Here is a 72,089-nt window from a genome sequence, read left to right as displayed (position 1 = left end):
CCTTGCACCGACGCCTGACCTCTCAAAGGTCCACCTAAGTCCCAGCGGTCTGGGTCCCTATGGGCTCCTCCTGGGGGGATCACAAACTTCCAGGGGTGAAGACTCAGCTCCTCTTCTCTTCCCTTCATCTGTCTCCGCCACCATCTCAGTCTCCAGTGCTAAGGGTCAGCTTGTCCCGTCTTCTGCTCTGCCTCGCCTCCCAACAAGAGAACCTACGGATCCTCCGAAAGGTATACCATCCTCCCGTCGGCCAAGGGTTCACAAACCTGAGCGTTACATTTTGTTTGTGTCTCTGTGTGAATATGTACTCCCAGTCCATGACAATCTCAGGGTGACAGGTATGGAGAGTGAGGGATTTTTAACATCCTTATTAGTTTTAATTACTGGGTATTATTTGATGTCTGCTGATTTTGAAATATTGCATCGATGTTTAGGAAATTTTTAAAAATTTGTACAGGAGCTTCTAATTATTGAATATTAATCTGTTCATCAGCTGTTTTGAAATGTATATTTTTTTAGTATGGTTTTACTATTCTGATTGATTTATATTTCTTGAGGAATAGTGATTTTTTGCTTTTCCATTGTTGCACTGCATACAGAATCTGACTGGTTGTGGTTTCCCGTTCAGTTTTTGTCTGCGTGTGTGTGTATTAGTGAGTGAGAGAGACACACACAGAGGAAGCATGTGTGTGTGAGAGAGAGAGAGAGACATGCAGAAGCATGTGTGTGTGTGTGTGAGCTTGTGAGAAGGCTCATCTGCATACTGCTCCAGCATCCACCGGGAGAGGAATCCAGAGGTTACCGCAAGCAATCCAGGGATTGAATTCCACAGCCCCAGCTTCCAGAGGCCCCGCCCCCTTTGCAGTAGAAGAGGACTGGAAGGCTCATCTGCATACTGCTCCCAGCTTCCCCTGGGAGAGGAGTCCAGAGGTCACCGCAAGTGAGTCAGGTATTGAATTCCACAGCCCCAACATCCAGAGGCCCTGCCCCCTTTGCAGTAGAAGAGGACCAGAAGATCAATTTAATGGTGGTTAAAGAGGATTGGTAAGTATAGCTTTCGGAAATCTTTGTTCATAAAAGTTTGGAGAAAGGTAAAATAGTGGGATATATTCTTTAGAGTTTGTGTGTGTCTGAGGTAATAAGTAAGCCAGAGATAGATGATTCTAGTGTCTGTCTTTCCCACCCACTCAACCCTTGATTTTTAGGCAAGAGACACTTTCCCATTAAAAATCAATCAGGCTCTTATCTAAATCATACCATTGTACCAGCCCTTTTTGAAAGTTTAATCATCCCCTTGTAGGACACTAGCTGATTAATTAGTAAATTCAACTGTAAATTTAAAGTACTCTAATTCCAACTCCCTTAGTATCCTAAACAACTAGGAATTCAATAAAATTAAGATGAAGGCAGTGTTGTGACCAGGAATGTGGACCCTTGGGCCGGCCTTGCGGAGAAGAGTTGGAAGAGAAGTTGGACTCCGCTGAAGAGAAGACCGGGTTGGCGGCTAGCTGACAGAGTACCATGTAGAAGCTTCACCCTGGAAGTCCTTGGTACACTCGAGAGGAGCCCATGAGCACCCGGACTGCTGGGACTTAGGCGAGAGTAGTGAAGAGGGAGTCTTCACCCTGGAAGTCCAAGATCCCCCCAGGAGGAGCCTGTGAGGACCTGGACCGCTGGGACTTAGGCGATAGTAATGAAGAGGAAGTCTTCACCCTGGAAGTCCAAGATCCCTCCAGGAGGAGCCCGTGAGGACCTGGACCACTGGGACTTAGGCGACGGTGGTGCAAAGCGATGAGAAGATGATCCAGAAGTCGAAGCAAGCGGCAGACAGGAGAACCAGACAAGAAACTGAGGTCAAGAGCCAGAGAATCAAGCTAGGGAATTTGAAACAGAAACTGTGGACTGGATCAGGATCAGCAAGGCAGGAGTCACAGAAGCTCAAGAGTCAGGAACTGGAGTCACCGGAGCAGAAGCTGAAGAGCCAGGAACTGGAGTCACCGAAGCAGAAATCACAGGAGCTGGAACTGCAGGATGGCAACTACACTCTCTGAAGAGAAACTTCGTTGCTAAGCAATTCTGAGCAGGCAGACGCCGGCTTAAGTATCTTGCCGGCGTCTGACATCATCCAGGGGGCTGTCCTCTGCCTGAGGGTGCTGAACCGTTAGCAGCTCCCTTCTCGTGCGCGCATGTGCTCCCAGGGGGGTGGAGCTAAGATTGGACCTCGGCGGCCCGGCAGGCCCGACACAACGACCCGGCACAGCCTCCCGGGGAAGGACAAAGGTAAGGACCCGGTCGCTAGCCTAGCGACTGGGACCGCAACAGGCAGTAGTCCAGCAGCAAGTGGGGGCCTTTCCAGTCTTTTGCATTGAGTGTCACATGTATGATTTTTTACCCGCTGGTGAGAGATTGTATGTGTGCACTTGATGCAAAGAGCTCCTGGCTCTCAGGGAACAAGTCCGATCTCTGGAGGCTAGAGTAGCAGACTTGGAGGAGCTGAGGCAGACAGAGAGGTATATAGACGAGACCTTCAGGGACATAGTAGCCAAGTCCCAACTTCAGACTGGCAGCCCTGGTGCTGCCTTGGAGGAAGAAGGTCTCATGATTGGAGAGCATCAACCTGGTGCAGCAGGAAAGGATCCTGTAGCAAGGACCTGCTCTCCAAGTAATGCATTGTCCTTTCGCACCGAGGATATCTCCCCAAGGCCTACTGCCCAGGAGGGAAGGGTTAGCCCGGCCATCATAGTTGGTGATTCAATTATTAGAAATGTAGATAGCAGGGTGGCTGGTGGATGTGAGGACCGCCTGGTAACTTGCCTGTCTGGTGCGAACGTGGCAGACCTCACACGTCACCTAGATAAGATTATAGATAGGGCTGGGGTGAAGTCAACTGTCGTGGTACATGTGGGCACCAATTACATGGGAAAATGTGGGAGAGAAGTTCTGGAAGCCAAATTTAGGATTTTAGGTAGAAAGCTGAAATCCAGAACCTCCAGGGTGGCATTCTCTGAAATGCTTCTTCTTCCATGTGCAGGTCCCCAGAGGCAGGCAGAGCTCCAGAGTTTCAATGAGTGGATGAGACAATGGTACAGGGGATTAAATTTTGTAAGGAACTGGGGAAACCTTTGGGAAAAGGGAGACTTTTCTGAAAGGATGGAACCAAGCTGCTGGCACTAACTTTTAAAAAAGAAGATAGAGCAGCTTTTAAACTAGAACAAGGGGGAAAGACGACAGTCACTCAGCAGTGCATGGTTCGGAGGAATGTATCCTTGAAGGATACTAATAAAACAGGAGAGTTAGAGCATCCCAACAGAGAAGTTCCAATAAAAGCAAACATAGTCCATGTGCCTATATGTAAAAAAATCACCTGAGCTAAAGATTTCCAAATTATCCCTAACAACTGAAAAGCAGGTTGTTAATACAAACAAAAAACACACTTTGAAATGTCTGTATGCTAATGCTAGAAGTCTTAGAAGCAAGATGGGAGAATTAGAGTGTATAGCAGTAAATTATGAGATTGACATAATTGGTATCAAAGAGACCTGGTGGAAGGAGGATAACCAATGGGACAGTGCTGTATCAGGGTACAAATTATATTGCAATGATAGGGAGGATCAAATTGGTCGGGGTGTGGCACTTTATGTCCGGGAGGGTATAGAGTCCAACAGGATAAAGATCATAAAAGAGACTAAATGCTCAGTAGAATCTTTATGGGTAGAAATCCCATGTGTGTTGGGTAAGAGTATAGTGATAGGAGTATACTACTGTCCACCTGGACAAAATGGTCAAACAGATGATGAAATGCTAAGAGAAATCAGGGAAGCTAACCAATTTGGCAGTGCAATAATTATTGCACCCCCCCGTCCGCACCTGGCCCGCACACCGGCCTGCTCACCTCGCTAGCTCCTCTGCAGGTCACGGATCGGCCTCCCCAGCGACAGCCGCGAGCACCTCCAGAACTCAGCATCCTGTGGCGGCAGTCGCCAGGCTTTCCACTGCGCACCAGGCCTCACGCTGAAGTTCAGCGTCCTCGGTGGCGTTGCCCACGCCCCTACGTGCGCGCGTGCAGACCGCCCGTCCTCTTGTAGGGCCAGGGGCGGGTCCTAGCTCCGCTGTGCGCCCTGATTGAACGTACAATATAAGGAAGTTCCTGCCTGCACTTCCTTGCCTTGGCAATCGGGTCGGCACTGTAAGTGTACTAGATTGCCTCCGTGTTCACAGTCTTGTTCACAGTCTTGTTCTAGTCTTGTTCCAGCATCCTACTGTTCCAGCCTTGTCCAGCGTCCTCCTGTTCCAGCATCTGTCTGTCCTGTCTCCTCAGGTAGTACCCTCGGACTGTCTCTCTGGTACTGACCTCGGCCTTTTCCTTGACCATTCTGCTTGTTGCCTGGATCCTAACCTTTGCCTGCATTGTGACTTCGTCTGACCTCTGGAACCTGACCCCTGCTTCGTTGATTACTCGGACTGATCCTCGGATTCTGACCATGGCTGCCATTGACCACGTCTCCTGATTCTGGCTTTGTCCCTTGCCTTGTCATCGCCTACGCTGTACTGGCCTTCCTTGGTTCTCCAGACCTAGAGCCTAGTGACCGACCGCGCTCCCTTGCTGCTCATGGGCACGTCTCTCTACTACCTCTCTGGGAGACCCTGCGAGGCCCACCTAAGTGCAAGCGGCCCGGGTCCCTACGGGCTCCACCCAGGGGGACTGCGGGCTTCCAGTAGTGAAGCTCATCCTAGCCTCTGTCTCCTCCAGTGCTCCGCCGCCCTGGGGGCAGGTGCTTCCTGGTCCCTACGAGGGAGCTGTTCCCCACGGCTCCAGGACAAGGGTCCACATCCAAGCGCAACAATAATAATGGAAGATTTCAATTACCCCAATATTAACTGGGTAAATTTAACATCAGGACTTGCTAGAGACATAAAGCTCCTGGATGTAATAAATGACTGCTTCATGGAGCAATTGGTTTAGGAACCAATGAGAAAGGGAGCTATTTTAGATTTAATTCTTAGTGGAATGCAGGATTTGGTGAGGTAACGGTGGTGGGGCCATTTGGCAATAGTGATCACAACATGATGAAATTTAAACTAATAACTGGAAGGGGGACAATAAGTAAATCTGCAGCTCTTTAGTGTTAAATTTTCAAAAGGAAAACTTTGATAAAATGAGGAAAATAGCTAGAAAAAAACTGAAAGGTGCAGCTGCAAAGGTTAAAAGTGTTCAACAGGCATGGACATTGTTTAAAAATACAATCCTAGACGTGCAGTCCAGATGTATTCCACGCATTAAGAAAGTTGAAAGGAAGGCAAAACGATTACCATCATGGTTAAAAGGTGAGGTGAAAGAGGCTATTTGAGCCAAAAAAAATCCTTCAAAAATTGGAAGAAGGATCCAGCTGAAGAAAATAGGATAAAGCATAAGCATTGTCAAGTTAAGTATAAAACATTGATAAGACAGGCAAAGAGAGAATTTGAAATAAAGTTGGCTGTAGAGGCAAAAGTTCATAATAAATCTTTTACATAGAAACATAGAAATGAATGCAGAAGAAGACCAACGCCCATCCAGTCTGCCCAGCAAGCCTTCACACTTTTTTTTTTCTCATACTTATCTGTTACTCTTGGCCCTTAGTAACAGTTTGGTTCTGTTTCCCTTCCCCACTCCATTAATGTAGAGAGCAGTGTTGGAACTGCATCTAAGTGAAATATCTAGCTTAATTAGTTAGGGATAGAAACCGCCGCAATAAGCAAGCTACACCCATGCTTGTTTACCCCGACTATGTAATTCAGTCCTTGTTGGTTGTTGTCTGTATATAGATCCACTTTTCTTCATTCCCCCTGCCATTGAAGCAGAGAGCTATGCTGGATATGCATTGAAAGTGAAGTATCAGACTTTCTCCCCTGCCGTTGAAGCAGAGAGCTGTGCTGGATATGCATGAAATATCAGTCTTTCTCCCTTGCCTATGAAGCAGAGAGCTATGCTGGATATGCATTGAAAGTGAAGTATCAGACTTTCTCCCTTGCCGTTGAAGCAGAGAGTAATATGCATTGAAAGTGAAGTATAAGACTTTCTCCCCTGCCGTTGAAGCAGAGAGCTGTGCTGGATATGCATGAAATATCAGTCTTTCTCCCTTGCCTATGAAGCAGAGAGCTATGCTGGATTTGCATTGAAAGTGAAATATCAGGCTTATTTGGTTTGGAGTAGTATCTGCTGTAACAAGCAAACTACTCCCTGCTTTTTTGTGAATGGAAATCCTTTTTTTTTTCCCCACATTACCTCTTGCTGTTGAAGCTTAGAGCAATGTTGGAGTCACATTAACTGTGTATGTTTATTGAATAAGGGTATTATCTCCAGGTAGTAGCCGTGATTCCCACGAGCCACCCACTCTTCATACACGTCCTCTAGACTTTATGGATCCACAGTGTTTATCCCACGCCCCTTTGATGTCCTTCACAGTTCTGGTCTTCACCACTTCCTCCGGAAGGGCATTCCAGGCATCCACCACCCTCTTCGTGAAGAAATACTTCCTGATATTGGTTCTGAATCTTCCTCCCTGGAGTTTTAAATGGTGAGGTCCTTGGCGAGGCCTCACCTGGAGTACTGTGCTGATTTTTTTTCGACGGAAAAGGTTTGTCGTCATCTTTGGATCATTAAAACCTTTCAAGTATCTGAAAGTCTGTATCATATCACATAAGAACATAAGAAAATGCCATACTGGGTCAGACCAAAGCCCAGCATCCTGCTTCCAACAGTGGCCAATCCAGGCCACAAGAACCTGGCAAGTACCCAAAAAATAAGTCTATTCCATGTTACCATTGCTAATGGCAGTGGCTATTCTCTAGGTGAACTTAATAGCAGGTAATGGACTTCTCCTCCAAGAACTTATCCAATCCTTTTTTAAACACAGCTATACTAACTGCACTAACCACATCCTCTGGCAACAAATTCCAGAGTTTAATTGTGCGTTGAGTAAAAAAGAACTTTCTCCGATTAGTTTTAAATGTGCCCCATGCTAACTTCATGGAGTGCCCCCTAGTCTTTCTATTATCCGAAAGAGTAAATAACCGATTCACATCTACCCGTTCTAGACCTCTCATGATTTTAAACACCTCTATCATATCCCCCCTCAATCGTCTCTTCTCCAAGCTGAAAAGTCCTAACCTCTTTAGTCTTTCCTCATAGGGGAGTTGTTCCATTCCCCTTATCATTTTGGTAGCCCTTCTCTGTACCTTCTCCATCGCAATTATATCTTATTTGAGATGCGGCGACCAGAATTGTAAACAGTATTCAAGGTGCGGTCTCACCATGGAGCGATACAGAGGCATTATGACATTTTCCGTTTTATTCACCATTCCCTTTCTAATAATTCCCAACATTCTGTTTGCTTTTTTGACTGCCGCAGCACACTGAACCGACGATTTCAATGTGTTATCCACTATGACACCTAGATCTCTTTCTTGGGTTGTAGCACCTAAAATGGAACCCAACATTGTGTAATTATAGCATGGGTTATTTTTCCCTATATGCATCACCTTGCACTTATCCACATTAAATTTCATCTGCTATTTGGATGCCCAATTTTCCAGTCTCACAAGGTCTTCCTGCAATTTATCACAATCTGCTTGTGATTTAACTACTCTGAACAATTTTGTGTCATCTGCAAATTTGATTATCTCACTTGTCGTATTTCTTTCCAGATCATTTATAAATATATTGAAAAGTAAGGGTCCCAATACAGAAGCACCATTCCTTTCTCACATACACAGAAGCACTCTTCCAATCTCAAATGCATATACACACAAAGGCCCCCAGCTGAACAGCTCGTCTCCGTCGGCGGCTGGCAGCAGCCATCTTCATTTGTTCGGCCTAGTCTTGGGCTGTGCCGGTCTTCATTTCTCTGGCGGCGGCTGGCAGCAGCCATCTTCTTTTCTTCAGCCTAGTCTCAGGCTGCGCTGACCTTGTTTTCTTTGGCCCCGCCAGCCTGCTCTCCATCGGTGGCTGACTGCGCCAATCTTCATTTCTCCGTGGCAGCTGGCAGCAGCCATCTTCTTTTCTTTGGCCCCGCCTGCCTGGTCTCATTTCTTCGGCTTGGCACCCTCAATGGCCCAGAGCAGAGGAGGCCACGTGATCCGCTAGTCCGGCCCACCAGGGGAAGCCCGATCCCCCGATAGGCTAATCCGCCCCTACTCTCACATGGCCTTCTATTTCTAAAACACCGCTTCACGAACCAAAAGAATGGAAACGTATGATATGTTGCATTCGTGGGGGATCGCAATACGTTTTGAGGATCCACGAATGCAACGAATAGGGACCTATACGTTGCGGATTGCGCATTCGTTCAAAACGAATGCACATCCCTAAAAAATATATCCGAAGCAGGAAACCTGTGAGGGATTCGGTTGGACAGTTAGTTGACTGAGGGGTTAAAGGGGCTCTTAGGGAAGTTAAGTCCATTGCAGAAAGACTAAATTAATTCTTTGCTTCCATGTTTACTAATGAGGACATTGGGGAGAAACCATTTCCAGAGATGGTTTTCAAGGGTGATGAGTCAGACGAACTGAACCAAATCACTGTGAACCTGGAAGATGTTGTAGGCCAGATTGACAAACTAAAGAGTAGCAAATCACCTGGACCGGATGGTGTGCATCCTAGGGTACTGAAGGAACTAAATAATTTGATTTCTGATCTATTAGATAAAATTTGTAACCTATCATTAAAATCATCCATTGTACCTGAAGACTGGAGGGTGGCCAATGTAACCCCAACATTTAAAAAGGCTTCAGGGGCGATCCGGGAAACTATAGACCAGTGAGCCTGACTTCAGTGCTGGGAAAAATAGTGGAAACTATTCTAAAGATCAAAATCATAGAGCATATAGAAAGACATGGTTTAATGGAACACAGTCAACATGGATTTACCCAAGGGAAGTTTTGCCTAACAAATCTGCTTCATTTTTTTGAAGGGGTTAATAAATATGTAGATAAAGGTGAACTGGTAGATGTAGTGTGTTTGATTTTCAGAAGGCATTTGACAAAGTCCCTCATTTATTTATTTAAACACTTTTATATACCGAAGTTCGTATGGACATCACATCGATTTACATAAAACAAAGGAAGCAGAGGGAGTGGCTTCTAAGAAAACTAAAAAGTCATGGGATCGGATGCGATGTCCTTTCGTGGATTACAAACTGGTTAAAAGACATGAAACAGAGAGTAGGATTAAATGGTCAATTTTCTCAGTGGAAAAGGGTAAACAGTGGGGTGCCTCAGGGATCTGTACTTGGACCAATGCTTTTCAATATATTTATGAATGATCTGGAAAGGAATACGACGAGTGAGGTTAACAAATTTGCGGATGATACAAAATTATTCAGAGTAGTTAAATCAGAAGTGGATTGTGATACGTTACAGGAGTGTTGCGCTGGAGGTGGACCCTTGGCCTGGCGCAGGATTGGTACAGCCCTCTGAGGGTTCCCAGAGGGCACCTGCCACCAGGAGGCGGAGCACACAAGGAGACAGAGGCTAGCTGGAGCTTCACCAATAACAGTCCAAGGGCTCCGTGTGTTGAGCCCTTGGATTTCCGGACAGCCTGGATTTAGGTGGGCCTCTGAAGGTCTCCTGGACAGGTAGCAGAGCGGTGTGCCCACCAAGAGCAAGGTTGCGTGGCTAGTGGAGAACAGATGAGCTAGACCGGAACGGAGTGTACTGGAGGACACTGTGCCGAGACAGGAACTGAAGGTCCTCCGGTCAGGATAGGCAGCGCCTAGTGGTCTAGCTTGTGGAAGGCCACGGGCAGCGTCAGAGCAGGCAGACCTGGTGGTCACAGGAGAAGCAAAGAGAATGTCCGAGTGGAGCGCTAGGGGCAAATCCAGAGTATCCGTATGAGGGTGGTCAGCCAAAGCAAAGTTCAGTTCCAGGTATCAGTCCGAGCGTGGTCAATGGCAAGCAGAGGTCAGATCCAGGCAGCGGTCCAAACGTGGTCAGAGGCAAGCCGAGGTCAGTACCATGTATTAGTCTGGGAAGGTACAACCTGGGTAGCGAAACATGGAACAGGAATCAGGAAGAGATGCTGGAACACAGGAAGGACCACGGGAACACAGGAACGCAGAAGCACAGGAACAAAGAACACTGGAACAGGCACTGGAACAAGGAACGCAGGAACACTGGAACAAGTACAGGAACAAGGAACGCAGGAACACAGGACGGCAACTAGCTTCACACAAGTGTGACGACCCATTTGCCAAGGCAAGGAACTGAGGGAAGGCCCTCGCCTTGTATAGGATGCTTATGTGATGTCATCGGGAGGCGCCTGGCCCGAGGTTCCCACCCTGGGCCTTTTAAAAGAGGGAGCGCCGGCTGTGCGCGCATATAGAGGCGGGGCCGAGGACACTTAGCCCTTATAGAAGCTCCGTAGAGAGGCCTGTCACAACAGAGGCATTTGGGGCAGGCGCTGGGGATGCCGAGAGCTGGCTGCAGCAGCTAGGGAGGACGGCGCGGAGCCCGTGGAGGGGAGCCCAAGGTGAGCATGCCCGGTCATGGCACCAGCACGGCCGGGATGCGCAACAGTACCCTCCCTTCTAGGCCTCCCCCTTACCGGTCGAGGCTTCTCAGGATGTTGAAGATGGAAGACTCGCAGGAGGTTCTTGTCAAGGATGTGGTGGGAGGGCTCCCACGAGTTCTCCTCTGGTCTGAAGCCCTCCCACGCCAGGAGGTATTTCCAGTGGCCTCTTCGGCAGCAAACGTCCAGAATCTCATGGATTTGGAGGGTGGCCTCAGGTTCAGTCGAGAGCTGAGTGGGTGGTGGCGGTCTCCGAGACGGCCAGGAGAAGACTAGGGGCTTGAGCAGGGATACATGGAATGTATCGTGAATTCCAAGACTTGCCGGCAGCTTCAGCTGGTAGTGACAGCCCCCACTCGGCGTAGAATGGGAAATGGTCCCACATACTTTGGGGCCAGTTGTTGAGAGGGTAGCCAGAGGTGGATGTGTCGCGTGCTGAGCTAGACTTTCTGTCCCTGCAAAAATACTGGGGCGGCCCAATGGTGGGTGTCCGTCACCCGTTTGGCACGATCGGCCGCTTGACAGAGGCGCTCTTTAACCTGGTCCCATAGCCGGTGGATGGTCTGAGCCATAGACTGTGCTGCAGGAGATGGCACGCTGAGTGGGACTGGAAGAGGCAGGCGGGGCTGCCGACCAAAAACCTCCGCAAATGGAGAGGTCCCAGTGGCAGATGCGATGTGGGTGTTGTATGACAACTCTGCCCATGGGAGAAGATCGACTCAGTTATCTTGTTGGTCATTAACATAAGACCGGAGGAAGGTCTTCAGGGAATGGTTGGTTCTCTCAGCCTGACCGTTAGCCTGCGGATGGTAGGCGGAGGTCAAGTTCAAAGTAATATTGAATTTTCTGCAGAGGGAACTCCAGTACTTTGCCGCGAACTGAGGGCCACGGTCCGAGACGATCTCTTGCGGCAATCCGTGGAGATGAAAGACATGATTCAGGAAGAGTCGGGCGAGTTCAGGAGCCGACGGTAGGCCGGGTAAGTGCACAAAATTAGCCATTTTGGAGAAACGGTCTATTATGACCCAGATTACGGTGTGCCCCTTGGAAGGGGGCAATTCCACAATGAGTCTGTAGAAAGACTAGTCCAGGGTTCTGTGGGTGCTGAAGGGGTTGAAGAAGCATCCATGGATATCCAATAGGCCAGGTATCCCCCATCCACCGGTCCGCGGGGGGTTTTTGCCGGTCCGCGGCGTCACCGCAGACCAGCACTAAACTACTGCTGTGCTATGTGCTGGATACACACAGAAGATCAGCAGGGCCATGGTGGAGTTCACATCACCACGGCCCGAAGAAAAAGGTCACGTCTAAACGTGCAGGAGCTCCTCCTCTTTCCTGCCCGCGTGGCCCCGGAAGAAAAATGTTGCCAGAGCCGAGCGGGCAGGAAGGAGGAGGACCATCAGCCGCGTGCAGAAGAGGAGCAGCGTGGCCTGAGAAGACCAGGGCCGCTGCAGAGCCCATCCTGTGGCAACCCGTAAAGAAGAGGCCCAGAGGTGAGAGAGAGGCTGAGGGCCTGTAGAGTGTGTATGTGTGCGTGTATGAGATGAGTTGAGAGATTGTGTGTGAGTGTGCGTTGAGAGACTATGTGTGGGAGTGAAGACCTGAATGTTTGCAGAGAAAGCATGTGAGAGCCTCTGTGTGTGTGAGAGAGAGACAGCATGTGACAGTGAGAGCCTGTGCTTGAGCAAGACAGCTTGTGGGAGTGAGAGAGAGCCTGTGTGTGTGAAAGTCAGACAGCATGTGCCAGTAAGAGACTGTATGAATGATTGTATGAGAGAAAGCATGTGAAAGTGAGAGCCTCTGTGTGTGTGTGTGTGTGTGTGTGTGTGAGAGAGAGAGAGAGAGAGAGAGAGAAAGCATGTGAGAATGAGAACCTGACTGTGTGTTTGAGGGAAGAAGACAGATGGAGAGAAAAGAAATAGAAAAAAAGACAATATAAAAGGAATTGGCAAAAAAATAAGAAAGGGAAGGTGGAATAAAAAAGCCTGTGACCAACCGATTAGAAAACTAAGATCAGACAGCAAATGTAAAAAAAAATAAATTACTTTTTACTGATTGACACATGTAATCGTTGGGAATGTGCAAGAGTAGCACTTTCTCTATGCGGATCTCACAATGTAAGAGATCAGCATGGAGGAACTGGAAGCCCACGGGGCCTGCACAGAGGAGGCAGCAGAATGGGCTTCAGCGCCAGTAGCAGCAATCAGCACCTCCCCCAATAGCCACGCGGCAGCAGTGACAGAGGCAGCAGAGGAACGAGAGAGGCTCTGAGGTTGCTGGCAAAAGAAAGAGAGGGGATCTCTGCCTTTAGTGTGTGCATGTGTATGAATGGGAATCTGCCTGGGGGTGTATATGTGTGAATGCATGGGTGCCTGCCTGAGGGTGTGTCTGTGTATGAGAATGAATGGGTGTCTTCCTTGGGTTTGCTCACAACCAGGGGAGGTCATGAGAGGGAAGGCATCAGGTGGAGGAGAGAGGTGTGAAGTTTGGAAAACAAGGGAAACAAGTGCGGTGCTCCCACTCATTCTGAACCTATGGTGAGTTGAGTCACATTCACATTATAAATGTCATAATTAAATGATAAGTATGCACTAAAATCCAACGCCCTCCATAACCCCGCCCCCATATGACCAAAGCCCTGCCCCTGCCCCACCCCGCCCTGCCGGGCCATGGAAAAATGGTCTTGCTTGAAGCTGGTCCCTGGTGCAAAAAAGGTTGGGGACCACTGCAGTAGGCGGTTTTTGTTGAGCACAGACAGGACAAGAGTCTACATAGTTTCGGGAGTCCTTTATCATAGTGGCCCACCAGTAGTGTCTGCGGAGCATCTCGAGGGTTTGGGCCCGACCGGGATGGCCAACGAGATGGAAGTCGTGGGCCCAACGAAGTACTTGCTCTCAGAGGCGGCGAGGCACCACCGTCTTACCAGTAGGCACGGTGGTAGTAACTGCGATGAAGATGCAGGCTGGATCTATGATATGAGCTGGAGTTTCGGGGGTATCTTCCGGCTCTACAGAGCGTGAGAGTGCATCAGCACAGAGATTCTTTTCAGCCAGGTGGTAGCATAGTTCAAAATCGAACCGTGCAAAGAAGAGGGCCCAGCGGGCCTGTCTTGCATTCAGTAGTTGAGCCTCTTTCAGATGTTCTAAATTCGCTGTATATGGTGAACTTGTGCTGTGCCCCCTCGAGACAGGGATGCCACTCCTGAAGAGCCAACTTCACGGCCAGGAGTTCACAGTCCCCAATTGTGTAGTTGCGTTCAGCAGGTGAAAACTTGTGGGAGTAAAAAGAGCACGGAAAAAGGGCTCCCTTAGTGGAGTATTGACTGAGGACCGCCCCGGCACCAATGGCGGATGCGTCAACCTCAACTATGAAGGGGCAGTTCGGGTCTGGATGGCGGAGACATCGGCTGGTACGGAAGCCCTCCTTAAGTGCCTGGAATGTGGACTGGGCTTTAGGACTCCACTCCCGGAGATAACATCCCTTCTTAGTCATGGCGGTGAGTGGAGCAGCCAGTGTGGAGTAGTCTGCGATAAAGTGTTGGTAATAGTTCATGAATCCCAAGAATCTTTGCAGGGCCCGCAGGCCTACCAGCTGAGGCCAGTCACGAATACCTTGGAGCTTGTCCGGGTCTGTGGTGAATCCTTGGCTGGAAATGATGTAACCCAGGAATGGGAGATTAGATTGCTCAAAAAGGCATTTTTCAAGTTTGGTGTAGAGATGATGGTCCCTAAGTCGCTGAAGAATGGTCTGGACATGAGAGCGATGGGATTCCAGGTTTCTGGAAAAGATTTAATTTATTTAATTTTTTTTTTTTTTTTTTTATATACCGGCATTCGCGATGGGAGTCGCATCATGTCGGTTTACAATTAACAGGGTGTGACAAGAGGAGAAAAAACTTTGAACATTAACATGTGATAAAAGAAGAAATAGCAGTTACAATAAAACAGGGACATAATGCAACTTGGAATGTAAAGAAAGCGATAGAGAATTAACAATGAGATAAAAGAGTAACAAGGTAATATAATAAAAGCAAAATAAAACCTGCCCATTTAAATGAGAAATAACATTATGGAGATCAAGATGTCATCCAAATATACTACGACGAAGGCGTATAGGAGGTCTCGGAAGATCTCATTCATCATCCTCTGGAAGATGGCAGGGGCGTTGCATAGCCCAAAGGGCATCACTACATATTTGTAGTGTGAGTGTCCATCCAGTGTATTAAACATGATTTTCCATATATCCTCGAGTTGAATGCAGACCAAATTATAGGCCCCATATAGGTCCAACTTGGTAAAGATGGGAGCCCCCTAGAGCCGATCGAACAGCTCACTAATGAGCGGCAGTGGGTATCAGTCTTTGTGGGTGACAGCGTTCAGGCCTCGGTAGTCAATACACAGCCTTAATGTACCGTCCTTCTTCACAAAAAAGAACCCGGCGCTCGTAGGGGATGTAGAGGGCCTAATGAAACCTTTTGCTAGGTTTTCCTTGATATAGGCAGACATAGCCTGGGTCTCTGGAAGTGAGAGTGGGTAAGTTCTGCCCTTGGGAGGTGTGCTGCAGGGTAGTAGTTCGATTGGGCAGTTAAACTTCCGGAGAGGGGTAAGATGTCGGCTTGCTGCTAGGAGAAGATGTCTTGGTAATCAGCGTAGGGTGTAGGTAGCCCAGGAAGGGGTGTGGATGTTAGCACCGGTACGGACGGGGACACCCGCCATAGACAATGGGTTTGGCACTGAGGGCCCCACTGGGTAAGTTGGAGCGACTCCCAATCGAAATGTGGGGAGTGCAATTGTAGCCATGGTAGACCGAGGGCAATGGGGTTTACTGACCGTTTTAGAATCGGGAGGGTTACCTCTTCTTCTTGGAGAGTTCCTACGGTCAGTTGGATGGCTATGATGCAATGGGTGATGCAATCAGGTAAAGGTTCTCCATGTATGGAGGCAATTTGCAAAGGCACCTTAAGGGGTTGAGTTGGAATTTGGAGTAGTGTAACAAGTTCCTCAAAAATGAAATTTTCACCAGCCCCAGTATCCACGAGGGCGGTGGTGGAGAAGGAGTGTGCCTCCTGGAGGAGGGAGACAGGCAGCAGAAGTTGAGGGCCGGTAACTGTAGTGCCCAAGCTCGGGCCCCTGCTGGGCTTAGGCTCTGGAGTTTCCCAGACGCACTGGACAGGTCTGGATTAGGTGGCCAGGACCCCCACAGTAGAGGCAGAGACTGGATTTCCATCTTCGGAGGCATTCCTCGGGAGTAAGATGACCGTGGTTTATTTGCATCAGTTCTTCCTTTGATGGGGAGGCCGCTGATGATGCCCTTGATCTAGGGCTAATGGACCGAAGTGGTTCCAGGGTCGGTCATCAGCTGGCTTTTACTTCCCGGTGCTGTTCCTGGAGGCGGTGGTCAATCCGCCCAACTAAAGCGATGAGGCCCTCCAACGATGAGGGAATCTCTTGGGCTGCCAATTCATCTTTCAGAGCGGGTGACAGGCCCTCGAGATAGAGTGCCCGCAGGCAGTCTTCCTGTCATCTCAATTCCGTAGCCAGGGTTCGGAACTCCATGGTGTATTCTGAGAGGGAATGGGACCCCTGGCGGAGGTGGAGGAGATGGTAGCTGGCGACCGCTTGTCGGCCTGGGTCATCGAAGGTGCATCAGAGTGTGGAAATAAATTGAGGGAGCTTCTGGAGTATGAACGCTCCCAAAGCGGGGAGGCCCATGCCAGGGCTTTCCCTTCCAAACAAGATAAGATAAAAGTGATCTTCGTCACTTCATCTGGGAATAAAGAAGGCTGTAATGAAAACTGCATGTAACACTGGTTGATAAAACCCCGGCAGAGACGAGGATCTCCATTGAAACGGGGAGGAGCTGGGAGGGCCAGCAGTGCCCGTGAGAGCGATGAGGCAGAGGAAGCGCTGTTAGCTAGAGTCCCTGGGTTGGCCATGGCGGACACTTCGAGTTGTGACCTTAGTCTCTCTACTGAGGTGGCCAATAGGTATGTGAATCGGGCTTCGGACGATTGAAAATATCGTATGATATTTCCAAAATCGTCAGAAATCGGGGGCTCCCCCAAAATGATAGGAAAAACCCACGAAATTGTTCGTGGGGGTCCTCTTATCATTTTGGGGGAGAGCGGGAAAAACGGCACACAAAAGTAACCCCTAAACCCACCCCAACCCTTTAAAACTAATCCCTTAGCTTTCCCCACCCTCCCAACCCCCCCAAAAACATTTTACAGGTACCTGGTGGTCCAGTGGGGGTCCCGGGAGCGATCTCCCGCTCCCGGGCCGTCGGCTGCCACTAATCAAAATGGCGCCGATGGCCCTTTGCCCTTACCATGTGACAGGGTATCCGTGCCATTGGCCGGCCCCTGTCACATGGAGGGAGCACTGGATGGCCGGCGCCATCTTTAAAAATGGCGCGGGCCATCCAGTGCTCCTACCATGTGACAGGGGCCGGCCAATGGCACGGATACTCTGTCACATGGTAAGGGCAAAGGCCATCGGCGCCATTTTTATTAGTGGCAGCCGACGGCCCGGGAGCGGGAGATCGCTCCCGGGACCCCCACTGGACCACCAGGTACCTGTAAAAAGTTTTTGGGGGGGTCGGGAGGGTGGGGGAAGCTAAAGGATTAGTTTTAAAGGGTCGGGGTGGGTTTTTTGTTTATCGGCTCGGGTGCAGCCAATAATCAAAACCGCGATCGGGCCGGACGAAAAAAAAACCAAGATGTGAATCGGAACCGGAATCAGAACCGATTCCGGTTCTGATTCACGTCTCTAGTGGCCAATGCCACAAGGAATTGCTTCTGCACCCGGACACATGTAGCCAGGCCTGGAATAGTCTGTAAGGCGGAGGAATCCACCGAGTCCATGGCCTTGGCAACCTGTTGCGCTGGAGGTGGACCCTTGGCCTGGCGCAGGATTGGTACGGCCCTCTGAGGGTTCCCAGAGGACGCCTGCCGCCAGGAGGTGGAGCACACAAGGAGACAGAGGCTAGCTGGAGCTTCACCAATAACAGTCCGGGGGCTCTGTGGGTTGAGCCCTTGGATTTCTGGACAGCCTTGTTTAGGTGGGCCTCTGAGGGTCTCCCGGAGAGGTAGCAGAGCGGTGTGCCCACCAAGAGAAAGGGTGCACGGCTAGTGGAGAACAGATGAGCTAGACCAGAATGGGGTGAACGGGAGACCACTGGAATGAGACAGGAACTGAAAGTCCTCCAGTCAGGATAGGCAGTGCCTAGTGGTCTAGCTTGTGGAAGGCCATGGGCAGCGTCAGAGCAGGCAGACCTGGTGGTCACAGGAGAAGCAAAAAGTGTGACCGAGTGGAGCGCTAAGGGTCAAAGCCAGGGTATCCGTACGAGGGTGGTCAGTCAAAGCAAAGGTCAGTTCCAGGTATCAGTCCGAGCGTGGTCAGTGGCAAGCAGAGATCAGATCCAGGCAGCGGTCCAAACGTGGTCAGAGGCAAGCCGAGGTCAGTACCATGTATCAGTCTGGGAAGGTATAACCTGGGTAGCAAAACGTGGAACAGGAATCAGGAACAGACGCTGGAACACAGGAAGGACCACAGGAACACAGGATCGCAGGAGCATTGGAAGACACAGGAACGCAGGAACACCAGAATAAACACAGGAACAAGGAACGCAGGAACACTGGAACAGGCACTGGAACAAGGAACGCAGGAACACTGGAACAAGCACAGGAACAAGGAATGCAGGAACACTGGTACAAGCACAGGAACAAGGAACGCAGGAACACAGGACGGCAACTAGCTTCACACAAGTGTGACGACCCATTTGCCAAGCAAGGAACTGAGGGAAGGCCCTCGCCTTATATAGGATGCTTACGTGATGTCGTCGGGAGGCGTCTGGCCCGAGTTTCCCGCCCTGAGCCCTTTAAAAGAGGGAGCGCCGGCCGCACATAGGGGCAGGACCAAGGATGCAGAGCACCTGCCAGAGCTCCATAGAGAGGCCTGTCACGACGGAGGTGTTCGGAGCAGGCGCTGGGGACACGGAGAACTGGCTGCAGCAGCCAGTCAAGGTACACCATGATGCATTGGTAAAGCATATCTCTGAAAACCTAGTTCATCAGATTCTGAAAGACCGCAGGGGCATTGCAAAGGCCAAACGGCATCACAAGGTATTCAAAGTGGCCGTCACACGTGTTAAACGTGATCTTCCATTCGTCGCCTTTGCGGATACGGACCAAATTGTAGGCTCCCTGGAGGTCCAATTTGGAGAAGATTTTCGCTTCCTGAAACCTGTCGAAAAGCTCCGAAATCAGAGGTAACGGAGAGCAATCTTTTAGAGTGATTTCATTTGGGCCTCTGTAATCGATGCAGGGACGGAGTGAGCTGTCTTTTTTCCCTACAAAGAAAAATCCCGCTCCTGTGGGAGACTTGGAAGGCCGAATGAAGCCTTTGGCCAGGTTCTCGCAGATGTACTCCGACATGGCCCGAGTCTCAGTTAGTGGTAATGGGTAGATCCTACCCCGAGGAGATTCTGTGTTGGGCAACAAGTTTGTTGCACAATTGTAGGAACCATGTGGGGGTAGAGTGTCCGCGGCCTTCAGAGAACACATCAGCAAATGAAGAGTATTGTGATGGAAGACCGGGTGGAGAAAGCGAGGCATTCAGGCAAGGCAGAGGCAAGATGAACTCCAGGCAGTTGTCATAGCAGGAGGAGCTCCAACAAGAGGTGGCCCAGTCGAACTGCGGGGTGTGTTGCTTTAGCCACGGCCATGGCAGTCCCAGGACCACAGGATGTATGGCTTTGTCCAGAATGTGGAATAAAATGGTTTCTACGTGCAGAGACCCCATGCGGAGCCAAATAGGGGCCGTGGTGTGAGTAACCTCACCAGGAAGAGGTTCTCCATGGATGGATGAGAGGAGTAAGGGCACTGGGGAGCGGATGGTGGGGATCTGGAGGTGCTCAGTCAGTTGTTTTACTATAAAGTTCCCACCAGCCCCAGAGTCCACCAAAGCCAGAGCGTGAAACTCCTGGTTATCCATCTTAATGGAGATGGTACAGTCAATGGAGGAGATGGCAAAGTCAGGCCTAGGAGCAGTCCTCCAGCTGAACCTAGGCCTAGGAGTTTCCTGGACAAACTGGACTTGAGGCTATGGCAGATCCGGATTTGACGCAGTACAGGCAGAGACCAGATTGCTGGCGACGGCATCGTTCCATAGGGGAAAGTCTGCTCCGACCCATCTGCATTGGCTCATCCTCAGCTTTGCTCTGAGCTGCGTTCACCCTGGGTGAAGATGAACGTCGAGTTCGGGACGAGCCTGGCATAGACTTCCTGGACACTCTAGACTCCTGTGAGCGCTCAATGCGACCAGCAAGGCGGCGGTCAATGCGACCAGCAAGATCTATCAAAGAGTCCAAAGATGCAGGCAATTCGCGAGCCGCCAACTCAACTTTAATCCGAGGACTCAATTCTTTGAGGAAGATGGATCGTAAGCAGTCTGAGTCCCAGTGAAGTTCCGATGAAAGGGTCCTGAATTTTATAACATAGTCCGTTAATGAATGAGAGCTTTGTTGGAGATGGAGAAGTGATGACCCGGAAACGGCTCTTCTGCCTGGATCGTCGAAGATGGAGCACAATAAGGCCAGAAACCCTGGAAGGTCTCGAAGAACCGGGTCAGCACGCTCCCAGAGAGGTGACGCCCAGGCCAAGGCCTTACCATCCAGAAGGGAAAGGATGTAGGTAGCTTGTTGATCACATCTGGGAAGTAAGCTGATTGCAGACAGAAGTGCATATTGCATTGATTCAAGAAACCTCTGCTCATAAGAGGGTTCCTTGAAAAGCATGGAGGTGCTGGCAAGGGCACGGTAGGCCAAGGAACCAGCATAGAGGTGGAGGAATTGAGCTTGGTAGACCTCGTGGCGGCAGTCATGGTGGCGTCTACACGAGTGCTCAAGTTATCAATGGCTGCTGCCAGTGTTTCCAGGAACCTTTGCTGATTGCTGATTCTTTGTGCCAGGCCAGGAATGGCCTGGATAGCTGAGACCTCTGCTGGGTCCATGGACTTGGCAATCTATTAGGATTCGTGGGTTTCATGGACCCTTGGCCTGAGATGAGGGTTGATACCACCTGTGGGGAGGAGAGGTCAGGTGCAGCAGGAGATGCAGTAGTGTGTAGAAGAACAGAGCATCCCGCGTTGTAGCCATGTGATCGCAGGAGCTAGTGGAAAGAAGTCTGTGGGAGGCCCCGAGGAGCGGAGTGAGAGACTCAATTCAGAGGGACCCCACAGTATACAGGCTGGACTGGAGAGCAAGTGCCAGAGCAGGGACCTCTGAGAGAGCGGCGCTAGGCAGGCCCGAGGAGCGGGAGCACAAGGCAGGAAGTTCAGGAAGTATGCCACAAAGACAGCCCCGAGGGGCGGAGCTGCGTAGCAAGAAAGGCACTGATGAGATGACGTAAGCAACCCCGAGGAGCAGGGAATGGAACCTCTAGTAGAGGTACGGAGACACAACCCCGAGAAGTGGGGAGGTGTAAGTACAGTCTCTGATGTAGAACGTAGACACTGCCCCAAGGAGCGGGGAAGCGCAGGCAATCACCAGTGTAAAACATAGGCACTGCCCCGAGGAGTGGGGAAGCACAGACAGTAGGGATGTGAATCGTTTTAGGACGATTAAAATTATCGTCCGATAATTTTAATATCGTCTTAAACCGTTATGGAACACAATACAATAGAGATTCTAACGATTTATCGTTATAAATCGTTAGAATCGTGAGCCGGCACACTAAAACCCCCTAAAACCCACCCCCGACCCTTTAAATTAAATCCCCCACCCTCCCGAACCCCCCCCCCCAAATGACTTAAATAACCTGCGGGTCCAGCGACGGTCCGGAACGGCAGCGGTCCGGAACGGGCTCCTGCTACTGAATCTTGTTGTCTTCAGCCGGCGCATTTTCCAAAATGGCGCCGAAAAATGGCGGCGGCCATAGACGAACACGATTGGACGGCAGGAGGTCCTTCCGGACCCCCGCTGGACTTTTGGCAAGTCTTGTGGGGGTCAGGAGGCCCCCCCAAGCTGGCCAAAAGTTCCTGGAGGTCCAGCGGGGGTCAGGGAGCGATTTCCCGCCGCGAATCGTTTTCGTACGGAAAATGGCGCCGGCAGGAGATCGACTGCAGGAGGTCGTTCAGCGAGGCGCCGGAACCCTCGCTGAACGACCTACTGCAGTCGATCTCCTGCCGGCGCCATTTTCCGTACGAAAACGATTCGTGGCGGGAAATCGCTCCCTGACCCCCGCTGGACCTCCAGGAACTTTTGGCCAGCTTGGGGGGGGCCTCCTGACCCCCACAAGACTTGCCAAAAGTCCAGCGGGGGTCCGGAAGGACCTCCTGCCGTCCAATCGTGTTCGTCTATGGCCGCCGCCATTTTTCGGCGCCATTTTGGAAAATGGCGCCGGCTGAAGACAACAAGATTCAGTAGCAGGAGCCCGTTCCGGACCGCTGCCGTTCCGGACCGCCACTGGACCCGCAGGTTATTTAAGTCATTTGGGGGGGGGTTCGGGAGGGTGGGGGATTTAATTTAAAGGGTCGGGGGTGGGTTTTAGGGGGTTTTAATGTGCCGGTTTTGCGATTTTACGTTTTTTCGATTTTTCACGATTTTTCACGATTTTTCACGATATTTTACCCCCCCAAACGGCAACAATACGATTCCCTCCCCCTCCCAGCCGAAATCGATCGTTAAGACGATCGAGGACACGATTCACATCTCTAACAGACAGTCACTGGTGTAGAACGTAGGCACTGCCCCGAGGAGTGGAGAAGCACAGTCACTGATGTAGAACATAGGCACTGCCCCGAGGAGCGAGGAAGTGCAGATTTGAGTCTCCAAAGTAGTGAGGTAGTTCTGAGGGGCATCCTCGACGAGCAGGGAGGCCGGCAGGTAGAACCTCTGGAAAGCGCAGGGCTAGCCTGAGGACTGGGGGAAGCCTGGAGACCAGGTCTCCGATAGGAGCACAAGCAGGCCCCTGAGGAGCAGGTACCTGAGCCAGAGTCCAGAGCCCAGTCTCTGCCTGTACTGCGGCAATTCTGGACATGCCATAGCCTTGTCGGACAGCCACCATGGTCCGAAGAGACAGGAGCAAGCACCAGTAGCGAAGGAACTCGTTGCCAAGTCAGCTAGCAAGGGGCGAAGATGGTGCTTAAGAACCCTGACCAAGTGATGTCATCAGTCGGGGACGCCCCTGAGTTTTCCGCCATAGAGTCTTCAAAGGAGGGCCCGGTGGCACGCGTGCGTGCCTAGGTAGGCCCGGAGTTGGCATGGGTGGCGGCGGCATCCCAGCCACCACGAAGAACCTTGGGAAAGCGGAGGTATGCGGCAGTAGTAGCTAGCCACCGCCGCGAGCAAGCCCGGAGAGGAGAGAAGGTCAGCACATGACGTAAGTTGGAGCGGTCGCAGTCTTCTGCAACCAAAGGTTATAACAGTGTGTGTGTGTTTCTCTCTCACACATACACGCTCCCTCTGTCTCTCACCAATCCTGTATGTGTGTGTGTGAGAGAGAGGGAGTATATTGTGTGTGAGTGTGTATGTGCATGCCGGCCCCCAGTCTATGACAATCTTAGGATGACAGATATGGAGAGCGGGAGATTTTTAAAATCCTTACTAGTTTTAATTATTGGATGTTATTTGATGTATCTGCTGTTTTGAAATATTGCATCGATGTTTGTTTAGGGAATTTTAAAATTATATATTTGGGGGAGGTGGTGCCAAAGGAAGTATCTGCCTCGGGTGCCACTGGAAGGACTAGAGTTCCCTTGAGGGGGTGGAAGGAGAGAGAAGTTGAACGAGGTATTCAGGGGCCTATTTGTTCAAGCATTTGTAGAGCGAGCAGAGATTTTCAGATTTTATGGGAACCAATGGAGCTGATGTATATGATCAGCTGCTTTTGTACCTAACAAAATTCTGATCACAGAGCTGGAGGTGCTTCAAACTGTACTGTTAGATGCTGTTGTATAGGAAATTACAATAATAAATTCTGCTAGTGATTAATGCATGGATTACAGTAGCAAGATTGTGCCTATGAAAGAAATTGATTAGGAAATTGGACTTTCAATTTGTAATCTGTGTAGATGATATTCTAGTTTATGGTGCAATAAATGAATCCCAACAGGAATTCTGGGAGGTGAAGAAAGTTCTCCTTCTAGTTCTGTACTGGCTCAGTTGTAATGAGCGAACATGAAATACGCCCAAATGCTTCACCCAAAGAAGTTCTTTTTCTGATAATTAACATGATATTCGACATACTAAATTGTTTTATTGTTTTAATGATGGCATTTATTGTGTTCTAAACAACTTTATTTTAGAAGTGCCGTATTATCATCATAATAAGAACAAATCCTGGGTGTGCTTCTTGATTCTGACATCATTAAAACCACAGAGATCATCTGTAGTTCTGATTTCTTTCCTTTTATCTACAGATAGGATGATGTGTCCCTATCTTTCTCAGGATATAGCAAGCATTTCGTATGCACTAGTGATATCATGGTGTGTTTATTACAATGGCTTTTATCCAGGTTTTGTTAACAAGCAGTTTTGGCTATTACAATTAATACAGAATTCTGCAGTTTGTCTGCTGTAATGTTTGCAACTACAGGTTCATATCACCCTGAGTAGCCATCACTGGCTTCCTATGGAGTTTCATGTTACACTTGGCGGTCTGTGGGCTGCCCCCATGAACCACCGCTGTTACCTCCAGCTCCAGGCCAGCCGGGCCATGTCCTGACATGGAAAAGCACCGTCAGCGTGCCATGCTACCTCCTGGTGCAGAGAAAGCAATCAGCCATACACACGGCAGAACACTGCTGTCGCTGACACGCCATGTATTCCGAAGCACGTGCATGTGCCTCTCATCGGCACTTAAAGGGATGGCGTAAACTCTATGGCTGTATAAGAAGGCAGTGTTCCAGACACAACTTGCCTCAGCAACAGGTCCAGCTACTCTCTAGTAGTGCGTGTTATTTTCCTGCATTCCAGCTTGTCTTCAGTCATAAGAACATGCCATACTGGGTCAGACCAAGGGTCCATCAAGCCCAGCATCCTGTTTCCAACAGTGGCCAATCCAGGCCATAAGAACCTGGCAAGTACCCAAAAACTAAGTCTATTCCATCTTACCATTGCTAATGGCAGTGGCTATTCTCTAAGTGAACTTAATAGCAGGTAATGGACTTCTCCTCCAAGAACTTATCCAATCCTTTTTTAAACACAGCTATACTAACTGCACGAACCACATCCTCTGGCAACAAATTCCAGAGTTTAATTGTGCGTTGAGTAAAAAAGAACTTTCTCCGATTAGTTTTAAATGTGCCACATGCTAACTTCATGGAGTACCCCCTAGTCTTTCTATTATCCGAAAGAGTAAATAACCGATTTATATCTACCCGTTCTAGACCTCTCATGATTTTAAACATCTCTATCATATCCCCTCTCAGCCGTCTCTTCTCCAAGCTGAAAAGTCCTAACCTCTTTAGTCTTTCCTCATAGGGGAGCTGTTCCATTCCTCTTATCATTTTGGTAGCCCTTCTCTGTACCTTCTCCATCGCAATTATATCTTTTTTGAGATGCGGCAACCAGAATTGTACACGTATTCAAGGTGCGGTCTCACCATGGAGCGATACAGAGGCATTATGACATTTTCGTTTTATTCACCATTCCCTTTCTACTAATTCCCAACATTCTGTTTGCTTTTTTGACTGCCGCAGCACACTGAGCCGACGATTTCAATGTGTTTATCCACTATGGCACCTAGATCTCTTTCTTGGGTTGTAGCACCTAATATGGACCCTAACATTGTGTAACTATAGCATGGGTTATTTTTCCCTATATGTATCACCTTGCACTTATCCACATTAAATTTCATCTGCCATTTTGATGCCCAATTTTCCTCCAGCTTGCTCTCAGTCCTTGTCCAGCTTGTCTCCTTCTTCATTGCTCGCTTGTTCTTACCCTTGCCTGCATGTCCTGTCTATCCATCCCTTTCTTCTCCTTTGGATAGATACCTAGTTTTGACCTTGTCTCGGACCTCAGATACGCCTGATTGCCACCTGCCCCTGACCATTGCCTGGACCTTGGATATGCCTGACTGCCGCCTGTCCCTGACCATTGCCTGGACCTCGGATACGTCTGACCGCTGCCTGCCTACGACCCTAGCTAACTATGGACCTCTTCTTCCACCTCCAGCAGAGACTCCATCTAAGTCCTGCCAGCCCCTGCACCCAAAGGCTCAACCTGAGGTGAACGTTGGCTGGTATAGGTGAAGGTCCTGACTGGTCTCTGCTTCACCAAGGTCTGCCTGCCAATGGTGAGAACCTGCAGGGCTCCTCTCTGCAGGTAGAACTAATTTCACCTTGGCCCAAGGTGAGATGAAACATTTCAATCCAAATGTAAAATGCTTTTGGCTTTTCAGAGCTCTAAGAACAGGAAGTCCAAAATACTTGCATAATCAGTTATAACCTTATATACTGCCTCGATCAGTGTGCTCTTCACAAGCTGTTTACTTTGTATTCCTTCTGGTGAACAGGTGAAGTTTTCAGAAACTTCAAAGACAACTGCAGGTATCTGCTCAAAGGAAAGAATTTAACAGATTTTCTTGCTTTTAGAATATATGTAAAGACATGGTTATTTGAATTGAAATTTCCAAATCTATGATGGATGTATTGGATCATTTTATCCTTTTTTATATCATATTTTATGTATCATTTAATGATTTTGTATTATAAGTTTAGTTATATGTCTGATTCTGTTATTTTTTTTATATATGTTTATGTTTTGATGATGTATGGTTAGTATATTGAATGTATATTTAATATATTTTTGCATGTAATGTAAATTAGCTTTAGTTCTCCCGGGGTGTGGCAAATAAACATACACACTCATTGCAACATATCCATTCTGAACTGTCTGGGTGTGTGTGTGTGTGTATAGCACTGAGCAGCAGTTATGATCCTAACAGCAATGGTAAGGCTGCATTGGGCTTCCAAGACGGCACTGAGGAGAAGTGCATGAACTAACCATGCAAACGTTAATGAGCTTGGGGGAAAAATAATGTTTTTGACAATGACTTTGTAAGTTTTTGGTGGCTGTCTGAATTATTTGCATTGATCTATTATAGGAGATTGCAGATTATAAGATATGCTAAACAAACATTATTAGAAAACGCAATAATAAGATATGGTAGGGGACCTGAGTGTTCAGTTTAATGTTGTCTAGTAAGAATCAGAGAGGAAGATGACAAGGTCTAAAGTTGGAGGTGGTAGAAGCCAGTACTTTAACAGATTTTGGGTATACTTGGGACCAATATAGAAGGCAGTGCTGGGTAAAAAGATGAAAATTCAGGTTAAAGATAAGATGGGGGTGATGGGTGTAGAACAGGTGTTGAGTTGCATATGGGAATTTATATGCTTATCTACCCCAAGTGGAACAATGTTAACTGGGCAGACTGGATGGTCCAAATTGGTCTTTTTCTGCCATCATTTACTGTTACAGTCAGAATAATATCTCTCACAGCAGCTCAGCTCGTTGACCTTTTCAGTGCTTCTTTAAAGTCAGCAGTAGTTCTGGAGGGGTGGAGATGGGCAGATGTCATTCTTCCCAAAAGTGGAAGTAAGGAGGAGGTTGAGAACTACAGTTCCATTAGTCTGACCTCGGTAGTGAGTAAATTAATGGAATCGCTGCTAAAACAGAGGATAGTGCAGGTTCTGGAATCCAGTGGCTTGCAAGATCCAAAGCAGCATGGCTTTTACCACAAGTCTTATTAACAGAATCTGATCAATTTCTTTCATTGAATTACTAGAGAATTGGATCAAGGGAAAGTGCTAGATGTCGTATACTTGGATTTCAGTAAGGCCTTTGATATGGTTCCAAATACTGTAGGTAACTTAAAATAAACTGAGCACCCTTGGTATAGGCCTTAAAATGACTGACTGGGCTAGAAACAGGTTGCATGGGAGGCAACAAAGGGGAGTGGAAAATGGAGTTCTGAAGAGAGAAGCATTACTGGGGATTGGGGAGTGGTGTCAGGGATCGGTCCTTGGCCTTGTTCTTTTCAACATTTTCATGATCAACATTAAAAAAGGATTATCAGAAAAGATTTGTCTTTTTGTGGATGATACCAATATCAGCTGTGGATGATACCATATCAGCTCTTGCTTCCTTCAGCGACACAAGGAGACCCAGCGGTGAACTTGGCCTGCGCAATCGGCGCTGAAGCCCGTCGGGTAAGGCCTCCTGTTCCACTCTCCCCCGATCGAGCTCCCACGCCGATCGCCAGCCATCCTCCGCAGCCGTCCAACAGCGCTACCTACCTAGCAGGACGTGAACCTCCTCCCACAGCCGACAATCGATCAGGGCCACGAGCCCTCGCCTCCAACCGGCCTCGTTCCGGGCCGCAAGCCCTCGCTCCGAACCGCCCACGAAATCGGCGCTGCGGTGACGTCAGAGGCGCGACCCGGGGGCTATTTAAATCGCCGGCTCTCCCCGTCTCTCTCCTCTTGCTTCCTTCGGCGACACAAGGAGACCCAGCGGTGAACTTGGCCTGCGCAATCGGCGCTGAAGCCCGTCGGGGTAAGGCCTCCTGTTCCGCTCTCCCCGATCGAGCTCCCACGCCGATCGCCAGCCATCCTCGCAGCCGTCCAACAGCGCTACCTACCTAGCAAGGACGCGAACCTCCTCCCACAGCCGACAATCGATCAGGGCCATGAGCCCTCGCCTCCAACCGGCCTCGTTCCGGGCCGCAAGCCCTCGCTCCGAACCGCCCACGAAATCGGCGCTGCGGTGACGTCAGAGGCGCGACCGGGGGCTATTTAAATCGCGCCGCTCATCCCCGTCTCTCTCCTCTTGCTTCCTTCGGCGACACAAGGAGACCCAGCGGTGAACTTGGCCTGCGCAATCGGCGCTGAAGCCCGTTGGGGTAAGGCCTCCTGTTCCGCTCTCCCCCGATCGAGCTCCACACGCCGATCGCCAGCCATCCTCGCAGCCGTCCAAACAGCGCTACCTACCTAGCAAGGACGCGCAACCTCCTCCCACAGCCGACAATCGATCAGGGCCACGAGCCCTCGCCTCCAACCGGCCTCGTTCCGGGCCGCAAGCCCTCGCTCCGAACCGCCCACGAAATCGGCGCTGCGGTGATGTCAGAGGCACGACCGGGGGCTATTTAAAATCGCCCCTCTCCAGGTCGTCGCGCGCCGGGCGTCGCGCGCACGAAGGAGCGCGGACAAAGGGGCCTGCCCCTTTGTTTCGCCCCTTCGGTTCGCCCCTCGCTCACCCCGAACAGCACCACTAGTCTTCCTTGATTGGTTCCAGCATATCACTAAAACCAAGAACACACCGCCAGAAGCCGACGCCTATCACATGGAGACAAATATCCTCGCCAAGAGAACCACCCCTACTGAAGACAAGCCATAGACTGTTCGCAAAAGCTCAGCCCTCCACCAGATAAACAAACAAACACACTGGATCTCACATCAAGCGTATCATACGTAAGTGCGACCTCACTGGACTATTCTGATTAAACTTACTTAACAGCATCTGATTACCTCAAATCACCCACCCTAAATGCATACCCACGCCTGTACAATTGCATTAAGTTTTGTCAATCTGCATTAACTAATTTATCTAAGTTATTTAACTGCCCTACTCTGGTAAATTTGCTTGATATGCTGTATTTGCTGTGTATGGTTAAATGACTTGTCTTCCTCTTAATTCGCATTACTCTAGTTAATTATTCTGCTAAATTACATTAATCTATCCATTCCCATTACAGTGTCTGCATCTGCATTAATCTGCTACAATTGTTTTGTTCTGTGCAATTGCTTTAATGTGCTTTTATCCCACAATCCCCCTTCCTCACAATACTCCCTCCTAGCCCTCTACCCAAGAATGCCCCCTCACGCCTACCTCCTCTCCCCCCAACTATCTACTCGGACACACTTCAAAACTATCCCCTCCCCCCTTTCTCCCACCACAACACTCAAAAAAGGCGTCTGACCCCCATCCCCATATCCCCCACCTCGCAAGCCCTCACCATCTCCCTCATCTCTCTTCTGCTCATTAACGCCCAATCCCTAAAACAAAAAACACACCTCCTCCATGATATCCTAACAGACTCTAAACCAGAAATTTTCGCAGTAACCGAAACCTGGTTCAAACCCTGCGACAACCCCCCTCATTAATCAACTCCCCTCTGAAACTTATGACTTTTCTCTATCCCCCGTAAACAGAAAAGAGGAGGGGGCCCTTCTCCTCATAGCTAAAAAAAGACTCAAGCTGACCTCACAAACCTGTAATATTCCCAAGCAATACGAAGTAGGCCTTTCAAATCTCAATCTCTTCAAATCTTGCCTTATCTATACCCCCCCTGGTCTACTAGAAAAAGACCCCTCCCCCTTATCGAATTCCTCACCATCTCCCTCTCTCCCGACATACCCACGATACTCCTAGGCGACTTTAACCTCCACGTCGACTCCATCCCACAATCCCCACCATGCGAAGCAGTCATCTCTTCCTTAGAAGCAATGGGCCTTACCCAACTTATCCATTCCCCCAACCCACAAAGCCGGTCACACACTGACCTTATCTTCACTAACACTCTCATCAAAGTCATACACACCCCCACATGCCTCCCTGTCCCTTGGTCCGACCACTCCATCATCAAACACAACCCTCTCTCTACAAACCCCATCTCCATCCTCTCCCTCCCTCAGTCAAAATCCTTCCAATTTCGTGGAAACCTGCCCGTTAGACACCCTTGCTACGGCTTGCGCCACCATCCCTAATCCACATTGACCTTGAGACAGCAGATAAGTGCTATCTCCTCCTGGACAGAAACTACCCAAAAATCGCTAACAAATTATGCCCAGTCATTTCAAAAAACTATCACACAAACCAAGTCATCCAAAAAACCCTGGTATACCCAGACACTCAAAACCCAAAAAAAAACACAGCTCAGAGCAGCAGAAAGACATTGGCGCAAACATCCCACTCCTGCCGTCAAAAACCAAATATTACCAACTAATGCATGCATACAGAAACGCCATTCAACCAACCAAAAAGAATACTATGCAAAAAAAATTCAATCCCCCCTCCAATTCAACCCAAAGGCACTATTTACACTAGTTTCAATCTCACCAAACCCAATGTGTCTACCCCCCAAGTCCCCCTCCTCTCAGACACGATGTAATGAAATTGCCCTCTCTTTAAGAACAAAATTTCCAATATCACCGCCAAGTTTAAACCCTAACACCAAGAACTCCCCCCCACTACTAACATCATAAACCCTCCCACCCCCACATTTCTCCCACCCCCTCTTTCATCCTTCGAACCTTCCTCCACTCTAGAAAGAGAAAACATTTTAAAAAAGATGAGACCCTCTTCCCACCCCTTAGAAAACAATCCCTACCAAATTACTTCTCGCTATTCCTAAAACAATAGCCTCCTCACTCTCCAAAATCGTGAACTGTTCCCTAGAACACGGCCGCCTGGTCCCCTATATCCCTGAAACAAGCTGTGGTCAAAACCATCCTAAAAAAAACCTTCCCTTGATCCCTCCAACCTATCCAACCTCCGTCCCATTCCAATCTCCCCTTCCTCTCCAAAATTATTGAGAAACTAGTTAACTCCCGTCTCTCTGACCACCTAGAACAATCCAACTTACTCCCAACCAACTCAACATGGCTTTCCGAAAACACCTCAGTACGGAATCCCTCCTCCTCTCACTTACTGACAACCATCATCAAAGGTATGGATGCGGGTAACTCCTATCTCATCGCCATGCTCGACATCTCTGCCGCCTTTGATACTGTAAATCATACCATCCTTATCAACACCCTCGTCAATATAGGAATCACAGGTACTGCTCTGTCTTGGATTAAATCCTTCCTCCACAACCGTACCTACACAGTCCTCACTGACAATTTTACATCCCCTCCTGTTAATCTTGATTGTGGTGTCCCCCAAGGTTCCTCCCTCTCCTCCACCCTATTTAACATCTATATGATCCCCCTCACAAACTTCCTCTCCAACCTTGTATCACACACTTCATCTACGCCGATGATGTGCAAATCCTTATACCTTTCACAATGCTGCACTCACTGCTATCCAAAAATGGAACACCATCCTCATCCTCGCTCTATAAACCAACTCCTATCTGACATGCACCTAGCCCTTAATCTGCAAAAAACTGAACTCCTCCTCATCTCCCCCAAACATGCATCCATACCCATACCCTTCCCCTCCACCTTCCACCCCCCTAACTTTCTCTCTGACACAAGAAACCTGGGGGTTTATAATTGATAACCAACTTACCTTCAAACCTTACATCAAATCTATCCTTAGCAGCTGCTACTTCAAACTTCAAACCCTTAAAAAACTCAAACCCCTCCTCTACTTCTCTGATTTCCGCACAGTACTTCAATCTATAATTTTCTCAAAGATTGATTACTGTAACGGACTCCTACTTGGTCTCCCTGCTTCCCACATCAAACCTCTCCAACTCCTTCAAAATGCCACTGCACGCATCCTCACTAAAGCCAAAAAGAAAGACCACATTACTCCCACCCTCATTAATCTCCACTGGCTACCCATTCATTCACGCATTATCTACAAGACTCTCACCCTCATCCCACAAAAGTATTACTAATGAAACATTACAACTGGCTAAACCCCCCCTTCCTCCCACGTACCTCTACAGACCCACCCGATCTTCGCTCCTGGGAACCCTTATTCACCCCTCCATAAAATCTACAAGACTCATGTCCACCACCCAACGGGCCCTCTCCCTAGCAGGCCCTTCCCTCTGGAAACTCCATGCCCCTTGACCTTCGTACCGAAACCTCCACAACCCACCTTCAAAAAGAAACTCAAAAACCTGGCTCTTTCCTCCAAGCATACCCCCAATCACAATCACATCATCCCTTACAAACATCTCAACCAACCCGCCTACCCCCACCAACACCCCTTCTTCAGGACCTACCCCCCGCACCCACCCCCCCAATGAACTTCAAACCTAAAATATTAGTTAGTACCCCGCCTTTCCCCCTCAATCATTGTTCCTCTGCGCTTATTCTAGCCTGTAAATAATCTATGTGTTTATCGCATTTTCCTCAAACCCCTGTACATATCTTTTCCTTATGTATCCTTTTCTCCCTCCCCCCCCCCCCCTCCCTTTGTCTCGTCTACCTATATACCTCTCTTCCCCATCTATTTATCTTGTTTATTGCTATGTTACTGAGTTTATGTTACAACTGTTCCTTGTAAAGGCTTTGCCTATATATCCTTGGTTGTAAAGTTATCTGTAAACCGGCACGATGTGCAAACGGTTTGCCGGTATATAAAATAAAATAAAATAAATAAAAAATAAAATAAATCAGCAGTAGGGTAAGCAGGAAGTGTTGTGCTTGGAGGTGGACCCTTGTCCTGGAGCCGTGGAGAACGGCTCCCTGGTAGGGACCAGGAAGCACCTGCCCCCAGGGGGTGGAGCACAGGAGGAGACAGAGGCTAGGATGAGCTTCACCACTGGAAGCCCCGCGGTCCCCCCGGGTGGAGCCCGTAGGGACCCGGCCACTTGGACTTAGGTGGGCCTCGCAGGGGTCTCCCGGAGAGGTAGTAGAGAGGCGTGCCCACAAGCAGCAAGGGAGCGCGGTCAGACACTAGGCTGTAGGTTAGGAGGAGCAAGGAAGGCCAGTACAGCATAGGTGATGACAAGGCAAGGGACAAAGCCAGAATCAGGAGACGTGGTCAATGGCAGCCGGGGGTCAGAATCCGAGGATCAGTCCGAGGAGTAGTCAATAAAGCAAGGGTCAGGTTCCAGAGGTCAGATGAGGTCACAAGGCAGGCAGAGGTCAGGATCCAGGCAGCGAACAGAATGGTCAAGGAGCAAGCCAAGGTCAGTACCAGAGACAGTCCGAGGGTACTACCTGGGGAGACAGGACAGACAGACGCTGGAACAGAAGGACGCTGGACAAGCCTGGAACAGTAGGGCGCTGGAACAAGACTGTGAACGCGGAGGCAAACTAGTACACTTACAATGCCGACCCGATTGCCAAGGCAAGGAAGTGCAGACAGGGACTTCCTTATATTGTAACGTTCAATCAGGGCGCCGTGGAGCTAGGACCCGCCCCTGGGCCCTACAAGAGGCCGGGTGGTCCATGCACACATGCGTGCATAGGGGTGTGGCCAACACCACTGGGGAAACCGAACTCCAGAGTGAGGCCTGGTGCGCAGTGGAGGACCCGGCGACCGCCGCCGCGGGATGCCGAGACCTGGAGGAGCTCGTGGCTGCCGCTGGGGAGGCCTACCCGTGACCTGCAGAGGATCTAGTGAGGTGAGCAGGCCCATGTGCGGGCCGGGTGTGGATGGGGCACGCAACAGGAAGCTGTGGAAAACAAGTGGTGGGATCTAGCAAAGCTTGAGGAATGGTCTAGTCTGGCAGGTAACATTTAATTCTTAAAAAATGCAGAGTTATATATTTGGACTGCAAAATCTCAAATGAATGATACAGTCTAATGAATGAAATTCTAAGCTTGAAAGAAGAGCAAGATCTGGAGGTGATCGTATTTGATAATCTTAAGGTGAGCAAACAGGCAGCAAAAGCCAGAAAGATGCTTGACTACATAGGAAGAGGAATGGTCAACAGTACAAAAAAAAAGGAAGTGATATTGCTCCTGTATAAAGTCTATGATGTGATCTCATTTGGAATAGTGTGACACTTTCTGAAGGCCGCACCTTCAAAGGGATATAAACCAGATGGAGTTGGTCCAAAGGGTGGCTACCATAATGATCTTTGTTGTAAAGCATACCCTAGAGCAGGAGTGGCCCACTACAGTCCTCAAGAGCCGCAAGCATTATGTTACAGTATTATCAATCATTGTACTCTAGTAAACCTGCCAGAGAGGAAACCCAAACACTTTTTTTTTATTTACATCTCCCACAAATAACAGAGCTCCAAAGACAAAGATTGGTGAAACCTATCTCCCAATCTGAAATTTGTGTAGTAATAAATACATTGTCTTTAGCAAAAGACCCTTCAGGGAAACATTGTTAAGCCATTAAAGCATATATATGAGAGCAGTTTGACAGGAGCCATTTTCAAACATGATATGAATCATGCTCTTATTACAGTGTTTCCAAAACCTGGGAAGGACTTGATGCAACTCGGATTGTAAAGGCCCATATCTTTAATAAATGTGGACTTTTCCGGGGGAGGAGTCAAGATGGCTGCCACGTGAGGAACACTGAGAAGATCTCTCTTGCCGCTTTTGCTACTTTATTCTTTATTCCTCCACTGATGCCTCATACGAAGTGCAAGGCTAAGCTGAGGGGTACTAGCACAAGTTCCCCCTCCCTTGAATTTCATCAGCCACGGATTGAGGGGTTTTTCCCAGCAACCCCGAAAATGGTTCTGGATGTGATCGCTGCAGGGAATGACGTTGGGCAAATGCCATCCCCACTAGGGATGTGAATCGTTTTCCATATCGTCTTAACGATAGAAATCGTGTGGCAGGGCAAGAAAATCGTCTTAGGCACGATTTTTTAACTAAAATCGTTTTTTCCGATTAGTGCGCACTAACTCGAGTTAGTGCGCACTAACGGGAGTTAGTGCGCACTAACTGGGAGTTAGTGCGCACTAACTGAAAATGATACAATTTGACACTTTTCAGGTCAGTTAAGGTCAGTTTAGGAATGAATATGTATTCCTATTGGCTGCCCTCTTATTTATTCATGTTACCAAGTTTCCTACTGACAGTATATGGGGGATGGGAAATGGAAACAGTTGGTAGCTTGACAAAACAAGTAATGTGATCAGTCAATGTGACTAGAACTTGTGCCCTAACCCTTATACCAGGGGTATTGTGATCTTCCTGCACACAGTGCCCTATCCCTAATACCAGGGGTGTTGTGATCTTCCTGCACACAGTGCCCTATTCCTGATACTGGGGGTGTTGTGATCTTCCTGCACGCAGTGCCCTATTCCTGATACCGGGGGTGTTGTGATCTTCTTGCACACATCCCGATATCAGGGATAGGGCACTGCATGCAGGAAGATCACAACACTCCTGGTATTAATAGGGGATAGGGCACTGCATGCAGGAAGATCACAACACTCCTGGTATTAATAGGGATAGGGCACTGCATGCAGGAAGATCACAACACCCCTGGTATCAGGGATAGGGCACTGTGTGCAGGAAGATCACAATACCCCGGAGGAGTGAGGGTCAGGCAGCTCCCCCCTGTCTGTGAAGCCAGCCTCTCACTAGTAATGCAGGGAGGGAGCTGTCTCAGACTTCACCATCCTCCCCCCCCCCCTTACCCACACACCATTCACTAGCTGGGACATGGGGGAAGTCAGGAGTGAGGGTCAGGCAGCTCCCCCCTGTCTGTGAAGCCAGCCTCTCACTAGTAATGCAGGGAGGGAGCTGTCTCAGACTTCACCATCCACCCCCCCCCCCTCACCCACACACCATTCACTAGCTGACATGGGGGAAGTCAGGAGTGAGGGACAGGCAGCTCCCCCCTGTCCTGTGAAGCCAGCCTCTCACTAGTAATGCAGGGAGGGAGCTGTCTCAGACTTCACCATCCTCCCCCCCCCCCCCTCACCCACACACCATTCACTAGCTGGGACATGGGGGAAGTCAGGAGTGAGGGTCAGGCAGCTCCCCCCTGTCTGCGAAGCCAGCCTCTCACTAGTAATGCAGGGAGGGAGCTGTCTCAGACTTCACCATCCTCCCCCCCCCCTTACCCACACACCATTCACTAGCTGGGACATGGGGGAAGTCAGGAGTGAGGGTCAGGCAGCTCCCCCCTGTCTGTGAAGCCAGCCTCTCACTAGTAATGCAGGGAGGGAGCTGTCTCAGACTTCACCATCCTCCCCCCCCCCCCCCTCACCCACACACCATTCACTAGCTGGGACATGGGGGAAGTCAGGAGTGAGGGTCAGGCAGCTCCCCCCTGTCTGCGAAGCCAGCCTCTCACTAGTAATGCAGGGAGGGAGCTGTCTCAGACTTCACCATCCTCCCCCCCCCTCACCCACACACCATTCACTAGCTGGGACATGGGGGAAGTCAGGAGTGAGGGTCAGGCAGCTCCCCCTGTCTGTGAAGCCAGCCTCTCACTAGTAATGCAGGGAGGGAGCTGTCTCAGACTTCACCATCCTCCCCCCCCCCTCACCCACACACCATTCACTAGCTGGGACATGGGGGAAGTCAGGAGTGAGGGTCAGGCAGCTCCCCCCTGTCTGTGAAGCCAGCCTCTCACTAGTAATGCAGGGAGGGAGCTGTCTCAGACTTCACCATCCACCCCCCCCCCCCCTCACCCACACACCATTCACTAGCTGGGACATGGGGGAAGTCAGGAGTGAGGGTCAGGCAGCTCCCCCCTGTCTGTGAAGCCAGCCTCTCACTAGTAATGCAGGGAGGGAGCTGTCTCAGACTTCACCATCCTCCCCCCCCCCCCCCCCCTCACCCACACACCATTCACTAGCTGGGACATGGGGGAAGTCAGGAGTGAGGGTCAGGCAGCTCCCCCCTGTCTGTGAAGCCAGCCTCTCACTAGTAATGCAGGGAGGGAGCTGTCTCAGACTTCACCATCCACCCCCCCCCCCTCACCCACACACCATTCACTAGCTGGACATGGGGGAAGTCAGGAGTGAGGGTCAGGCAGCTCCCCCCTGTCTGTGAAGCCAGCCTCTCACTAGTAATGCAGGGAGGGAGCTGTCTCAGACTTCACCATCCTCCCCCCCCCCCCTCACCCACACACCATTCACTAGCTGGGACATGGGGGAAGTCAGGAGTGAGGGTCAGGCAGCTCCCCCCTGTCTGTGAAGCCAGCCTCTCACTAGTAATGCAGGGAGGGAGCTGTCTCAGACTTCACCATCCTCCCCCCCCCCTCACCCACACACCATTCACTAGCTGGGACATGGGGGAAGTCAGGAGTGAGGGTCAGGCAGCTCCCCCTGTCTGTGAAGCCAGCCTCTCACTAGTAATGCAGGGAGGGAGCTGTCTCAGACTGGTATCAGGGTTAGGGCACTGTGTGCAGGAAGATCACAACACTCCTGGTATTAATAGGGATAGGGCACTGTAAGAGATGACTGTAGTAGATTGAATAAAGATCTGATGTTTCTGCTCTCCTCACACCAAACAAAAACAACACACAAGCAGAGAAGCCCTTCTTACAAAGCTGAGCTAGTGAGTTAAGTAGGAGGAAAAGTAAACATACTGGTGCCAGTGTGGCTACTTAAAAAATACACTTACCAACAATCAATTACATATATTTGAACTGTGTACAGTTCCAGCCAGGACCCACCTTTCTAAAATGCACAGTGATTGGCAAATTCAACATGCACTAGCATTTCAGGTGCCTGCTAACAAAAATAATAAACAAACAAGTTCTAGTCACGTGAGTGCTGATCATTACATTACTTTTTTTGTCAAGCTTCCAACTGTTTCCATTTCACATCCCCCCAACCATATTGGTAACATCAATAGATAAGAGCACAGCCAGCCAATAGGAATACATACATACATATTCATTCCTAAGTGACCTTTACTGACCTGGGAAGTGTGAACACTTTGTTTCATTTTCTGTTGGTGTTCGTTAGTTTCCAGTTCCATTTCCCATCCCCCCAACCATCACCTCAGTGGTAACCTTGGTAACATCAATAGATAAAGAGGGCAGCCAGCCAATAGGAACACATATTCATTCCTAACTGACCTTCAGTGACCTGGAAAGTGTTTATTTGTATCATTTTCAGTTAGTGCGCACTAAATCGAGTTAGTGCGCACTAACAGGGAGTTAGTGCGCACTAACTCGAGTTAGTGCGCACTAACACGATTTAACGATTTTTAACGATAAATCGTTAGAATTTCTATTGTATCGTGTTCTATAACGATTTAAGATGATATAAACATTATCGGACGATAATTTTAATCGTTGAAAAACGATTCACATCCCTAATCCCCACTGATCGAAGAAACATCTCTAACTCCCGGAGCGTCTATCACACCCTCTCCTCTGAAATGTGAGTACCCTATTTCTTTTATTATTCATGGACCCGTGTGATAGTCTAACAGCCTTACCTGAGTTAGGTCTGCACTGAGGTTCGGCCGAGGTGGCCAAGACACAGAATCCAATAAGTAGTCCGGGTCGGAGGCAGGCGGCAGGCAAGCAATCCAATAGTCTGGGTTGGAGGCAGGTGGCAGGCAAGCAGAACCCAATAGTCGGTCCGAGTCGGAGGCAGGTGGCAGGCAAGCAGAATCCAATAGTCAATCCAGGTCGAAGGCAGGCAGCAGGTAAGCAATCCAATAGGCAATCCAGGGCAGAGGTAGGCAGCAGGCAGACAATCCAATGAACAGCCCGGGTCTCAGGAAAAAAACAGAATCCACATGAAAAGCACCAGCACAAGCAAGCCCGTAGTAGAGGCATTGCTGGTGCTGAAATGCCGGGTTAAATAGTCATTTTTCTCGCGCTAGGGCAGGGCCCTTCGGGAGATGTCAGCATGAGGGGAGGAGACTCGCTGAGCTGATTCGCACGCTGCACTGTGGTGCATGGCCGTGATACCAGCAGGGAGTGAACGCGTTGTGTCAGAAGGAATCTCCCAACTGTGAGGTATGGGTCTGCGCTGCAACAATTTCCTTGGGACAACCTCCTATGGAGGAGTTGAATCGAGCCGATTTGGGAGCTCGAATGGTTCGGAGCCTGATTCCATCTTAGGTGCTATTAGAGGTGAGATCCCTGTTTTAAGGACGATGGAAGTGGCTGCTTCCCCGACTATAAACATACTGTCAACCCCGCTGGATCTGCCCGAGGATGGTAAAATGAGTCAAGGTGGTGCAGAATTGAACGTCTCATTTTCCAACTTGGGTTTAGGTAAACCTCCAGAGATTACCTTGGAGGTATTATGGAAAGCTAATCGTTTCGCTTGATTCTTCTATTTCTACTTCTACCCTTACTAAAGTTTTCATGGAGACTAATTCGAAGGTTTTGGCTAATGTAAATACTATTTCTCAATATGGAACTAAACCGAAGTTCTGGATACTCGGTTAGCTGCAGTTGAGCAAGTCCAACATGCTGTAGTTCAAACTGATTTGATTTCTACCAAGAAGTTGGAAAATATTTAAAATTCCCTGAGGAGTTATGATCTGCGGGTATTGAACTTTCCTGTTATAAAATCGATACCCACAATGGACTTATTCAAAAGTTGTGTTTCCCAAATCCTTAAAATTCCAGAAGCAGCAATGCTGGTGATTACAAAAATATATTTTCTGCCTAAATTACAAGAAGCTGCTATAAGAAGTTTTTCTAAAGAATCTTCTCTGAATATCACTCAGCTTCTTGAATCTTCACATGAGATGGATGTCTCTAAAAGAGGAATTATTTTGGTCTCCTTTGCCTTTTTGTCAGATCGTAATTCAATTCTTAGATTTTTCTTTCGTAACAGGGAGTCCTTGTTCTATGGACAGAAATTATGGATTTACCCAGATATTACTTGAATAACTGAACTTCGCAGGAAAACATTTCTATCTATGCATGCCGAGGTACTTTCAAGGGGGGCTCAGTTTATCTTGTTGTACCCAAGTAAATGTCATGTAAAATATGGGAATATTAATTACTAATTAAGACTAATCGGAGAAAATTCTTTTTCACTCAACGCACAATTAAGCTCTGGAATTTGTTGCCAGAGGATGTGGTTAGTGCAGTTAGTGTAGCTGGGTTCAAAAAAGGTTTGGATAAATTCTTGGAGAAGTCCATTAACTGCTATTAATTAAGTTTACTTGGGGAATAGCCACTGCTATTAATTGCATCAGTAGCATGGGATCTTCTTGGTGTTTGGGTAATTGCCAGGTTCTTGTGGCCTGGTTTGGCCTCTGTTGGAAACAGGATGCTGGGCTTGATGGACCCTTGGTCTGACCCAGCATGGCAATTTCTTATGTTCTTATGTACCCTTTTTTTGAACCTTCACAACTTTGGACGTTCTTAGATATGCACACTTAATACAATTCTCGGTTAGGCTATAGACGATTAAGGTGGTGGTTCCTCATTATTTTTCTTTTTTATAATTTTCATTGTTATTTGCTCTTTTTCTGACTCTTCTCTCCCCCCCCCCCCCTTTTTTTTCTTTAAATGAGATTACAATTCTATTTTCTTCTAGTTTAATCTTGTTTATTTATATTGTAAGGTTATCTGTACACTCCTAAACATCTTGATTGATGTATTCTTCTTGTTGCATCCGTCGGTGCTAGACAGCTTCGCCCCGTTTGCTTCTCCTTGTTCACGGCTCCTCCCGCTTACCTTGGGAAAATGGCTACCGCCGCGTCTACAAGCCGTCTTCTCCAGCGTCCCTGGATCGGCTATGGTGCTGCCTCTCGCCATGCTCCTACCAAGGACCTAAATGTCTGAAGACCCTTTTCTTTGAAGGACTGAATTCTCGTTTGAAGGACGAGCTCGCTGCTCGTGAAATGCCTGAGACCTTGGCTGAACTACTGAATTTGGCAACAAGGATTGATCGCCGACTTCGTGACAAGGTTGAAGAGACCAAGACTCCCAGAAGACCCTTTCAGGGTGAAGCTCGAGTTATGTCCACACCCAGGCCTGTTCCCTCGGGTCCAGTTGCTGGCGAAGAAGAACCAATGCAATTAGGCCGCAGCCATCTGACATCAAAAGAGAGAAGAACATGGAAGAAATTGGGGCTGTGCATGTATTCTGGACAAGCTGGCCATGCTGTTCAAACATGCCCTATATGTCCGGGAAACTGGCAGACCTAAGTCCTGTGGGAGGACTCTTAGGTCTTACTGCACCCTCTCCTCTGCTCTCTCTTCCTGTATCCTTGATCTGTGGACCTTTAGAGTATCAGACTCTTGCCCTAGTGGACTCAGGGGCAGGAGGCAATTTCATTCTACAACGATTAGTAGAGCACCTGGGGATTCCCACTACCACTATGACGTCTCCGCTACTATCTTCAATTCATGGAAAGCCCTTACCGAGTGAAGTAACCCAGCTCACCGAACCAGTATGTCTACGGAATGGTGCTCTCCATTCTGAAAATATCTCCTTTGTTTTAGAGAAGGCCATGCACCCTGTAGAACTGGGGCTACCGTGGCTGCAGCAGCATATGCCTCAATTCAATTGGGCCACTTTGGAGCTTTCACGTTGGGGCCCAGACTGCCTTGGTAAATGCCTGATGGAGGTCACTCCTATACCCCGCATGCCAACTACCCCAGTGATGCCGGGGTTACCGCCCTCAATATGCATCATTTCAAGATGTCTTTCTAAAGAAGCTGCAGAGATACTACCGCCTCACAGATCCTATGACTGCGCTATTAATCTAAAACCTAACACTGAACCACCCAAGGGATGGGGTTTACCCTCTCTCCGTGGCAGAGAATAAAGCCATGTCCGAATATATTCAGGAAAAACCTCCAAAAAGGCTTCATAAGACCCTTCAGTCTCCTGCTGGCGCAGGATTCTTCTTTGTGGGGAAGAAGGACGGAACGTTGCGTCCATGTATAGATTACAGGGGTTCTCAACGAGATAACTGTGAAAGATAGTTACCCCCTTACCTCTCATCTCAGAGCTATTTGTCAGGACTACAGGGAGCCAAGATATTCTCCAAGCTGATCTTAAGGGAGCCTACAACTTACTTCGCATTCACTCTGACGATGATTGGAAGATGGCCTTCAACACCCGGGATGGTCACTTTGAATATTAGTGATACCCTTGGCCTGTGCAACGCCCTGGCTGTCTTCCAAAATTTAATGAATGACATTTTCTGGGACTTAGATGACATCTTGATATTCTCCCAAGACATGACCACTCATCTGGAGGATGTCAAAAGAGTGCTGCAAAGACTCAGTGAGAATCATCTATATGCCAAGTTGTCTAAGTGCGAATTTCACAAGGAATCAGTGCCTTTCTTGAGCTACATTGTTTCCAACCAAGGTTTCCAGATGGACCCACAGAAGCTGGAGAGCATTAAGAATTGGGCACAACCCACTGGTCTAAAGGCTCTCAGACGTTTCTTAGGTTTCACCAACTATTACAGAACTTTCATCAAGAACTACTCCTCACTCACTGTTCAGCTTACAGCTATGATGAAGAAAGGTGCCAATGTTGCTAATTGGTCTATGGAGGCAATAACTGCATTCCAGAAACTAAAAGTCCCCTTTTTGAGCAAGCTGTGTCTCCGACACCTTGGTTCCACTAAGCCCTTCATTGTTGAGGTCGATGCCTCAGACGTTGGCGTAGGGGCCGTGCTAAGCCAGGCCGGTGATTCCAAGGCCTTACACCCATGCTCATTCTTCTCCCATCGCTTCTCACCAGCAGAGAAAAATTATGAAATAGGAGATAAAGAGCTCCTGGCTATAAAGATGGCATTTGAGGAGTGGTGCCCTTCTCTTGAAGGAGCACAACATCAGGTCACAGTCTTTACAGACCAAAAGAATCTAGAGTACCTCCGCCACGCACAGCGCCTAACCATAGGCAAGCAAGATGGTCTCTGTTTTTCAACAGATTCGACTTCATGCTGAAATACCATCCTGGAAATAAGAACAAAAGAGCAAATGCCCTATCTCGCTCATTCCTTTCCGAGGACATCCCAGAGGAACCACAACATATCATCAACTTGAAAAGAGTTATTTTGGCAGCTACTCACTCAGTACCTGCAGGTAAAACCATCGTACCCAAGAACCTCATAAAAAAGCTGCTAGCATGGGCTTACGACTCCAAACTGGCTGGACACCCTGGTCAACGCAGAACTCTGTCTAAACTGCAAAAGTTTTACTGGTAGCCCACATTCTCCTACGTTGCTTCCTGTGCTAATTGTGCCAGACAGAAGACGCCACCCGGTCGTCCTTGGGGCCTACTTTAACCCTTGCCAGTACCAGATGAGCCATGGACACACATTGCTACAGACTTTGTGGTAGACTTACCACTCTCAGGAGGAAACAACATGATTTGGGTAACTGTAGATCGGTTCTCAAAGATTGCTCACTTTGTGGCTCTCCCTGGCTTACCTACAGCCATGGAGCTTGTTAAGCTCTTCATCATGCACATCTTCCACCTACACGGCATGCCTAAGCACATAGTCTCCGATCGAGGAGCCCAATTCACAACTAAGTTCTGGAAGGCATTGTGCAAGAAGTTTGATATTTCTCTCGACTTCACCTCAGCATACCATCCACAGTCTAACGGGCAAACAGAGAGAATGAATAGGACATTCAAGCAGTTCATTCGTGCCTACGTGAACACTCGCCAGAATGATTGGGCTGAACTATTGCCCTGGGCTGAATTCGCCATCAACTCTCATCCAGCAACATCCACTGGATCAACACCATTTGAAGTGGTTTTCGGACGACTATCATTGCCACCACTGCCACTTCCACTGTCAGTGTCGTCCCCAGCAGCTCAATCTACTGCCAAAGATATTCAACAACTTTGGACTCAGACCAAAGAGATGCTTCTTAAAGCAGGACTACGAGCTAAGAAAGGATACGATGCTCACCCCTGCAAGGCTCCAGATTTCCAGCCTGGTGACAAAGTCTGGCTATCCACTAAGCACTTAAGACTTAAACTACCTTCAGCTCACTTCGCTCTATGCTTCATTGGACCCTTTCCCATTATCCAACGATTAGGCAATCTCACTTATAGTCTGAAGCTACCACCAACATTGAAGATTCATAATGCATTCCATGTCTCATTATCGAAGCCATTGATCCTTAGTGAGTTCTCTAACAAGACACCTGAATCTACACCTATAGATGCAGAAGAAGGCATCGAATACAAGGTAGATGCTATCCTTGACGTAAGAAAAAGAGGCAGAGTATGGGAATACATCCAGTCATGGGAAGGTTATGGACCTGAAGATAACTCTTGGACACCTTTGGCTAATATACTGCATAAAGAGATGCTTGAAGACTTCCACAGAATGCATCCTCAGATACCAAGACCAAGAAAGAAGCCTGGAGGGCGCCCTTTGAAGGGGGGCACTGTTGCATCCATCGGTGCTAGATGACTTCGCCCCCGTTTGCCTCTCCTTGTTCACGGATCCTCCCGCTTACCTTGGGAAAATGGCTACCGCCGCATCTACAAGCCGCCCTCTCCAGCGTCCCCGGAACGGTTATGGTGCTGCCTCCCACCATGCTCCTCCCAAGGACCTACTAGGGTGCGTGTACGCGTGCCACCCACGTCTTTATTCCAGCATTGGCGCGAATCTTGGGGGTGTCCCCCTCTACTGATGTCACGCCATCTGGGTATATAGCTTGTACTGTTTTGCTAGCTCATTGAGTTAGCAAGGATTGGTCTCGACCGGTCTAAGCTACTCTGCCGCTTCCGTGCTGCCGCTGGAAGCTCTCTCTCTGCCCTTCGGGGTAATTGCTAACCTGGGTACCCGCTCCTCGGGGGCCCTCTGCTTTATTTCAGGTGTCTTACAGGGATCAGGTACCCGCTCCTCGAGGGCCTGCTCTCCCTGCCTCAGTGCCTGTACCATCTACTTCAACCTGGTGGAATCGCATACCTACAGCAACAATCTAGTGAGAAATCTAACTCTCAGTCTATCTCATCCTCAGTGCTGCCTTGCTGGGAAACCTACACCGGAATTCCCCTATACCAATGGGGTGAGAAGGGTGCCCTCTGCCGAGGGTCCTGAGACTGCTACATACTTCACTACTGCCACCTCTGGTGGTATACTTCAAGCTGTTAATAAAAGAACTAACTCTGTGTTTGTATATGCTGAGTCTAGCCCAGTACTGTGGCTCCCCACGGGGTTCCTCCCCATAGGCGTGGACATCTGCCACAGTACCCAAGAATCCACCCAAACACAGCTTAACCATAACACTTCTTTTGATGTCTTAAATGTAATGAAAAATAAAATAATTAAATAAATGTGGACTTAAAAATCTTAGCATCCATCTTGACCAATTGGCTTAATTCTGTATTGCCCATGCTAGTAGCAGATGATCAAATTGGCTTTGTCAAAAATGGAAGTGGTGTAATAAACATACATAAACTTCTGGAGGCTTTATGGTTTGGGAAGACATTTAATCCTGAAGGTTTAATCATAACCTTAGATGTTGAACATGTTTTGGTTGCTACATAAATATGGGCTCCTGGATTCCTTTATGTGATGGATTCAGCTGCTATATAACAATCCAGAAGCTAGTATCACAATAAATGGATAAATGTCAGCTCCTTTCCAGTTAGAATGCAGCACGAAGCCTGAATGTCCCCTATTACCACTGGAAATCAAAAAAGCATCCCCAGAATAGAAGGGTTTTTAATGGGCACAAACGAGTATAAGGTATGTCTATTTGCAGATGATATGATCGTATTTCTCAGGAATCGTTTAAGAGCCCTCAATCAGACCCTTACTTGGATAGATCAGTTTGGTCTTTCTGCGGGTCTAAAAATAAATCTGTCAAAATCAGAAGTTATGTCCATATCTGATAAGTTATGATAAAGACCCCTGCCAGATTTCATTCAAGAAAAAACTGAAAACTTGGCTATTCAGCCTAGCGTTTCCTTGAGGGCCCACATTGTACTTCCCTCGGCAGCCCTGATTTGTTCTATATGTTATTAATTCACCCTTAAATCCCCCCCCATACTCCACCTTTCTGATCCACTTTTCCCCTTATCCTCTGTTCCCATCCCCGCGTCCGCCCTCCGACTTCCTCCCCCTGTACTTTATCTCAACCGAAGCAATTATCCGCTTGATTTCGTTTTAACGTTGATGGCTTTTTTACATACATCTTGTATAAGAAGTTTACTTTTAATACCATGTTACAGAAAGTTTTTATATGTTCTTCGTTCTATGTAATGCTCACAAGCACTTTTATTTGTTCTTTGTTCCATGTAATGCTCTTAGGCAAGTTTTAATTGTTTCACTGTAAACCGGTTTGATTTGCATCCAATGCAAGAAGATCGGTATATAAAAAAACCCCAAAAATAAATAAATAAATAAATACGTTAAAAATGCATTGCCAAGGAGCTTTCCCTGTGAAATGGTCTGAGAGATGTGTTAAGTGTCTGGGGATATGGATGCCTCAAGATCTCTCCCAATTATATAAACTGAATATTACTAAAACCATAGAAAAGATCAATTGGAGGTGTGGAAAGATCTCCCATTATCACTAATGGGGTGATATGCTCTCTTTAAAATGATGTTTTTAAAATGATAGGTCTCATCACTGAGACCTATCAGAACCAGCTACTTAGGTACCTTATATGCACCTCCAGCTAAGTCACTGCTAAAGAAACGAGCATTCTCGACTGCCAGCCCCTCTCTCTGGAATGCCCTCCCCATGGACCTTCATCTAGAAACCTGTAGTCGAACATTCAAAACGAAGCTCAAAACTTGGCTTTTTACAAAAGCCTTCACTTAAAGGTCTCTCCCTTTGTGATTGATTGACCCATTTCTTACCCCATTACACCAGATGTCTGATGCCGTATACATAAATTTCCTGTTAGCTGTACTTTAATTTGCACTCATGCTTATTAAGTCGGTCGTAACTCCGAGTTTGTTGTCCGCTATTTGTTATTTATAATAATTTCATAATTTTAAATTTTAAATTTTGTTGACTGTTATTTTTGTTATTTGTAATATTTTAAATTTTAAGTTTTCCTCAGCTTTATCTATAAGTTCTCACGAAGTTAGCCCTGTTACTTGCACCCTCTTACTCAATGTAATTTCTTGTTTCTTAATTTTCCTGTTCGATGTAATTTTTCTAATTTTCTAATTTTCTTGTTCGATGTAATTTCCAACTTTGGTTCTATGTAAACCAACGTGATATGTACCAGTACATGAACATCGGTATATAAAAGCTCTTAAATAAATAAATAAATGTTTCTCCCAAAACTTCTATATCAACCTCAGATGCTGCCTGTATGGATGAGACAAGAAGATATGGAACAACTATACAAACTGGTGTCACACTTCATCTGACAAAGAAAAACATCTAGATTAAAATATGAGATCCAAAAAATATGGTGAATTGGGACTACCACATTTTCGACTATATGATATGCCATGTCGTGGGCCCACAAGCGGCTTCGAGGTGCCGCCCAGTGAGCTCCCCTGACCCGCGATCGACCCCTGCCACAACTGCCTCCCAGCCGGCCCTCAAACACTGAAGTCTCCGCCCAGACCTACCTCATTGAGAGGCGCTGAGGGACACGAACACTTAAAAGCCACACCGGTGAGCCATAGGCGCTGGGCACCAAAGGAGCACGACTAAGGAGCCTGCCCCCTTATTGCACCCCTTTGTGCACCCCTTGGTGCAACCCCTACATGCAGCAACTGCACCTCCTCGGAAACAACTATCCTACCTTCCCAGCAAAACTCATCAACACTCCTAGGATACCCTTGTTGCAGTAAGTACCATAAGACGTCAAATACCAACCCTAACACCTCTATCCTCTACCCACACCATGGATTCCTACTACAAATCACCACCATCAAACTGCAACTGCATCATGAACAAGAAACACAACATACCTCAACGCCCACGACGCCTCACAGCCATCTCCATAAACCCTAACACCCACATGACAACAGTCCTAACACTTTTTCTGATCATCACCCAGTCCGTCTCAAAAAAAAATCCCCATTCTGCATGACCTCCTAATGGACAACCACCCAGACATTCTCTGTATCACTGAGTCCTGGCTTAAAAGCTCAGATACAGCACTAATAAACCAACTACCTAATTCAACATACAATATCTTCTCATTGCCTAGACCAAAAAAAAAGGAGGTGACCTGCTCCTCCTGGCCATTAAAAAATTCAAGCTCACACATCACCCCATCAACTTACTACCTCCCCTAGAAATAGGCCTCTTTAAAGCAAAAAACCTACAAATAATACTGTTTTACGCCCCACCAAAATGCCTAGAACTCAATCTATCCGCTTTCATTGAAGCCATTCCCTCGCACATTAACATGGACATGCCTGCAATTATCCTAGGGGACTTCAACCTACACATAGATGCAACCCCCCTGCCACCCTCATGCAAACTCCTGCTTGACACCATGACAGCAATTGGATTTAAACAAATAATCAACACTCTGACCCAGAGGTCAGGCCACACCCTTGATCTCATATTCATCAATGACAAAGTATCATGCACCAACTGCCTGCCCACAGCTACTAGCATTCCCTGGTCGGATCACAAACTCATTCAGACCACACTTCAGCTGAAAACCACCCGCATAGAAACTAACAACACCAAAAAATACATCAAATTCCCCAAACCATGCACCAGCGAAGACCTAACAAAAGTCTTACCCAACGCCTTAAAATCTCTAGCCCTCAACACTGCAAATACAGCCATCAACTCCGAAGTCACGAAATCTAAATGCCCAATCATCACTAAAGAAATAAAAACTGATAACCCCCCACAAAGCACCATGGTACAAACCAGAACTAAAAAACATAAAGCAACTCCTCAGAGAAGCCGAAAAAAAATGGAGAAGACACCCATCCCCACTCCACCTGGACAAATACAGAACGATACTCTACATCTACAAAACAGACACCGACAAAGCCAAACGAGAGTACTATGCAAAAAAAATCCATGCCCATCAATTCAACCCCAGAGCCCTATTAGCCTTTGTCTCCAACTTGACACAACCAAGCCACAACCCACCCATAACAGAGGTTGCAGCTCCATCACTGCTCTCTACATTAATGGTGGGGGTGGAAGGGAAATAGAACCAAAGAGCTAAGAGAAACAGATAAGTATGAGAAAAAAATGTGAAGCTTGCTGGGCAGACTGGATGGGCTGTTTGGTCTTCTTCTGCCGTCATTTCTATGTTTCTATGTTTCTATGAAGACCTTGCCCAGTTCTTCACTGAAAAAATCGCAAAACTAATATCATCCACGCCCCAGACAAGCAAGGAAATGCTGAACCCTCTGGACACAACAGGCCCCACATGGACCAACTTCGAGCTCATTGCCTCGACCGAGATTAAAAAAATTATACAAAGAATTTATTTTATTTTAAGCATTTTATATACCGAGATACGTTGGGAACATCATCTCAGTTTACAGGTAACTCAACGTAGCAACAAGCTTCACAGAGGAACAGTCAAAGATAAAATAGGGTATAAACAAGAAACTGTTCAAATAAAATAGGGTATAAACAAGAAACCGTTCAAATGGGATGACAACGATAAATAGGATAGTGGAAGGGTAAATGAGGGAAGTATTTACAGAATCATAAAATTGGGTAGAGGGAGTGGAAACACGGTGAAGGGGAGACTTACAAGTAATTACAGGCAATTTACAATATATTTACTGGGGGAGAGAGAGAGGGGAGAGGGAGGGGTGTTAGGAGTATGTGAGTGAGAAGAGCCAGGTCTTTAAATTCTGTTTAAATCTTTTTGGGCAGGTCTCGAGGCGAAGGCTTGGAGGCATTTTGTTCCACAGGGTGGGACCAGCTAAAGAGAGTGCACGCTCTTTGGTACACTTGAGCCTTGCACTATTAGGCGAGGGAGTATGTAGTGTGGAAGAGTGTTGAAGTCTAATGGGTCTGTTTGAGGTACGGAATCGCAGATGTTCTTTGAACCATGGCATGTCTGGGTTATGAATTGTTTTGTGCATTGTACAAAGAATTGTTTTGTGCATTGTACAATGTTTTGTACATTGTACAAAGAATAAACCCAGCCGTCCATCCCCTCAACTCCATCCCAGTTAAAACCCTCAAACTAATCCCCAAAATCATTGCCAGACCAATAGCAGACATAATTAATACATCCCTCGAACAAGGTATCTTCCCCGAAGCCCTAAAATGCGCCGTAATCAAACCCATACTCAAAAAACCACAACTTGATACCTCCAACCCAGAAAATTTTAGACCCATATCCAATCTGCCATTCATAGCGAAGATTCTGGAAAAAATTGTAAACCACCAACTCTCCGAACACCTGGAAACCCATAAAATACTATACCCCACACAATATGGCTTCAGGAAGTCACTCAGAACTGAGACACTCCTTTTAACCCTCGCTGACACAACACTCAGAGGACTAGAGGTCACTCCTACCTTCTGATATTACTGGACATATCTGCCGCCTTCGACACCAGGGGTGTGCATTCGTTTTGACCGCATATGTAAAACGCAACTTTTTTTTTTTTTTAACTTAAAAAAGTGATGAGGCGAAAACGATCGGATTTCCAACTTATTCAACATAGCTATGTTGAATAAGTTGGAAATCGCGATTGTTGATCCTAAATAAAGATTTAAACCCCTCACCCTCCTTAATCCCCCCCCAAGACTTACCAAAACTCCCTGGTGGTCCAGCGGGGAGTCAGGTCGCCATTCCTGTATTCCTTTGCGAGGAGCACGTGACGTCGGCGTCACGTCGGAGTGACGGGGACGTCACGTGATTCCCCGCGCGTTCGCTCCGGGACCCTCGTTGGACCCAACCGGAACTTTTGGCCAGCTTGGGGGGGTCAGGAGGCCCCCCCAAGCTGGCCAAAAGTTCCGGTTGGGTCCAACGAGGGTCCCGGAGCGAACGCGCGGGGAATCACGTGACGTCCCCGTCACTCCGACGTGACGCCGACGTCACGTGCTCCTCGCAAAGGAATACAGGAATGGCGACCTGACTCCCCGCTGGACCACCAGGGAGTTTTGGTAAGTCTTGGGGGGGGATTAAGGAGGGTGAGGGGTTTACATTTTTATTTAGGGAATCAGTGCACGTATGGACATAGACTCAACTTATGGAATTCTACATATGTCCATATTGACCGAAATTGACCCCCCCTTTCGACTTATGGACTTATGAACATAAACTTTTTGTCTGCACATCCCTACCATCAACCATGAAATCCTCTTATCCAGGATAAAGGAGATTGACCTATGCGACATCACCATAAAATGGTTTGGCTCTTATCTTTCAAACAGAGCATACAAAGTAAGACTCAACACCTGCGAATCAAAGCAATTCCCCCCTCACAAGGCGTCCCACAAAGATCATCACTCTCCTCCACCCTCTTCAATATATACATGCTCCCCCTCTGCAAACTCCTCTCCGACCTAGGCCTGTCCTACTACGTCTATGCAGATGACGTCCAAATCCTTCTCCCCATGAAAGAGAACATACAATACACCCTACTACAATGGGAGTCCTATTCATCTCAAATACAAACACTCCTAACTCGGATATCTCTCACACTCAACCACAAGAAAACCGAAATACTATACATAGCAAACAAATCCTCTACAGAAAACAGTCAAGACCCCTCAGTCCTACAACTAAACAGTCAATTCGTATCCGCAGCAAAAGACCTAGGCGTCACATTAGACTCCGAACTAAACCTTAAAAAACACATCAACGTAATAATAAAAGAGGGCTACTTCAAACTACAGGTCCTCAAAAAACTCAAACCTCTCCTCTTCACCCACGACTACTGGACAGTGCTTCAGGCCCTCTTATTTTCCAAGCTAGACTATTCCAACTCCCTTCTCCTAGGGCTCCCAGCGTCTACCCTCAAACCTATGCAACTACTGCAAAATGCAGCAGCCAGATCGCTCACTAACAGCAAATGTTCCGCCCACATCACCTCCATCCTGAAAGACCTCCACTGGCTCCCCATAACCCACATAATACAATACAAAGCCCTAACCCTCATACATAAGGCCATCAACAATGAAAAGATCAACTGGCTAAAAGACACCCTCCACCTTCATGACTCACAAAGAAACCTTTGATCCACGAACAATGGGCGTCTCACAATTCCTTTTACAAAACTGGTTCACCTCACCACAATAAGAGAACGCGCCATCTCAATAGCAGGCCCCTTACTATGGAATAAACTACCCACAAAACGCAGAATGGAACCTCCAACCCAGATTTTCAAGAAGACCCTGAAAACATGGCTATTCCAGAAAGCCTACCAGCCAGAGGGTTAACAGCACCTCCCGATCACTATGAACCCACATGACCCCACCCCACATTCATGGCCCTTTCTTTCTGCCTACTTGTAGCACACTTAAACCAAACCCCCCAAAAGTTGCCCCTCCCTACTCCACCACCTGGTCCCCTACCTAACTTTAGTTCTAAGACCTACTCAATTGTTTAAGTTTTGCTTAAGTTGACAAATGTTTGTTAGTTGCCCTTTTGAAGAAGAATAAGACACTCCTATCCCATCAATTCATGTGTTCTTTGTATATCAATCAAAATTGCCAAATTGTTAACTAAGTTACTCTGTTACTATGTAAAGAATAGAGATGTGCTTCGTTTTTAGGTATCGGGTCGGGTTTCGGTCGGCCGATTCGTTTAAAAATTTAGTTTTCCCACGTGTCGGTTTATTATTTTTTTTATGAACGGAGTTAGTGCGCACTAACGGGCTTACTGCGCACTAACAGGACGTTAGTGTGCACTATCGGGGTGTTAGTGCGCACTACCAAAAACTGCAACTTATAAGTAAAACGTATCAATTTATAAGGAGTTCGTTAGCTAGATGTATGGTTCTGGGCTCCCACTGGTTCGCACCACCTTGAAAAAAGCCAATGGGAATGTAGAACCATTACTTTAACTCATCCGTAGGTAGTGCGCACTAACGCGGGTTATTGCGCACAAGGGAGACTGTGTGCGCACTAACTAAAGTTAGTGCGCACTACTTTGAGCATGCTCTGTGGGGTCCCCAGGGGCCATTTTGCTTCAAATACACGCACTAAGAATTAATTTGAAACACGCACTTACTTAGTACGTAGACTGTGAGCTCTCAGCTGTGTGACAAGAGACAGACTTTCTACTTCGATCTCTACCACTGTAAGTATATTATATATAAATATATAAGATTTTGTTTTAGTTTTTATACAGTATTACTTTACTAGTTACTTAGTTGGTTAAGTTAAATAGTTAATGCACTTTTTTCAGTAAAGTAGTATAAAATAATATAAAAATAATATTAAATGAAGTTACATTAGGAGAAATTAAAAGTTTAACACACAAAGTACTTAATTTTATTTTATGCTAATTTAGTGAAAAAAAGTTTAACACAGAGATTGTCAGTGTCAGACAGCTCCCTCCCTGCATTACTAGTGAGAGGCTGGCTTCACAGACAGGGGGGGAGCTGCCCGACCCTCACTCCTCCCTTCCCCCATGTCCCAGCCAGTGAATGGTGTGTGGGTGAGGGGTGAAGGCTGAGACAGCTCCCTCCCTGCATTACTAGTGAGAGGCTGGCTTCACAGACAGGGGGGGAGCTGCCCGACCCTCACTCCTCCCTTCCCCCATGTCCCAGCCAGTGAATGGTGTGTGGGTGAGGGGTGAAGGCTGAGACAGCTCCCTCCTCCCCACCGTCCTCTTCCAAGGTGGCAGCAAGGTCCAGGAAGCCCCGCTTTACCCGGGAAGATGTGGACCTCCTGGCTCGGCTCATCCTCCTGGATGAGAGGAACCTTTACACCCCCCCAGGCAGCAGGCCTAACTTATAAAGGGAGACTGCTGCCTGGGCCTCTCTCCAGGAGGAGTTTTGCCGGCGAGCCTCCTACCCTCGTGAGGTTGAAGACCTCAAAAAGAAAGGTGAGAAATAATAATGTTGATCATATTATTTATTTATAAATTATGTATATTATTTTGTCATTGAAAATTAAATAGAGTATGATAGTAATACTAGCTACAGTAGCTACTAGCATAGAGTGAGTTATATAATTATAAAGTAATAATTAACTACTATAAGTAATAAAAGTTATAATGTTAAGTAAATATATTTTTAAAAAACAGAAATACTAGCTAGCTAGCTATTAGTGTACCACCCTTACCCTATACTATACTAGTATTAATACTTAATAACTAGACTACAAAGGAAATAAAATTATCTGTGGTATATTATTGATATTTATATTTATCATTTTGAAATGGTGGTATTTGGGATTTTTTTGAAAGCCACATTGAAATATAAATTAAATAGTATTTTGTTCTTACTAACTTTTGTATGTTGCTTAAAAAATAATCTAGTAGGTCAAGGCAAAACATGGGCATGTTGTAATAATTAATCAATGTTATTCTTTTTCCTGTATATTCCTCTAATTTTCAGGTCGCCATTTGCGATTGCACGAGGGTAGGTGGCTCGAGGAGATCCGCCGAACCTTGCCCCGTTCCGTGCCTGGTAGGTTGTTTTCAGAATACTACACAAGAACAACACATTACACAACTATTCAATTAATTGTAATGGAATTTGTATTTAATTATGTTTGTTTACTATAACAGTGAATGAATCATTGTGTCTGATCTCATTCTTGTTTTTAAAATGTTAACTGTTGTTCTCTAAATTTTGATTTGTCTTGTACAGAACCACACCCAGGCAGGGACGAGGCGGGGCTTCCTGGGCCTAGCAGGAGGCAGAGCTGCCACCAGAGGACAGAGGTACCAGCGCCGATGAGTGGTCTAGGTAATAATATATCTTGGCCAGTACAGTAGTATATTATCTGAGGCTAAAAAACAAAATCTTTTATTTTATATCAGTCAGTTATAGTGGCTGGGGATTGGGAATGGGGGGATGTGTGTATTTATTTATTTATTTATTTGTATATATTAAATGAATCTGAGTGGCTATGAGAGTAAACTAAAGAATTGAAGGTGAAAGAAAAGAAGAGGTTTGTAGTGTACCTCCTACCATCATATTCTGTGTAACCTGAGAGTGACTATTATTTCTCCTTCCAATCCTTCAAATTAAGAATTATCTCTAATCTATGTTGATTGATTTGATATCCCTCCACTCTCCCCCTCACTCCTTTTCTCCTGCAATGGACTCCTCATTTTTCTATAACCCTCAAGGTCAATAAACTAAGTAAGGGGGTAGATTATTTTATAAACTTGCTCGCACGCATCCAGTATTTGCTTATTTATTTGTCATATCTGACTATGTAATGTATGTAATGTATTGTTCTGTGTCTCATGTTAAATTATTTTTTTTTTACATTTCTTTACAGGCCAAGAGGAACCTCCGGCGGCCTGGCAGCCCAGCAGTACCAGCACCAGCACCAGCACTACTACTGCCGTACTTCCTCCAGGATCTCCTCCTAGCTGTAAATGCTGTGCACAATTTTCAAAGCTGGAGGAGATCCTGCAGGAGGAAGTACGGCAGTTCAAGGCGAAATATGATGCCGACTTCATGATGTTGCAACAGAAGGTCTCTGACATTCAAGAGAGTGTCAGCAATGTGGAGAGGAGGTTGTCAGCCCTGGAGGAGGCCCCTCAGGAGCAGAGAGAAATGGCTTCTCCTCCTCACGAGATGCCTCATGAGGAGGAGGTGCCAGTTCCCTCTGCTCCAGAGCAGGCTTCTCCGGTGGCGGCACCCTCCTCTCCACATGAGTCTGACCCTGCTGCAACATCATGAAGTCAAGGCATCATTTTTCGCCTTGGCCTGGGCTCCTCCACTCATTTTTTATTTTTTTTTAAATAAAAAGAAAAATATATTTAATTTTTTTATATTTGAAAAAATAAATGTTAAACATTTTTGAAAATGTTTGTTTGTTCTTTCTTATATATTATTTTATGAGTCATTTAACTAATAATAATTATTCCAAAATTAAATAGTATGGTACTACTAAATTAAAAAGAGCAGACATATTGAGGAGGAGGAGGAGGAGGATCAGGAGTTTTTGGCTAGTAATTGAAACAACATGGTAATACTTTATCATTTTGGTATAAGTTGTGATTTAATAAAGAGAATTTGAAGCTATTTACACCTCTTTCCAAGTTTTGGACTTCTTCTTTGGTGATGCCTGTAAGTGAGAAACATATGTTAGTATATTTTGCAAATGCATACATATGTTAGTATATTTTGCAAATGCATCTTTGGTGATGCCTGTAAGTGAGAAACATATGTTAGTATATTTTGCAAATGCATTTTGCAAATGCATTTACAAACTGCATGAACTTCAATTTAAGACACTACATAAAATATATATGGATACAGTGCAAGTACACAAGATGAAAATTGTTGATTTGGAAAAGTATATCAGGTGCCATATTGAAAAGGTACTTTTACGACTATGGCTGCAATGCAGCCACCTCACCACCAGAGGTCCCCCACGAGCATGCTCTCCTGGCTGGCCCAGTCCGCCCTCCTTGTCTACTCTATACTCCAGACTTCCTTTATAACCCTGCCTAGCATTTCCCTCGATGCTTCGGCATCAAGCTCGTATGGGCTCCCTGCTCTAGCCTCCCTTCTGCCTTGCTCTGCTGCCCTCTCTGTGGCCTTCAGGCTCCTGCCTTGCTGCCTTCGGGCGTTTGTGTTTTATGTTCAGTGTTAGTATTGTTTCGGTTAGTCTGTCTAGTCTTGTCAGTCTTGTTTCCCCGGGTTCCATTAGTCCTGTCACTCATACTTGCAGTCAGTGTCACCTTTACCTGCACGCTATCCTGTGTCCATCCTTACCAGCACCCAGTTCTGGTATTCTGATCACCTTTACCTGCATTCACCTTCACACATACCTCCATGTTGCTCCGGTGTCCCAAACTCACCCTTACCTCCACGCACCTTGTATTAGATTCCTCCAGTCTGTATCAGACATTCTCCAGTCAGCTCCCACCACCACAGGCATCCTCTGCATAACCCTCAGTTTCACTCGTTTCAGATGATATCCACACACTCATTTCAGAGTGAAAAAAGAGTTTTTGGACAATACTCTTAAATCTTGCATTTTCACCACAGAGATTGTGCAGAATGCTTGAAAACATGGTTCTAACATCATTTCAGAGTGAAAACAGAGTTTTCGGACAAAACTCTTAAACCTTGTATTTTCACCTCAGAGATTGTGCAGAATGCTTGAAAACCTGGTTCTAACATCATTTCAGAGTGAAAAAAGAGTTTTTAGACATTTCTCTTAAACCTTGTATTTTCACCTCAGAGATTGTGCAGAATGCTTGAAAACCTGGTTCTAACATCATTTCAGAGTGAAAAAAGAGTTATCCGGACAAAACTCTTAAATCTTGTATTTTCACCTCAGAGACTGTGCAGAATGCTTGAAAACCTGGTTCTAACATCATTTCAGAGTGAAAAAAGAGTTTTTAGACATTTCTCTTAAATCTTGTATTTTCACCTCAGAGATTGTGCAGAATGCTTGAAAACCTGGTTCTAACATCATTTCAGAGTGAAAAAAGAGTTTTTAGACATTTCTCTTAAATCTTGTATTTTCACCTCAGAGATTGTGCAGAATGCTTGAAAACCTGGTTCTAACATCATTTCAGAGTGAAAAAAGAGTTTTTAGACATTTCTCTTAAATCTTGTATTTTCACCTCAGAGATTGTGCAGAATGCTTGAAAACCTGGTTCTAACATCATTTCAGAGTGAAAAAAGAGTTTTTAGACATTTCTCTTAAATCTTGTATTTTCACCTCAGAGATTGTGCAGAATGCTTGAAAACCTGGTTCTAACATCATTTCAGAGTGAAAAAAGAGTTTTCGGACAAAACTCTTAAATCTTGTATTTTCACCTCAGAGATTGTGCAGAATGCTTGAAAACCTGGTTCTAACATCATTTCAGAGTGAAAAAAGAGTTTTTAGACATTTCTCTTAAATCTTGTATTTTCACCTCAGAGATTGTGCAGAATGCTTGAAAACCTGGTTAACATCATTTCAGAGGGAAAAAAGAGTTTTTAGACATTTCTCTTAAATCTTGTATTTTCACCTCAGAGATTGTGCAGAATGCTTGAAAACCTGGTTCTAACATCATTTCAGAGTGAAAAAAGAGTTTTTAGACATTTCTCTTAAATCTTGTATTTTCACCTCAGAGATTGTGCAGAATGCTTGAAAACCTGGTTCTAACATCATTTCAGAGTGAAAAAATAGTTTTTGGACAAAACTCTTAAATCTTGTATTTTCACCTCAGAGATTGTGCAGAATGCTTGAAAACCTGGTTCTAACATCATTTCAGAGTGAAAAAAGAGTTTTTAGACATTTCTCTTAAATCTTGTATTTTCACCTCAGAGATTGTGCAGAATGCTTGAAAACCTGGTTCTAACATCATTTCAGAGTGAAAAAAGAGTTTTCGGACAAAACTCTTAAATCTTGCATTTTCACCTCAGAGATTCTGCAGAATGCTTGAAAACCTGGTTCTAACATCATTTCAGAGTGAAAAAAGAGTTTTCGGACACTACTCTTAAATCTTGTATTTTCACCTCAGAGATTGTGCAGAATGCTTGAAAACCTGGTTCTAACATCATTTCAGAGTGAAAAAAGAGTTTTTAGACATTTCTCTTAAATCTTGTATTTTCACCTCAGAGATTGTGCAGAATGCTTGAAAACCTGGTTCTAACATCATTTCAGAGTAAAAAAGAGTTTTCGGACAATACTCTTAAATCTTGTATTTTCACCTCAGAGATTCTGCAGAATGCTTGAAAACCTGGTTCTAACATCATTTCAGAGTGAAAAAAGAGTTTTCGCACAATACTCTCAAATCTTGCATTTTGGTTCTAACATCATTTCAGAGTGAAAAAAGAGTTTTTAGACAAAACTCTTAAATCTTGTATTTTCACCTCAGAGATTGTGCAGAATGCTTGAAAACCTGGTTCTAACATCATTCAGAGTGAAAAAAGAGTTTTCGGACAAAACTCTCAAATCTTGCATTTTGGTTCTAACATCATTTCAGAGTGAAAAAAGAGTTTTTAGACAAAACTCTTAAATCTTGTATTTTCACCTCAGAGATTGTGCAGAATGCTTGAAAACCTGGTTCTAACATCATTTCAGAGTGAAAAAAGAGTTTTCGGACAATAGTCTTAAATCTTGCATTTTCACCTCAGAGATTGTGCAGAATGCTTGAAAACCTGGTTCTAACATCATTTCAGAGTGAAAAAAGAGTTTTCGGACAAAACTCTTAAATCTTGTATTTTCACCTCAGAGATTGTGCAGAATGCTTGAAAACCTGGTTCTAACATCATTTCAGAGTGAAAAAAGAGTTTTCGGACAAAACTCTTAAATCTTGTATTTTCACCTCAGAGATTGTGCAGAATGCTTGAAAACCTGGTTCTAACATCATTTCAGAGTGAAAAAAGAGTTTTCGGACACTACTCTTAAATCTTGTATTTTCACCTCAGAGATTGTGCAGAATGCTTGAAAACCTGGTTCTAACATCATTTCAGAGTGAAAAAAGAGTTTTCGGACACTACTCTTAAATCTTGTATTTTCACCTCAGAGATTGTGCAGAATGCTTGAAAACCTGGTTCTAACATCATTTCAGAGTGAAAAAAGAGTTTTTAGACATTTCTCTTAAATCTTGTATTTTCACCTCAGAGATTGTGCAGAATGCTTGAAAACCTGGTTCTAACATCATTTCAGAGTGAAAAAAGAGTTTTCGGACAATACTCTTAAATCTTGTATTTTCACCTCAGAGATTGTGCAGAATGCTTGAAAACCTGGTTCTAACATCATTTCAGAGTGAAAAAAGAGTTTTTAGACATTTCTCTTAAACCTTGTATTTTCACCTCAGAGATTGTGCAGAATGCTTGAAAACCTGGTTCTAACATCATTTCAGAGTGAAAAAAGAGTTTTCGGACAATAGTCTTAAATCTTGCATTTTCACCTCAGAGATTGTGCAGAATGCTTGAAAACCTGGTTCTAACATCATTTCAGAGTGAAAAAAGAGTTTTCGGACAATACTCTTAAATCTTGTATTTTCACTTCAGAGATTGTGCAGAATGCTTGAAAACCTGGTTCTAACATCATTTCAGAGTGAAAAAAGAGTTTTCGGACAAAACTCTTAAATCTTGTATTTTCACCTCAGAGATTGTGCAGAATGCTTGAAAACCTGGTTCTAACATCATTTCAGAGTGAAAAAAGAGTTTTCGGACACTACTCTTAAATCTTGTATTTTCACCTCAGAGATTGTGCAGAATGCTTGAAAACCTGGTTCTAACATCATTTCAGAGTGAAAAAAGAGTTTTCGGACAATACTCTTAAATCTTGTATTTTCACCTCAGAGATTGTGCAGAATGCTTGAAAACCTGGTTCTAACATCATTTCAGAGTGAAAAAAGAGTTTTCGGACAATACTCTTAAATCTTGCATTTTCACCTCAGAGATTGTGCAGAATGCTTGAAAACCTGGTTCTAACATCATTTCAGAGTGAAAAAAGAGTTTTCGGACAAAACTCTTAAATCTTGTATTTTCACCTCAGAGATTGTGCAGAATGCTTGAAAACCTGGTTCTAACATCATTTCAGAGTGAAAAAAGAGTTTTCGGACACAACTCTTAAATCTTGTATTTTCACCTCAGAGATTGTGCAGAATGCTTGAAAACCTGGTTCTAACATCATTTCAGAGTGAAAAAAGAGTTTTTAGACATTTCTCTTAAATCTTGTATTTTCACCTCAGAGATTGTGCAGAATGCTTGAAAACCTGGTTCTAACATCATTTCAGAGTGAAAAAAGAGTTTTCGGACAAAACTCTTAAATCTTGTATTTTCACCTCAGAGATTCTGCAGAATGCTTGAAAACCTGGTTCTAACATCATTTCAGAGTGAAAAAAGAGTTTTCGCACAATACTCTCAAATCTTGCATTTTGGTTCTAACATCATTTCAGAGTGAAAAAAGAGTTTTTAGACAAAACTCTTAAATCTTGTATTTTCACCTCAGAGATTGTGCAGAATGCTTGAAAACCTGGTTCTAACATCATTTCAGAGTGAAAAAAGAGTTTTCGGACAATAGTCTTAAATCTTGCATTTTCACCTCAGAGATTGTGCAGAATGCTTGAAAACCTGGTTCTAACATCATTTCAGAGTGAAAAAAGAGTTTTCGGACAAAACTCTTAAATCTTGCATTTTCACCTCAGAGATTGTGCAGAATGCTTGAAAACCTGGTTCTAACATCATTTCAGAGTGAAAAAAGAGTTTTCGGACAAAACTCTTAAATCTTGTATTTTCACCTCAGAGATTGTGCAGAATGCTTGAAAACCTGGTTCTAACATCATTTCAGAGTGAAAAAAGAGTTTTCGGACAAAACTCTTAAATCTTGTATTTTCACCTCAGAGATTGTGCAGAATGCTTGAAAACCTCGTTCTAACATCATTTCAGAGTGAAAAAAGAGTTTTTAGACATTTCTCTTAAATCTTGTATTTTCACCTCAGAGATTGTGCAGAATGCTTGAAAACCTGGTTCTAACATCATTTCAGAGTGAAAAAAGAGTTTTTAGACATTTCTCTTAAATCTTGTATTTTCACCTCAGAGATTGTGCAGAATGCTTGAAAACCTGGTTCTAACATCATTTCAGAGGGAAAAAAGAGTTTTAGACATTTCTCTTAAATCTTGCATTTTCACCTCAGAGATTGTGCAGAATGCTTGAAAACCTGGTTCTAACATCATTTCAGAGTGAAAAAAGAGTTTTCGGACAAAACTCTTAAATCTTGTATTTTCACCTCAGAGATTGTGCAGAATGCTTGAAAACCTGGTTCTAACATCATTTCAGAGTGAAAAAAGAGTTTTCGGACAAAACTCTTAAATCTTGCATTTTCACCTCAGAGATTGTGCAGAATGCTTGAAAACCTGGTTCTAACATCATTTCAGAGTTAAAAAAGAGTTTTCGGACACTACTCTTAAATCTTGTATTTTCACCTCAGAGATTGTGCAGAATGCTTGAAAACCTGGTTCTAACATCATTTCAGAGTGAAAAAAGAGTTTTCGGACAATACTCTTAACTCTGGCACGCCGTAGCTCACGGACGACCGCCCCTCCCACCCTTGACCACGCGACAACAGAGTAGGTAAGCCAAGATAACTTTTATTAAGTGGAAGAAACGGCCACAGCCAGCATTTTACATTATAACCTTATTACTTTATATTGCAGCAGCTTAATCAATTGGCATTAGCTAAATGCCACGCCCTCACCGGTACCTTGCTTGTTCTTCCCACCCCAATGCTTTTTTGGAGACGGCAGCCCTCCATCCTTCCGCTCCGTGAAGGTGGTATACCATTGGCACCCCGCTCCGTGAATGCCAATCCCGCCTTCCGCTCCGTGAAGGGGAACACCCGCCACTGGCATCCCGCTCCGTGAACGCCTCCGTGGCTACTGCCGCTCCGTGCAGTATTCTGCCGCCTCCTCCCACCCCTGGCCTTGCGGGCCGCGATTATTGCTTATGCCAGGCCTTCATTGGGCCACCCCCAGACCGGCCATTATCTCGGTCTCCGCCATGCTGGCCTTGCGGGCCGCGGTTATTGCTTATGCCAGGCCTTCATTGGGCCACCCCCAGACCGGCCATTATCTCGGTCTCCGCCATGCTTAGTTATATCCATGCCCCCGCTTTCCCCCTATGCAAAGTCCTTGGTGCTGTGCTCCTCCCCTTCCCCCTCCCCCAACACCAAAAACTTCCCCTCTATGCAGCGATACATCCCCTTATGCTCCGGTGAGGGCACCCGCCAAAGTAGGAAACAGTAAAACCTTACTTGTTTTCTACCCCCACTAATTAATTAAAGCTGCTGTGGCCGTTTGCAGTGCAGGATGAAGATATCTACCCCAACGTCTGATAAGTGAACCCCATCCGGCCTATAATGCCTGAACATGAGAGCGAAATATCATCATGCTTGATGACATATCCCCCTATAGCTCTCAACCACGTCCCCACTTCTTTATTCAATTTGCGCCTGCTTTTGCGATGGATTTATGCGACCTCGCGTCCCTCCATACCAATCGGGGGATAATGTGGGACCATACCAATACCACGGCTGGCCATATAGCCTTAATTGCAGTCAAGTCCTTCTTGATCGTGATTATTAAGTCAATGTTTTTGACTGCGACCAAATCGTTACCGCCCAATTGACAGATGATATCAGGCTGTGGTAGTTGCCTGGCGTATTGGAGGATGCAAGGCATTAGTTGGACCCCTCATCCCTCGTTTGCCGAGCCAGAATAAGCTGGCCTTGCTACGAGGTATGCCCATCTGCTCGCTGGAGGTCTTTCTCTTGGTTCTAATGTGCGCCCAATAAATGTACGAGTGCCCCATATCACTTTCGCGCTCCCCGCTGGCGAGTCTATGATGGACAAAATAAAACGGTTATGTGCAACAGGACGGTAAATATATGCTTTTTATGTTTCTCAGTGAGACTGTTCATTGGGGTGTCTGGTTATTGGGTCGTATGTATGTTTTGAATTTACCGGATTTCCACCGCCCTAGCGCCTTAATTTGATCTTCGCTTAAACCGCTGCTGGCGAAGGATGCTGCGCCTATTCGGAATGAATGTGTGTGATAAGCTCCCGCGTCTTCCCCTATCTTTTCCAAGCCTTTGCGTAGCATACTGATAAACTGGTAACGCGATAGCGCGTTGCCATCTTTGTGTTTTAGAAAGGGCCCTCCCCCCAGCGGGCGTACTTTGAGGTATTCTGTTGTAGCCCTTACGGGGCATATCACCCCCGTATGAGCAGGGTATAATGTAATCCAGCGACCTACTGCCCGTTGATCAGTTTTTGCTCGCCTGAGAAAGATCTGTACTGTCTCATTAAACAGCCTTATGTTTTCTATCAGGAGACCCCCATCCGATGCCCTGGTGGTCACCTTTGCCCTCGGGATAAGCTCGCTGTTTCTAAATGCACCAAAGAACATTAGTGAAAAAGCCACGGTCCATAGCTTTACCTCATAATTGTCCCAAACTAGGCTGGGGAGCTCCTTTACCAGTGCTTGTAGCAGCATTGGTGTGATAGGCTTTCTGGCGTCCCTTCTAACTGGTTCTTGTCTCCGCCAACCCTCTAATATCTTTTTTATGAGAAAGGAGTTGCTAATTGAGCCTATCCCCCATAGTTTGGAGACGAAAACAATAGCAGCTACATGTTGCCCTGCCTGTGCTCTTGATGCTCCCGAGTTCTTGAGGTAGAGCAAGAACTCTGTTACATTTCTCTCTGTCATTACATTTCTCTCTGTCATTGTCCCTTGAACTTGCGTGTTATTTGATTGGCAAAATTTTTGGAACAGGCTCCCGCCGCGTGCATATGCTCTCCCCGTACTCTGCCAGAGCCGATCTCAATATGGAGGCGATTCCGGGCACCCTAATTCCCAAATCCGCGGAGGGACGTGATAAGGGTGATGCTCTGCTTCCGGGGCCAGGAATCTGAAACGAGACCACTGACAACGAGACAATGCATCAGCGATGCCGTTAGCTTCCCCCGGAACGTACTTAGCCTTAAAGACCAGGTTAATGCGCAGGCAGAGCAGTACTAAATCCCGCAATAGCCTAATGACCCTAGGGGAGTGAGCGGTGAGAGAATTTTTCGCCTGTACAACCGCCATGTTGTCTGACCAAAAAAACACTCTTCTGTTGTGGAAACATGCTTTCCACATGTGTATTGTTGCAACTTTAATGGGGAACAATTCGAGAAAAGTGATGTCTCTGAGTAAACCCATGGCTTCCCACTGTACTGGCCATCGTTCCGCGCACCATTTCCCAGCCAGATAGGCCCCGAATCCAGCGCTCCCCGCTGCGTCGGTGTAGAGCTGCAGCTCCCTATTGGTCATGATCGGGTCCCTCCAAACTGTCCGCCCATTATATTCCCCTAGGAATGTCTTCCATACTATGAGGTCCTCCCTGAGCTCCTTGGTGATTCTAATGAAATGATGGCTCCTGCGAATACCTGCTGTGGCTTGGGACAATCTTCTTATGAAGGGGCGACCCATGGGCATGATCTTGCAAGCGAAATTGAGGTGACCAATGAGTGACTGCATTTGTTTTAGCGTGATTGTTCGGTAGTAGATATGTTGGCCCGTAACGCTGCTATTTTTGCGGGCGGTAGGCGTGTGACCATTTGCAGAGTATCAATTTCGATACCGAGAAATGACAATTTTTGTGACGGTCCTTCTGATTTGTGCTTAGCTAGCGGAATGCCTAATTCGTCAGTTTTCCGGGTGAATGCTTCGAGGGCTTGCGCACAGGCCTGTGTGTCCCTATGGCCGGTAAACAGAAAATCATCCAAATAGTGTATGATTTTCCCTTTCCCGATGTCCTGCTCTACAGCCCATTGCACAAATGTGCTAAACCTCTCAAAGTAGGCGCAAGATATAGAGCAGCCCATCGGGAGGCATTTATCGAAGTAATATTTACCTTGGAATTGAAACCCCAACAGATGGAAGCAGCTTGGATGTATTGGAAGCAAGCGGAAGGCTGATTCAATGTCGGCTTTTGCCAACCATGCCCCTTGCCCCCAATGCCTCACCATGTCTAATGCCTGGTCAAATGAGGCGTAGGCAACCGAGCATGCTTCGGGGTCCAAGTAATCATTCACTGACCCACCCTCTGGGAAGGATAAATGGTGAATCATTCGGAATTCCCCTGGCTCTTTTTTGTGAACCACCCCCAGAGGGGAAATCCTAAAATGAGGTAGAGGTTTGTCCTTGAATGGGCCTTCCAACCTACCCATGTCGCTTTCTTTTTTGATCTTTAGTGCAATGACCTCTTCATTATTCCTCGCAGATAAGAGATTCTTAGCCTCTGTGGCGGTTTCTGGCCCCATGAAAGGTATATGAAAACCTTGGGAAAACCCTTCGTATAGCCATCTGGCCTCCTTGGGCTGATAACCCTTTAAACAGACCTGCAAGCTATGTATCTTAATGGGGGTAGGTGCTCTAATGAATTTATTGTTGCTCTGTGTGGGGGATGGTTCCTCCCCTTGAGCATTTTGTTTGAGGGTGGCCTGCACCGCATCCCATGCAGGCGTGTCTGAATTTGCAGGCAGCAGCGAATCTGCAAAAACCAGAGTTGAACAGCCTACAGATGGGAGTCCCCCCACCCCTAAATCTAGTGGCTTGCCCCCACCTTTGCCCTTGACGAAAGGGCTGACCTTGCCGAAATGGAAATCTTCCCGTAAAAGTATGTTGGCGAGGAGTTAACCATGTACTCGGCTGGTATGCATTGCCAGCGAAGCCAGGGACAACCTCCTGCACCATACTCCAACCAAGCCGTACCGCCATACGTGCGATAAGCACCACAAATGACGTCCTGGTAAGCAATTAAGGAGCAACATTTTTCAGGAAATTTTTGACCTATGATGGATGACAGAATTCTGAATCCTGCTGACCAATTAGCTAGCGTCTTAGCGATGCAGGGTTTCTCCCTAGCTGAGAGTTTGCACGCTTCGTGGCATTTGGGATCGGAACCCTCCCCTTCTTTCCTGAGCAGCTCGAATATATCTACATATTCGCTGCGCCATATTTTCTCTTTTAACGCCTCTGACACATGCGCGGTTAGTGAGCCCACTGTACATGTGTATTGTGCAGCGTTATTGCCATTCGTGGCTGAGCTACCAGTGGTATTGTGCCCATTGGTCCCCAGCTGACCCACCGTTGTTCCAACCGCTGTAGCTGTGGTTGGTGTTCCAACAGCTGTAGCTGGGGCTGGGGTTGGTGTCACAAGTAAAATATCCCCCATGGGTCGTCCTGACTGCCCTGTTTCCTGTGTTGGGCTAGTGTTAGCATTACCCTGCCCATGCCAGTTATCGAAAATAGCTTTCATAGCAGCGAAATTGTCAGTAGGAGCGCTTTGTGGCCCCAGCCACACTTCGCTGCCATTCCTTGGTGGTGGGTAACTGGGCTGTGTTGAGGGTACCTGCACATTACCCTGGCCCCGGTTTAAATCAGGGTACTCACAGTTCTGTCCTTCTTGCGGTTGCCCGTGTTGTCCATGAGCTGTCTGTTGACGTGCTGGTGGCTGGGTGTTGCCAGCTGAACTGTTGGAGCTGCCCGCTGCACCGTGCTGTGGACCGATGGGCACTGAGCCAGGGGATGGGCTAGTGGTATGCGTTAAGGCATCCAGCATTGCCTTCACCCTGTCCGTGCCATGGATAGCAGCCGCTGACCAGGTTTGGTCCATGAGCTGACGCAGCTGTCGTTCGGTAACATTGCCGAAGTTCTCTCGTGGCGGTGCTGCAGGGGTCGGTGCTGCAGGGGTCATGCCCCGTGGAGGGGGCTGCTCCGGCACATAGCAGCCCAAATGGCTGATGCTACGCGGTTGTCGTGTGCTTGCGGATTTCCTCTTCTTATTCCTCTGTGTCTTGGTCTTACGTTTTTCGACTTCTGGGGTTGCCGCAAAGTTTTCCTGCAATTTGCTTGGCTTCCGACGTGCTCGCTTGGCTAGAGCCTGAGCCTGGTCCGGCATAAGTGCGGACGGGGCAAAAGCCATAGCAAACTGAGTGGTAGCCATGCTGTGTAGACATATTAAATGGTTAGATCTCGCACAGTTTTGGGGGGGGGGGGGCATATGAATAGGTAATAGGCAAATGTGGGTGTGCGCACACCTGCTAAGGGGGGGGTGGGGGAGGGGTGCAAGGAGCCGGGGGGGGGGGGGGGCTGGGGCTGGGTGCACGTTTGGGCCCGGCAAGTTTGGGGGGGCTGGACGGGAACAGGATGGGGGTGGGGGCAGCTGAGGAAGGTGGAGGGGGGGGGCGAGGGGCGGCCGGACTCTGGGGGGAGGCGGGAGTGCCAGCGCATGGGGGGGGGGGGGGCCTGGGGAGTAAAAGGAAAGTAATTAAAAAAAAAAAAAAAAAAAAGAAAATCCTGAAAGTCCATGTGCTGACCTCCAAAATGGCCGCTGCCATGTGCTAAACTCCCAAAATGGCCGCTGCCATGTGCTAAACTCCCAAAATGGCCGCTGCCATGTGCTGACCTCTGCTGGCAAGCCCTTCCCATGAGAACCACAATACCATGCTAAGATGTAAGCCAACCTTTCATTAATAATTTAATTTACTTTGAATAGAGCTGCATAGCGCAGCCTAAATCATATCTATCAAGCTGAGGGTCCTGTACCCCTTATAATTCAGTATAAACGTGCACATGGGACAGCTGTCCCTTTAAATGGTAACCGAATGCTAAATATCACCTTTAGGATTAATATAAAACCATCCTGTTAACCTGGCTGAGCACTCAAATGCCATACCGCTGTCCCACAGACATATCATCAGAATTCCCAACTACGGAATGCTGGCTACTTTTTAATTGTCAGATTACTTAGGTATAACAAAGCACATCCACAGGATGTTGAGGTAGCATGGTAGACATGAAGCCTGCCCACTTCCTAGCAATTTAGAGAGCGAGGGGTAAAGCAATACATAGAAAACATCGATTTTAAAGTAAAGTAAGCCTACAAGATCAGTGCTCTAACCACTGAGCTACCAAGCCTGCACTGCCAGCCATGTGCTCTAACCACCTATGCATTCACCATGTGTAGACCCCTTCAATGGCGTTTCTAAGAGGCTACAAGTGAAAGATAACCAGCCCCGCACTCGCTGCCCTTTCAATAAATACAGCAACATGCAGGGCAAGCATTGTGCTGAAAGCCAGCCATGAATTCATAAAATATATATATATAATAACAGGTAAAGTGTGGCCGAGAGCCCATGGCATTTCACTAAATATATATTAGTTAAAATATATATAACCAGCCATGTGCTAAGGCATTTCCTTAAATAAAATAACATTCCAGGCAGAAACAGCCATGCATTCAAAGCCTTTTCATTAAATAAAGTACTGGTAATGCAGAGCCAGTTCAATGCAAAAGGGGGGGGGGGGGGTGAGCATACCTTCCAGACCTTAGCAACACACAATTACCATTAATATTCTCAACATTTTGCCTATAAGCCACAAAATCTATGTACTTTACCCAATGATGTAATCAAAGAAATCGTTCCTGCTCCTTTAGCTGATCTGCTCCTCTTGCAGCACGGCCGTGCTGGAGGCAAAGTGAAAGTAAAAGCAAAACTGTTGTAGCACAGCCGTGCTGAGGTCAGCCTGTTACAGCACAGCCGTGCTGAGATCAGCCTGTTGCTCTCGCTTCCAGGCTGCAAATGTGCTCCCCCCACCCCGCCCTACCTCTAAGTACCCGAGCTCGGAGACGCCGCCTTCTTTGTCTCATTGGCTCATGCCCAGGTTTGAACTGGCCCCTAATCCCATTGTCCGCCCCTCTCCGCACCTAGGCTGTGCCCCCCTCCCTCTTGCCTGCCGCACGTCTGCCCAGTTATGCGGCCCATGCCTCAAGAGGCGGGCCTCCTTAAATCTTGCATTTTCACCTCAGAGATTGTGCAGAATGCTTGAAAACCTGGTTCTAACATCATTTCAGAGTGAAAAAAGAGTTTTCGGACAAAACTCTTAAATCTTGTATTTTCACCTCAGAGATTGTGCAGAATGCTTGAAAACCTGGTTCTAACATCATTTCAGAGTGAAAAAAGAGTTTTCGGACACAACTCTTAAATCTTGTATTTTCACCTCAGAGATTGTGCAGAATGCTTGAAAACCTGGTTCTAACATCATTTCAGAGTGAAAAAAGAGTTTTCGGACACTACTCTTAAATCTTGTATTTTCACCTCAGAGATTGTGCAGAATGCTTGAAAACCTGGTTCTAACATCATTTCAGAGTGAAAAAAGAGTTTTTAGACATTTCCCTTAAATCTTGTATTTTCACCTCAGAGATTGTGCAGAATGCTTGAAAACCTGGTTCTAACATCATTTCAGAGTGAAAAAAGAGTTTTTAGACATTTCTCTTAAATCTTGTATTTTCACCTCAGAGATTGTGCAGAATGCTTGAAAACCTGGTTCTAACATCATTTCAGAGTGAAAAAAGAGTTTTCGGACAAAACTCTTAAATCTTGTATTTTCACCTCAGAGATTGTGCAGAATGCTTGAAAACCTGGTTCTAACATCATTTCAGAGTGAAAAAAGAGTTTTCGGACAAAACTCTTAAATCTTGTATTTTCACCTCAGAGATTGTGCAGAATGCTTGAAAACCTGGTTCTAACATCATTTCAGAGTGAAAAAAGAGTTTTTCGGACAATTCTCTTAAATCTTGTATTTTCACCTCAGAGATTGTGCAGAATGCTTGAAAACCTGGTTCTAACATCATTTCAGAGTGAAAAAAGAGTTTTCGGACAATACTCTTAAATCTTGTATTTTCACCTCAGAGATTGTGCAGAATGCTTGAAAACCTGGTTCTAACATCATTTCAGAGTGAAAAAAGAGTTTTCGGACAAAACTCTTAAATCTTGCATTTTCACCTCAGAGATTGTGCAGAATGCTTGAAAACCTGGTTCTAACATCATTTCAGAGTGAAAAAAGAGTTTTCGGACAATACTCTTAAATCTTGTATTTTCACCTCAGAGATTGTGCAGAATGCTTGAAAACCTGGTTCTAACATCATTTCAGAGTGAAAAAAGAGTTTTAGGACAATTCTCTTAAATCTTGTATTTTCACCTCAGAGATTGTGCAGAATGCTTGAAAACCTGGTTCTAACATCATTTCAGAGTGAAAAAAGAGTTTTCGGACAAAACTCTTAAATCTTGCATTTTCACCTCAGAGATTGTGCAGAATGCTTGAAAACCTGGTTCTAACATCATTTCAGAGTGAAAAAAGAGTTTTCGGACAAAACTCTTAAATCTTGCATTTTCACCTCAGAGATTGTGCAGAATGCTTGAAAACCTGGTTCTAACATCATTTCAGAGTGAAAAAAGAGTTTTCGGACAAAACTCTTAAATCTTGCATTTTCACCTCAGAGATTGTGCAGAATGCTTGAAAACCTGGTTCTAACATCATTTCAGAGTGAAAAAAGAGTTTTCGGACAAAACTCTTAAATCTTGCATTTTCACCTCAGAGATTGTGCAGAATGCTTGAAAACCTGGTTCTAACATCATTTCAGAGTGAAAAAAGAGTTTTCGGACAAAACTCTTAAATCTTGTATTTTCACCTCAGAGATTGTGCAGAATGCTTGAAAACCTGGTTCTAACATCATTTCAGAGTGAAAAAAGAGTTTTCGGACAAAACTCTTAAATCTTGTATTTTCACCTCAGAGATTGTGCAGAATGCTTGAAAACCTGGTTCTAACATCATTTCAGAGTGAAAAAAGAGTTTTTAGACATTTCTCTTAAATCTTGTATTTTCACCTCAGAGATTGTGCAGAATGCTTGAAAACCTGGTTCTAACATCATTTCAGAGTGAAAAAAGAGTTTTCGGACAATACTCTTAAATCTTGTATTTTCACCTCAGAGATTGTGCAGAATGCTTGAAAACCTGGTTCTAACATCATTTCAGAGTGAAAAAAGAGTTTTCGGACAAAACTCTTAAATCTTGCATTTTCACCTCAGAGATTGTGCAGAATGCTTGAAAACCTGGTTCTAACATCATTTCAGAGTGAAAAAAGAGTTTTTCGGACAATACTCTTAAATCTTGTATTTTCACCTCAGAGATTGTGCAGAATGCTTGAAAACCTGGTTCTAACATCATTTCAGAGTGAAAAAAGAGTTTTCGGACAAACTCTTAAATCTTGTATTTTCACCTCAGAGATTGTGCAGAATGCTTGAAAACCTGGTTCTAACATCATTTCAGAGTGAAAAAAGAGTTTTCGGACAATACTCTTAAATCTTGTATTTTCACCTCAGAGATTGTGCAGAATGCTTGAAAACCTGGTTCTAACATCATTTCAGAGTGAAAAAAGAGTTTTCGGACAAAACTCTTAAATCTTGCATTTTCACCTCAGAGATTGTGCAGAATGCTTGAAAACCTGGTTCTAACATCATTTCAGAGTGAAAAAAGAGTTTTCGGACAAAACTCTTAAATCTTGCATTTTCACCTCAGAGATTGTGCAGAATGCTTGAAAACCTGGTTCTAACATCATTTCA

At 46.4% G+C, this 72,089-nt stretch overlaps 1 protein-coding gene across 1 annotated transcript; it reads right to left on the bottom strand.

Moving 5' to 3' along the window:
- Nucleotides 1-24,134: 24,134 nt before the first annotated feature.
- LOC115077033 lies at nucleotides 24,135-69,431 on the bottom strand. The gene is made up of 3 exons (XM_029579182.1): nucleotides 69,086-69,431; nucleotides 66,736-67,631; nucleotides 24,135-24,265 (listed from the first exon to the last, which is right to left on the bottom strand). Exons 2-3 carry the CDS (start codon nucleotides 67,628-67,630, stop codon nucleotides 24,135-24,137), a joined length of 1,026 nt encoding a protein of 341 aa, XP_029435042.1. The 5' UTR covers nucleotide 67,631; nucleotides 69,086-69,431.
- Nucleotides 69,432-72,089: the final 2,658 nt, after the last annotated feature.

The sequence above is a fragment of the Rhinatrema bivittatum genome, chromosome 15, assembly GCF_901001135.1.
Source record: "Rhinatrema bivittatum chromosome 15, aRhiBiv1.1, whole genome shotgun sequence".
Lineage (NCBI taxonomy): Eukaryota > Metazoa > Chordata > Amphibia > Gymnophiona > Rhinatrematidae > Rhinatrema > Rhinatrema bivittatum.
This window is presented reverse-complemented; position numbering and strand designations above follow the sequence as displayed.

Coding starts and splice junctions, on each gene's coding strand:
- LOC115077033 (XM_029579182.1), bottom strand. CDS start 67,630: ATGGCTACCACTCAGTTTGCTATGGCTTTTGCCCCGTCCGCACTTATG. Junction 24,266..66,735: donor CAATGGGCACAATACCACTG/GTAGCTCAGCCA, acceptor TTTCCATGTCAG/GACATGGCCCGGCTGGCCTG.